This window comes from Cibotium barometz, chromosome 2 (assembly GCF_041138505.1).
Source record: "Cibotium barometz isolate CiBa-2024 chromosome 2, ASM4113850v1, whole genome shotgun sequence".
Lineage (NCBI taxonomy): Eukaryota > Viridiplantae > Streptophyta > Polypodiopsida > Cyatheales > Cibotiaceae > Cibotium > Cibotium barometz.
In genome coordinates, this window is record NC_141047.1 from 13,113,816 (window position 1) to 13,185,904 (window position 72,089).

A 72,089-nucleotide genomic window follows, 5' to 3' on the forward strand; every position below is an offset into this window, starting at 1 on the left:
ACTCTTCTAGTCCACCTCTTTCGTCCACCACACTGCTCTCCTAATCTGCCTCCTCCATCCCCACCACACTTTGCTCATGTAGGTCAGCTTTGACTCCTTCATCCATCCAACTACCCTCCCCCTCGGTGACACCTCTCTCCTTGCCAATGTTGCTAGCTATCTATGCATCCTAGTATAGTAAGCGAGCACCTTTACTCACCCCCTCCTCTAGCCTACTAAGCACTCCTTGCCTTGGTTGTTGTTGGGAGATAAGGACCCTTTAAAAAATTAATTATACAAAAATATAAGGGTAGAGATAAGAACACGAGATTGGGTCTAATTTGCTTTCACACAAGAGTGAGCCCACACTTCCTCTTGGTATATTTTAATCGAATATACTCAAAATAACTTTTTGGGGCTCTAAAATACAACCCAATCAAAAATAACTTGCTTTACTTTAAGTACAAGCTCTTCTTTTTAAAATTGGATAATAACCTTATGACCAAGTATTATTTACAACCTTTGTATCAAAAATCAAATGTCTATACGAGAGCTTTCACATGTCCAATGCAAATAATTATCCGTTACCATAGAATAATATGGACACTGCCCAGAATGGCATAAACGACATGCATTGCACATGATGAAATAATAATTCGGCAATGCCCAAAGTTGAGCGTCTCAAAATCTACCTGATCCCATCGACTCACTTCCATTATCCAATCCAAGGATCTGCACTTACATCAACTATGTCGATCAATTAATAAATAAATTGATTGAATTACCGACACAAAAAATCCAAATAATTGAAATAATGCAACCAATACTGTCATGCATATATGGAGTCACCAATGTGCATTCAAAGTAGGCTACGATCACTAGGCCAATCTAAACTAGTATAGGAGAATTTATAATAAATAAAAACATGTGAATATAAATTCGATAAATTGCTCCTCATAATAGTTGTATCACCTTCGTGCCCTCCTATACGTACACTTGCAAGAAGAGTTCCCCCTCTTTATGCACACACACACAAAGAGAGAGAGAGAGAGAGAGAGAGAGAGAGAGAGAGAGAGAGAGGAGCACATGGGGTAAAATGATTAGGTGGATACAGAAGGGCTTAAATATGCAAACTTTTTGGGAGGACTGGCTACTTGGGAAATGGGCAATCAGTGATGAATTTAGTGGATTGGTTTTTAACATTATTAAAGCTTGCACTTTATGGGAAATTTAGACCAGTAGAAATGAAATTGTGTTTTTGAAGACTACTTGTATAGGACTGCAACATTATGAGTTGATGTATAAATGTTTTTACATGTGTTGGTCTATTTGTAATGTAAATAAAATCTGGTCTATGGAGCTGGATATGTTGATTTAGAACTTATAGAGGAATATTTCATAATAATGTCCCCATTATCTTGGCAGAGCTTCATGCATACTAGGGGTTGTTCCCTAATGTGGACGTACTGCATATAGGTGAGATGCTGGATTGAGAAGAAAAGGCCTTCTAGATTTGGGCCCAGAACACAGAGATGGTACCGTAAGGAAAAGCAAATAGATCATACTTTTGTGGCCTTTATTGAGAACCCGGTTGGCACAAGACCTACTGTTAAGGTGTGGTCAAAACACGGAGGGTTGTTGGAAAAACAATCTCCTCGAGGCTTTACCTCCACTGAGGCTATGATGGAGGTTTGTGTACTGTTGGGATATCAGATTTCATGCGATCAAGTTTTTTATGTGAAGATGAAAGATGAGATTCTAAATAAGATAAAAAAGGAATAGAGTAGTGTGGATGTGGGGGGTAATAGAGGATGTTAGAAAGTTGGGTGTAGGTGTGATATATGATGTTGGTCTGACTTTGAATAGTTAATATAAATACTTTATTGTTCCCAAAAAAAAAGAAAAGAAAAAAAGAACTATAAAACCTAAAGTGAAACATTTAATAAATGAAAAGAACTGGGTCGCACTAAGGCATTGGTTGGCAACTTCGCCGTGGCTCCCATTGCTTGCCGTGCGCAGTTGTTGTTGACTGCAAACATGCGCAACAGCAAGCAGGATAAAGAAAAAAATTATTAAAAGTGGTTCACAGACGGTGGCGCATGTGATTTTCACACATCCCGGACACAAGTGTGGAGATCCAGCCGCTGAGATAGGGCGCGCGCACACACAGAGAGGGAGAGGGGAGATGGCGGCGACCCTGGAACGGAAGCGCAGCAGCAGCAACGGCAGCGGTGGTGCTAGCAAGCAGGCCAAGCAGAAAACAAAGAAGACTGGGGATGGGGTCGCTGTGCACTCGCCCGCTCTGGCCTACGCCTCCATGCTGGGCCTTCTCCTCTCCTGCCCACCCTTCGTCATTCTCCTGTGAGTATGGCCATGTCCGTGAATTTTGATTTTGTTTTTTGTTTGTGGGCCGCTCAGGCTTCTCACCACATGCACCTAGTAGATTACCCCGCTCCTTAGATCTTCACAATTTCAGATGCCGAAGAGAGCTTAAAAATCAGACTCATGTGGGTTGTTTCCATGACCTGTTCTTGGTGGTTAAACAACTGCAGGTGGTATACTTTGGTACACATGGATGGTTCCGCTGCAAAAACATGGGGTTTTTTGAGGGAACATGGCATACATGGGCTATTCAGCATTTGGCCTACACCATCTCTTGTTGCATGGAAGATGATAGCTGCTTATGCTGCATTTGAAGCTGCTCTACAGCTTCTTTTACCAGGGAGAGAAGTTTTGGGTCCAGTATCTCCAATGGGAAACCGTCCGGTGTACAAGGTGAGCTAAATTTCAACTTCTGGTGCCTCTGCTATGTATAAACGCTTTTTTTAAATGGCTGAACTAGCGAATGGCTGCATGTAGGAGAATGGAATTGCTGCTTACCTGTGCACAATGACTGTGTACGTACTGTTCTGGAGGTATAAACAGATGACCGACCCATCCCCTCTTTTTTCTGCATGACTGTGCACAATGACTGTGTACGTACTGATCTGGAGGTATAAACAGATGACCGACCCATTCCCTCTTTTTCTGCATTACATCAAGCCCAGACCCATAATGCAGTGTCACACTGGATTATTTGTATTGAATACACGGAAGGAGAGTAATTTAATGCTTATGTTGTTGCTACATCTCTCACTAAAGAGGTTAAAAAAGGGAATTCCTTGATCAAAGATAATTTTTCTTGTTTCCAGGCTTGGGTGGTTTAATCCAGCAATTGTTTATGATCACTTGGGGGAGATTTTCTCAGCGCTAATTTTAGGGAGCATCATCTTCTGCATCCTTCTGTACATCAAGGTGGCCTTTTTTTTTTTGGGTTAATTTAGTATATTAAAACTCTAATCTTTATTTGATTTCGAAGTCTTCTATTCTTAGGCATACCATTTTTTTTCCTTTTTGCAGGGTCATATTGCACCCTCATCAGCAGACTCGGGGTCCTCTGGTGACCCTATCATTGATTTTTATTGGGTAATACGATAGCTTGTGTGCATAGGGCCTTTTGACGCGGCTAGAATGTAATGTGTGCGTGCATGTGTGTGCGTGTGCGTGCGTGTGTGTGTTTTTCTCTCATTGTGGGAATATGCCTTACCTTGCAGGGTATGGAGCTGTATCCCCGTATTGGCAAGTCCTTTGATATCAAAGTGTTCACCAATTGCAGATTTGGGATGATGGGTTGGGCAGTGCTGGCTGTCACATACTGCATCAAGCAGGTTAAGACTCGTTTGTGTTGTCAGCTAAATCTGTGTTTGTTTGCAATAATTTGGGAATGATTGTTATCCTGTTGACTCACTGATAATAGCCTGACATCAAGCAGTGCTCGTGATTGTTCTGGTGCACCATTGCTAGATGAATGATCTTTTGACTACATGTTTGGTGTGCTGAAAGCAAGTTTCTTCTCAGTGTTAATTCCTGAACCCTTTGTTTCCAGAAACTTTGCAGTGTGTGCTGGCAGGCTTCACCTGAAATCCCAAGTACATTGCAAATGAAGAGCTAAGTAAAGGTAGGAATACTGACAGTGACTGAGCTCCCAACAGTAGAGCCACATGATGGCATCTCATTCCAAGCTCACCCAGGCCCATGCAAGTTTTTGTTTTAATAGAGATGGCAAGATACTGCTCAAAATGATCTTCATCCACCTACCTTTTTTCCCTAGAAAAAAGATCCTTCATTGGTAGGGCCATTCAAAACCTCACAAGGTGCTTCCTCATCGGCTTCACCTATGGGCAGATAGAAAAGTGCCTATGGGTGGTGAAAAGGCAACAACGGGAGGATCTTGGGCCTAAGACCAGCTGGGAAAAAAAAGAGAAGAATGTGATTGGAGACCCTACATGTACATGCTTAGAACCCTCAAAAGAGGCAAAGATTTTTTTTTGTTTTTTTGTTGGGGGGGGGGGGGGTGTCCCTCCATGGCGGGCTGCTCTCAGAGGGAAGCTACCTCAAACAGGAGGCTTCCCGAATCTGACCACGTGCCGGGCATCTCCCAATGATCTTGCAAACCTGTGAAGAGGCTATGAGGGAGTAGACTGTAGATGCCAAGAGCTGGAGGCGGCGGCCTCAGTCGGGGATGATAGAACGGCTCTATCATGAAGTCCTCCTGGATGTGAAAAGACCAAAGGAGCTGTACCTCGCCAAAAGAACAAAAAACTTCGAATGCTAGAACCTGTAAGGAAAATGGGTGGAAAGAAAACGGTGAGAGGACGAGGCGGTGGGAGGTGGGGAAAGGAAGCAGAAGGATGGGCAGAAGAGAGAAAAGGGGCTAGAGAGGTTTGTAGGAGGATAGGCAACGGAGAGAAGGCAGGGCCACTACGGGCTACGGAGGGTAGGTGGAGAAGGATGAGGAGGCGGCTGGGGAGCAGAGGTTGGCGGGAGCAAATCCCGAATCTGACCATGTGCCAGGCGTCTCCCAACAATCTTGCAAACCAGTAAAGAGGCCATGAGGGAGGATATTGTAGATGCCAAGAGCTGGAGGTCCGCTTCGGAAAAGGGGCGGCGGCCTTGGTCGGGCATGACAGAGTGGTTGCCATGGAGTTCTCTTGGATGGGAAAATACTAGAGGAGCTGAACCTCACCAAAAGAAGAAACTCAACGCTGGAACGTGTGACGACATTAGGCGGGAAGAAAACGACGAGAGGACAAGGCTGCGGGAGGGGGTAAAGGAAGCAGAAGGGTGAGCAACAGGGCTAGATAGGTTTGATGTCACCATTTGTTTGCCCAAGTGGTCTTCTCCTATTTCGTGCCAAGGTACGGGAGGCCAGAGAGCTTCGTGTTGTCTGAACTGAGGTTAGAACTCGTGTCACCTATGGGAGGCTAGGCCTCGTGTTGCCCGTAGTGTGGCTAGGACGTGGAACCCACTGTCAAGGATCCTAGTTTACACTTCCCACTAAGCCAGTTTTGCGCTTGGGAAGACCTGTTTTCTACGGGTTCCAAGAATGGGAGATATATCCATTGCATAATGCATGTGCACGCATCTCTGCTTGCTTGAAACTGGTTTCGCATGACTTGGTTTCTTGTGTCCGCTTGCTATGAGGTGTCCAGTTCATGGGCAGGGGGCGCCTGCTTGTGAACCGTGTGAATGCCTTATATTCTGACATGGTTAGTGGCATGTGAATAGGTGGTTTTAACCATTGAAATGGCGGGAAAAGGTTTCCTGTGTCTGCCTGCTATGAGGTGTCCAGTTCATGGGCAGGGGGCGCCCACTCGTGAACCGTGTGAATGCCTTGTATTCTGACATGGTTTGTGGCATGTGAATAGGTGGTTTTAACCATTGAAATGGTGGGAAAAGGTTTATAACCTTTTGGCGTTCAGACTTCATTAAAGTTTGGACCTCCCGCTAGGTTATGCCCAGGGCCCAAGAGGCCATGTGTGGGCAGCCCAAGCCTTGGGCACTCCACTTGGTCATTTAAACCCACCATGTGGCCACTCAAATATGTGGACACCTTATGGAGGTACCCACCATTTTTCAAGATGGGCTGTGCCACATGGCACAAGGGAGTTGGACCCCTCCACCACCTCTCCCAAATCTTCTCCACGACTCTCTCCTAAGCCCTCTCCTAGAGGTGGGTGTGGGCTTTCCTTCTCTCTCCCTGGCTGAAAGTCGACCATCTCTCTCCCTCCCTCTCTCTTTCTGCTGGTCGACTGCTCCCCTTCTGGATAGTTCCTGTACCTGCTGTACTGCTAGTACTACCTGCTGTTCCTGCTATATCTACTGGTCGACTGCTCCCCTTGTGGATAGTTCCTGTACCTGCTATACTACTTGTACTACCTGCTGTTCCTGCTAAGCCGTCTATTGTACCTGCTTGCTGAATCTGCTGCAGTCGCCTACTATACCTGCAGCTGTACCAGCACTGTTGTACCAGCAGTATCTGACTCAGCACCTGTTGTATCAAGAATACCTGACTGTACCTGCTGTGTTGAAGCCGCAGGCAAAGGGGCAGGCAATTGGCGTGTGAAGGCAGGGAGTGCGCAGGCTGCTCAGGGAAGGGGGATGACAGGGCGAAGACGGGGTTGGGGGGGAGGGCGACAACAAAATCCTCTCCTCAAGATGGGTTGAGTCTTCCCAAAGGTATGGGTTTAGCCCCTCCAAAAATGGAGTCCAGGTCCTGATCTACAGAAAAGAAAGAGCAAGATCTGGGTGTGGGCCATGATACCAATTCTATGGCGTCAATGATAGCCAAGGTCGTAGGGATAGATATTGTCACATGTGGCGGCAAGGCTTGGTGCTTAAGTAAAGTGTGGTATTCACTGTACCTCTATGGTTAAGTCATAGTTGAACTTCCTTTATTGAGGGATTTTTTTTGATAAGGTGTGGATTCTGGGGTTAGGTTTCAGTTGATCAAGGGTTGAGTGTAAATGAGATGCAGGACGGTGTGAGCGGTAGCATTATTAAACTACGTGGTAGCTAGAGATGATGAGCGCTTGCAAGTGCTAGGAGTGTTGGCTGCATTATGGCAGGTCTGAGGATAGATATCAAAATCGACATAGATGTTACGTGATTTATTTGCTGTTGCCTTACTTTGATTTATTTGCTCTTGCCTTGCTTTTATTGATTTACAATGAAAGTATTATTGTGACATATCAACTGCTTGCCAGCATAATTGCTTCCTTCACTGTAAGGAAAATCTAACGGTATGTAATGATTAATGGTTTTCATGGCAGTATGAGGTGCAAGGAAGAGTAGCTGATTCAATGCTTGTGAGCACTGCCTTGATGTTGGTGTACGTTACAAAGTTCTTTTGGTGGGAATCGGGTTACTGGAATACAATGGATATTGCCCATGATCGAGGTTTATGCTCTGTAGTTTTTAACTTTCTTGGTTAATTTTGATAAGTTAATTAAAAACCATTTCAAATTTCTTGCAGCTTGCCTGGAAGGATTTATGTTTTGAGCTTTGCTTATTAGTCATAGTTTTAATGTGGAAGTGCTATTTTATATTTGAGTTAAACTTAATCAAGATATTTCACGAGCTCTAGGTGCTCGTGGAAAGTGTGTTGTAACCTGCATGATGGATGCAGCGAGCCAACACACATGCATGCACACAAAGGCCAACACACATACCTACACGAGCGGGATTTACAAGGTTTAAAAGTATTACATCATTTCTAGTGGAGTTTCCATGCACAATGTTGACAAATGCCTAGAGTGCAATCACACAACTAGTGGGGAGAAGAGAGAGAGAGATGATGATCAACCGAAGACGCTTCTCGGAGGATATCGGAACAAACTGTTGGAGGGCTGGCTTGAGGTGATCCCAATGGAGTTGATAGTTATATAGTCTTATGGGTTGACTACCATGACTATATAGCATGTACGTTCCTAAAAGGTGAATTTGGGCATTTTCCTAGATTCATCTAGGTATATAATTCAGTCGTATTAGCGGACATGCAGATTTCACATTGTGAAGTTTTCGTCCAAGTTGCGGCCAGTTGATATTGTGCTTATTCTTTCTATCTTTAGCGGTGCATTTGCCCTATCAAGTTTCAACTACTTATTTGCTGTACCAATTCTTTCTAATTGCTACTTCCCTTAATGCTAGGCTTCATTATGGCTGAGTTTGTCCTGCATCTCCGGAGGTTTGACAGAAACTTAGTACGAAGGGCTTTGTGTGAATATATGCTCTTATGTGTGTGTGTGTGTGTGTGTGTTTGTGTGGAGTGCGTGTGTGAGAGCATATCTTGATACATAGTTCTACACCCACTATTGGGCATTGATGACGTTAGTGGGGATGTCATAGTATCGAGTCCATATTATGCATAATGGAGTTGATAGTTATATAGTCTTGTGGGTTGACTACCATGAGTATATAGCATGCACGTTCCTAAAAGGTGAATTTGGGCATGTTCCTGGATTCATCTAGGTATATAATTCAGCCATATGAGTGGACATACAAATTTCACATTGTGAAGTTTTCGTCCGAGGAGTTGCGGCCAGTTGATATTGTGCTTATTCTTTCTATCTTTAGCGGTGCATTTGCCCTATCTTATGTGTGTGTGTGTGTGTGTGTGTGTGTGTGGAGTGCGTGTGTGAGCATATCTTGATACAGAGTTCTACACCCACTATTGGGCACTGATGACGTTAGTGGGGATGTCGTAGTATCTAGTCCATACTATGCATAATGGAGTTGATAGCTATATTGTCTTGTGGGTTGACTACCATGAGTATATAACATGCACGTTCCTAAAAGATGAATTTGGGCATGTTCCTGGATTCATCTAGGTATACAAAGACAGTACCTTTAGAACTATTTATCTATGGATGCTAAGTGGATGGATGAAGTATACTTCTAGGAGTATTTATAGCTCCTAGAAGCATGTTTGGAAGCTTTTCAGTGTGGTTATCTGTTTAGAAGCTGAGGAGGATGTCACTATTTGGGAATTCTTTGCACTGCCAGCATAGTGTGGACATGACACCTCATGGCATGGGATTTACTTCTACATCAAGGGTCATGTGGACTGGCACCTCATGGTAGGGGCGTTATCTCAACACCAAGGGCTAGTAGCCTTGGGACTTTGGTCCGCGCTCAGATTTAGAATACGGTATTCCGGTTGGTCTATGGACGCAATGTCTATGTCTAGAATTACCAGTAGCTACAGGCTAAATGAAAGGGAGATTGTCCAATACATTTTGTGCATTGCAAGGCATACCTACATGCCTATACTTGTGTTATTGCCTACAAGATGTGTGTGTGTAGTTTCCAGGCATGGGAAGCCCTTCTGGACCATGTCCGTGAATCTTTATTTTGACCTTGCTTATGGGCTGCAGATAGATTGTAAGTGAGACTCTAGACTCTTTGTTTATGCTTTTGTAGAGTTATTGCTCATTTTTTCTATTTTGTAGGTTCACATTTCATTAAGTATGGCCAGACATGTTATAAGTGAGTTTGGACACTCACTTTATTAAAGTGTGGGCGGACAAATTATAAGTGAGTCCGGATATTTAGCTGGTGGTGGCTGGCCAGGCTCTCATAAACAGGCGCCCTCTTTATTACTATGGTGTGGACAGCACATTGGGTACCCTCTCCACTTACGGGAGAGGTTTGGCCTCAGGTGAGGTGTCCCAATGGCCATCACCTCCAAGCATGGAAAGAGTTTACTTTCTCTCTCTTCATGGGAAAATGACGCCTTTTAGAGAAGTCGGAAGAAGAACATGATTTTCAGCAAATCCAATCCATATACATGCTCATTAACATGCTTTCTTGTTGCTCCAACCTTTGCACATGATTACCATGCAGTTGTCTAGTCCCTGTATGTTCTTTTCGACTTCTCTCTTATGGATCTACTGAAAATGCTTTTAAGCATTTGTGTTGCTGACGCTTTGACCTAAAGTTGATTGGAGCCTACAAACTACATCAAACTCATTGGTAAGAGATTCTATGAGTTCTTTTAACCCACTCTACATCCGCGTGCTTGACGATTAAGGTCTCCTATATCTCGGCTTGGCACTCACATGCTTGTGTATGGACGCCAGTTGGCAAGACACTGATTGGGGAATGAGGTTTTGCCCGTAAAAGCTTTGGAATCGACTTTGGCTTCGGCAAAACATGTTTGGGATATGTTTTCATTGCATGAATGTCATTGGAAATCTGGCATGGGGGGTTGGCCCTTTCCAACCTTATTGTCCGTGTCATCTAAATTTCAGCATTGTATCTTGCTTGGTGTTTTGCTGTTTCATACTGTTTATCGGTATTAATAGTATAAGTATGTGTCAAGATTGTGCTCAACCTTGTTTGGGGTATGACATGTTGATAGAATACATGGCAAATCTGTTGCAAACGCATCCTCCTTGCCTCGTCTATTAGCATGTCTCGCAAGGATTAGCTGTGAGTTCATGCTGCTATGCATTTACCTTGGTTGTGTGTACACATCTTGTGAGCTCGACATACCACTTAAATTAGCCATCAGAACTTGACAAAAGGTTGTAGTAGCTGATCATCTATAATGGTGAAAAAATAAACGATTATCCTCCTCTTTCTGGTGTGGATTGGGGTGCTGATTAATCTCAGTGCATGCACTCATTTGTTTTGGCTCCATTTTGCCAGTGTGTGGCTTTTTGAGATGTACCCTGTTCTTGTGAGAGGCCTGACCTACTTTTTTGTTTGTATTAAGATACATAATGTAGAATAGAAAACTAGTAGAACCTGAACAGCCATGATAAATATGATATCTATTTCTTAATCATTTCTTTAAGCTGTTGTGGTATCTGGCTACATCAGCTATCTCGTCTATTTTGCTTGCTATCATTTTGTTCCCTTAAGTTCCTTATAATATCAAAATGAGAATGAGTGGCTCACACGTTTGTTTTGCAAACTTTTGTTTATTCTCTTCTTTTTGGGTCATTTCGTGCTTGGTCAACATGGATTCTTTCAATGGGGTGTTGCCAAGCATCATGTCTTGGAACTTTGACCATGGCTGAGCTGAACAAGGGAAAATTGCACTTTTCAAAGGCCATTTACATGTGATTAGTTGGTTGATGATAATTCTTGCGATTAGATCCACTTCTTAATTTACTTATGGACGTTTGAAATAATAGAAATTCCATGTTAAGTGTTTGCCTTGTTAATTTTTGCTATCAGATCCACTTCTTAATTTACTTATGGACAGTTGAAATAACAGAAATTTTTGCGATTAGATCCACGTCTTAATTTACTTATGGACATTTGAAAGAATAAAAATTCCTTGCTAAGTGTTCGCTTTCTCGAATCATTTGTTCAAAGAGTTGTGTGAGATGTGGTTTTTAGTTAAGCTCCATCATTGCTACACAGCATGTAAAAAGTCACATTTAGTTATGGGCAACCTTAGGAAGGTAAAGCTTAAAGCTTATGCAAGGTGGTGGCTTTTGCAGCTGGATTTTACATATGTTGGGGCTGTCTAGTGTGGGTTCCATCAGTCTACACCTCTCCAGGGATGTACCTTGTGAACCATCCTGTCATTCTGGGCTCTCAGGTATGTATTTAACAACTTAATTGCTGTTTATTTGATGCACCCTAGATTGTTACATACAGAAGCCTTGTGGAACCTTTTACTTGATAGAACGTTCACAAACTGAGGTTATGCAAGAGAGGTGGAATGGAGAGAGAGAAAGAAAGAAAGAAAGTTATATTACGAAAGGCCAAATTGGCCTATAAGACCACAAAGTGTTACAATGTTTCCATGGTATATCTCATCCTAGATAGTACACAAATGAAATGAACTGAATGCAAAAGGGTAACTGGTGCCGCCGTAGGATGTCCTGGGTATGGATCTGTAGACCAGATGTCTGCCGTGGGGGTGGGGGGCGCTTGGCGTGCTATAGTACTGTTGCTCGCTCCCATGTCATTCCTATGGCCAGTTTCAGCGGGATGACTGTGGTCGGTGTATCAGTGGCGCTCGTGTCCCCTCGGTCTCTGAAGAAGCTGGTGATAGTCGCATGTTGGGAAAGGGGTGGCGCTTGATGGGGTCTCTGGAGAGGATCTTCTGGTGTGTGCCCATCTCAAGTACCAAGGCATCTCTGATCTAGGAAGTCCATAATCCTGGAGAGGATCAAATCCCTCTCGAAAGAGGCAGTGGAATCTCCCCCCCCCCCCCCCCCCCCCCCCCCCCCCCCCCCGAATCTCGTAGTATATTGGGCATCGGTAGATATAGTGCTCCTTGGTCTTCACCTCAGTGTGGCATAATCTGCAAATCCTGTGCTCTCTCTTCACCCTTGTGGCTCTCCCAATCTCTATGTATGGGCGATGGGATGAGACTCTGATCTAGCCTATGGCAATCCTCATAGCATGTGACATGTGGACGTCCATGTAGGTGGCTCGCTTGATGAAGCCATCCTCGGTGATGGTCTCGGTAGAAGGCCATCTTCGAGCCAAGCTCAGCTGCGGGTGTCACCCAAGTGTCCTGAATATGCTATTTGAAAAGGTCCAACCGGGTGAGCCCACTGATCTTTCCGTGTGTGATTTGTAGGAGAGGGGAGGGGAGGTGAGCCTTGAGGTCATTCACCTCTATGGCATAATTTGCAAATCCTGGCTCTCTTCACTCTTGTGGCTCTCCCAGTCTCGATGTATGGGTGATGGGATGAGACTCTGATCTGGCCTATGGCAATCCTCATGGCATGTGACAAGTGGACATCCATGTGGGTGGCTCGCTTGATGAAGCCATCCTCGGTGATGGTCTCGGTAGAAGGCCATCTTCGAGCCAAGCTCAGCTGTGGGTGTCACTCAAGTGTCCTGAATATGCTGTCTGAAGAGGTCCAACCGGGTGAGCCCACTGATCTCTCTGTGTGTGATCTGTAGGAGAGGGGAGGGGAGGTGAGGTCATACTGTAGTGGTGGGAGGCTGTCCATCTGTATTAACCATATGGAGACTTTCGCAAACCAAGTGTCATGCCCTTTTTCTGCTAGTAGCTGTGAAGACTCCATGGCTAGATGGGGGTTGTAAGCCCAACGGAGCGTGCAGTGACAGATGCAACCACGTATACGAGAGACAAAAGATAGAGAGTGAGAAGGGGGAGAGAAAGATGGGAATAGGGGATTTACACGGTACACCACACTGAGCGGGGAACAGGCCTTGCCCCCTCTTTAGGAATTTATTTCAGGAACAATCCACTGGCTTTTCCAAGCTAGGACCAATACAATATATGAATACAATATCAAACAAAGTGTCGATGTCGATGTCGAGATCGGGCCGAGGTCGATGTCGAGGCACAAGATAGCTGATGCCGAGCTCACCATGAGGATGACAATGAATCCAAGTATCTGCAAATAAAAGCAGCAACAGGGATGCTTTTTAGGGCAGGTAGTAATACACAGGCAGCCACAAAGCTGAGGCGATGGCTGCAAACTGTATACAAGTTAAAGAACTGTAGGTGCAGGCTATTCAGGGCAGCAGGCGGCACTTGTATTTAAAAGGGGCGCTGCAGACTGAAACTGCGCAAAGCTCTTCAGGGCAGCGAGGAAGATAGAAGCAGCACTGTTGTAGGCGTAGGTGGCTGGATACGTAAGGTTGCTCTGCTGCTGTACAGATGGCGGCGCAGCAAAGGTACAGAGCTTAGCACAGCCAGACAAAAAGGGGAAAAAGGCGGTGTTGCTGCAGGTGGTAATGGCGCTGCTGTGAATAGAGGCGGCACTGCTGCAGGTGGCGCACAGGGTTGAAGGCGGCGCTGCAGGGTACACAGGTGAAGAGGCGCAGTAGGGTACAGCGGACGCACAGAACTGAACAAGGCGGCAGATGAAGGCGCTGCTGGGTGGCGCACAGTCGGCTGAGTACTCCAAATAGGGGCGTAGGATGGTAGAATGCCGGGGGCTGAAGGGGTGATGGCCGCCGATTGTGGTGGAGAAGTTAGTTTGCGAGGATGATGACGAAGATGAAGCTTTACAACTTCTTTCTCCAAGGTTCTCCTCGAGTCTTCTATGATCCACCAAGAGGGTGCATGGTTCTTTATATACTTGAGGGGATACCTGCTTTTATGCATGCTTTGCTTTTGTTTTATTCCCGTGCTTTTGCTTTGCCTTCTTGCTTTTGCTTTAATAATAGTCAAAGTTCTTGATTTATGCTTTTACAACTTGAGGGCCTTGCTTTTTGGCCCTGGAGCTGCTTTTTGAAAAAGCGGCTTATAGCTTTTTGACTCAGTTCGATGTGCACTTTCCAACGGTGCCCTCAGCTTTTTGGTCAACAAAGTTTGACTTTTGCTTTTTCTTGCTTTTTGACCTAGACGAGTGCTTTTTCCAATTCCAGCTTTAGGAACCCTGTTTCCATGTGTCCATCATCCTGTCCATGTGTCCGGGCATGAGTTCTATCATGTGAAAATAGCATGGAGGACGAAATGGTTATAGGGGTACCTGTGTGGGCCCATCTCTCGCACTCGGCGGATGTATGAGATTGTCTAGAAGAGGGCCTCTACCTCCATGGGTGGTGCGGTGAACTCTGCTCTCACAATCTCATGTGGCACTGAGGGGTTTACTTCGGATCATGCATGAGAACATCATGATGTGAGGCCTCTCAATCTTCTTCCATGTATTTGGTGATAGGTTAGGTCCCCAAAAAGGTTGTGCCATACAACAATGTGCTGAAAGCTTGCCTGGCCCTAGGTCTTCCATCCTTGAGTCTCCAGTAAGGAACTTAGTTGCATCTCCGCAATGGACCCATAGAGCTTAGCCAATGTGTGGCCAATCATGATGGTGCGGTAGTTATTCTAGGGGGTCTCCCGCCTTCAAGATGGGGGTGATGGTGTTGGTCGTCCATGTGAGTGGGAAACCCTCACATAAAGCACGGTTGAACATTTAAGCCAGGAGCTAGGCCAATGTATGTGTGGCATGAGAGGTGTGTTCTGCTAGAAGCCCTTCGTGATCCGGGGATCGACCATTCCCAAGTTGCTTGATGGCTTTGAGCACCATTGCCTTCATGAAGAAAGTGGATGTGGTGGGGTAGGGATGGATGGAGTAGAGTGAGTGGGTTTGAAGGTACCAAGTGTCGGGAGAGGTAATGGGTGTGGGAGTATCTTTCTTTCCCCGCCCCGAAAACAAGATCCTTCTATTAGTTAACAAAAAACAGCCTTGAAGCAAACTCGCCTCCATGTACGGGGCGAGGACCAAAGAACAAGAGGGGATGAAGGATGCACTTCTCGTCCGGCTGGCCGCTCTATGAGGAGAAGGCTATTTCATACAAGGGGTGGGGGAGGGAATAACCACACAGGTGGTCTATAATGCCAAGTGGGCTCACCACCTCTATCTGGTGAGAAAAGGACCAGGTCACCAGAGCCTCAAGAAGGCTTCCCGATGCTTCCGCATATGGTCGGAACCACCTTGCAGCTTCCCCCATTGACTGTTAGAGGGTATGAATGATGTCGAGCCAGACGCTCCCGATGGATTCCGCAGGTAGAATGTAGGTGCCTCCGATGACTTCGCTTTATCGAGCTCTCCAGATATGCCATGTTGCTATGCTGCTACAAATCTTCCATCTTTGGCACGAACCTGGAGTCCAGTGATTAGTAGATGGGGCTGGGTCTAGCATTGACGAAATGCGAAGGTGAGAGACTTGAAGGGCTAGCCCCCCACCTTCCTCCTCATAGGCCATGACAACCTCGGCGTCGGTGGCCCAAATAGCAGTGCCCCATGTAATAGTACGGGTTGAGGTCCTGTCCATCGTGAAAATGCGGTGCCAAACCTGCTGAGCCTTCGGGCAATCCTGAAGACAAGGAGTGTGGGCTTCATCGCTTTCAGCCTGAAGGTACCTTCTCATCAGCGTTTTTCTCTGCAAGGAGTGTGGAATTGGTTGGCCTGTATTTTCAGGTCTGCAGCCCCTTGTTTGGCTGTGTTTTCTTCTCCAGTGGACATTACCTATTGCAGAGGGGGTCTTGTGGTAATTTGGTGGCAACCGTGGTACCTATGGTGGACACTTCTTCTTGTGAGATTGTGTGTTTTTTTCTTGAGGAGAGCCCGAGCTACAGTCCTAGTTGATGCCTTTTACTCTTGCACCCTTTTACGGCATATTCCCAGGCCCTGTGTGGTTTCCTTTTCTCTCTATATCAAATCAGCATTTTTTGCTTCCCTCTTCTAGTGGCCTCAAGGTTGGAGGTATAGTCGACAGAAGCTTCTGCCTTTTTTGCTACAGAAGGATTCTTTGGGTGCTGTCCAGCCTCTTAGGGCTGCGTTTTGGTGGGAGAAAGGGACCTACATCAGCGTTTTTTGATTTGGACAGTTTTTGATCTTATGCGGTTTGGTCCTATTGGTTGGATCAATGATGACAGTTTCAGATTTGGCTCCTGTACCACTTGTTATTTCCTGGATGAGGCAAACAAGTTGGATGGTGGTAACTTTCAGTCATGGAAGTTGCAAGCTACTTCTATTCTCAGGGAGTATGGTTTGATGGAGTTTCTCTTGTACAAGAATTGGTGCTTGCCGGACCTTGCCTGTGCGGAGGAAGTGTGGACCTTGCCTGTGCGGAGGAAGTGTGTTGGTGGAGGAACACTCACGGATAGATCTATGGCTTTTTCCTCTTGAATTGTCAGGATTCGGTTCTTCGACACTTTATCTATGCTCCTGATGATGCTTCTACTTTCTCTGTGTGGGAGTTGCTTTGTGACCTGTATGGCCGTAGGTTTCAACGGGGAGAAGTCAAAGTCAGTCCTAGGACAAAGGCGCGCTAGGCGGGTGCGGATCTTGTCCTTCATGTGTCGCCACTTTGTCTGAGTTTGAGAGTAAGCATACTTTGAACTCCACATGTCGCAATCTAGGTACACGTTAGCAATTGGTCCACCCTCATGTTTTGGACAGTGTGCGGTGAGCTCAGACTTATTACACAAAGGATGTGAACGGGGAATTTTTCCAAGTTATGATGGGTTGCAAGATACTCTGGAACTCGTAAAGGTTGTGGATTTGCTCATACATGGCTACTACATAGGATATATGGATTTCATACAAGGCTTGGAAGGACTATGGATGGTGAGAAATTGAAGCTGGAGTTGCCTTGGATTCCAAGGATTTAATCATTTATATGGTTTATAAGCGTATGTGTACACACTTACTGAAGTTGGGCGGCCAACAGTTAATAATTTATAAGTGAATACACACCAAGTTGGACTTATTTTAATGTACCGAGACTAAAACTCAATTTTGGGCACCCGGATAGGCCCCTTATAGAAAAACGTGCTGGTATTCTGGGTCTAAAGGCCCCTTGTGGAGGGTGCCTAGCTAAAAGAAGCAAACCTTGGCTTGCCTGGCACTCAATGTGCGCTTCAATGGCTCTTTTTCTCAGAATTGAGAGTTGGTGGCTGATTTTAAAGCTACAAAGTTGGGCGTCTTTTTTTCTATTGTTTCCATTGCTTGGTTCTTGATGCCAATTGTGTTCCAAAACTGGTAGACTACTCCGTGGTGTATTCAGAGCACTTTTGTCGTGAGAAGTGTCAATTTTGGGGCTGATTTCGGACTTTGGAGCAATTATGTCGCGAGAATTGTTGATTTTGTGGCTGATTTTCTGCATATAGGCATACCTAGGGCTGGTTGACTTGTTCTACTAGCTTTGCATATAGGCAAAGCTGGTAGACTACTCCGTGGTGTATTCAGAGCACTTTTGTCGCAAGAAGTGTCAGTTTTGGGGCTGATTTCAGACTTTGGAGCAATTATGTCGCGAGAACTGTTGATTTTGTGCTGATTTTCTGCATATAGGCATACCTAGGGCTGGTTGACTTGTTCTTCTCTCTCTCTTTGGGGCTGGTTGACTGCTGTTTTAAGCTCTCTAGGGCTGGTTGACTTGCTCACCCCGCAAACAACTCCTGATGTGCGGGTCTCTCATCTGAATACTGACTCCCACTCATATCTGGCTATATCTGGTAGCCCTCTCTCTGGGCTCTGGTATGTCTCTGTGTGGAAGACGATGCCCCGGCCTGTGAATGTCTCACTAAGTCCCCATGGGTCTGATCAAAGCCTACCATTGAAGTTCCAAACTGCCATAGACCCCGTATCGCCATTTGGCACGGAATTCTGATTTGATCACCCGACCATCTCTGTACACTGCCCACTTGCCCACCTTACGGGCCTTATGTAACTCCTCCATCGCTGCATGATGATGGGCCTGTGTGGTTGTAAGGTCATCTCCAAGATAGACTTGTTGACCTTTTAAGGACAGCCTGTTTGTTGTGGAAAGCCAGTTTGGCAGCCAAATCTGAGAATTTCAAGAGGAGAGGCCTATCCCGAGACATGCTTTTCCCCACTCTCCATGCAGCCGTATATGGAGTGCCCTCTACTCCATGCATCTGGCATAGTCCCTCTACATCCTCCTTGGGGAGATTCCTAATTTCAAGCCTGTTACTCGTACATCTAGGGCTCGGTTCTGACTACGTTTCTCCTCCTCAAGTATGTCATTTATGATGGCTTGTGGCTGCCTTTGTTTCTTAACTTGCACGATGTCATGACCATGTGAAAGTGGAACAGCACAAGTGTGGGCATGGTGGTTGGAGAGAAAGTTAAATATTAAATGATTCATATTTGGGGTGCCCGGACAAATAGAAAGATGGTGGACATCCTCAAGTGTGAAGGGGGACCAAGGACATTAATTTTTTTAATGTTTTAACCTTGGGTGGCCCTTAAGCATAAGTGACCCTTAGGAAGTTTAATAAACTTGAGAAAGGGGCCACTAGGATATTTTTGGGAAAAGGGGCAACTCTACTTTTGGGAGTTACACGCCTCTCTCTCTCTCTCTCTCTCTCTCTCTCTCTCTCTCTCTCTCGCTTTTGGAGGAGTCGTGGAAGCTAGCTGCAGAGGGTGTATTTCTGTTGGTTTTGCTGGGTACAGAATAGGCCATACAGAACTGGCCGTACAGAGCTAGTGGTTGCAGGTCGCACAGAGCAGGCTGACAAGGACAACCCTGTCCAGTAGGTACAGGGGGCGGAAATAGTACAGACAGCACTATAGGGACAGAGCAGGTGGCTGCAGTTCCGTACAGCCAGTGCAGGCGGCGGCTGCCTACGACAGCAGGTACAGGCTGCTGCGCACAGGTTGGTTCAGGCGGCGCTGGCGACCAGGGTATGGACAACAGGCGGCTGGTGTGCAGGCGGGTACTGTACGGTACGGAATAGCACATTGACGGGTGCTGTACGAGCAGAATAACACAGATGCTTTACGACAGCTGACACAGGCAGCAGTTGCACGTAGAGTACTGTACGGACTGGTACAGCTGAGTACTTCAAACCTGTACGGACAGGTATAGACGGCTACAAACCTGTTCAGTCCTGAATAGTGGTAGGCGGCGCTTTATCAGAGCATAGCTGGTGCATCAGTCAGGCGGTTACAGGGAGAAAAGTACAGACAGCCTGTTGCAAGTACAGACTGGTACAGTCAGTCCCTCTGGTGCAAAACCACGCATTGAAGTTGGTAAGCTCTGAACTTGTCAATCTTTCTTTCTTTCCACTGGCTTGTGTCTGTTGCAGAGTTGTTTCATCTGGCCCCTTGTGAGAGGAGGGGTATGGCAGTTTGAAGGGTGGAAATAGAGATTGGATAGTGGATGTGTATTTGAACTGAGTTGAAACCATGTTCATGGAACAGCCAGATGTGTGCTCAAGGCTGCCCTGCTGAATTGTCGTGGTTGACTAGAGGGAAGCACAGTGTGTTGCTTTTGTGGGACACAGATCTGTGTGTGAATCCTCTGTGCTAAGAGGTCTTGACGGTTTGCCAGATTGGACATGCAGGTTTACTCTCTTGGACTGGCTTTGTTGTACTCAGTTATACATTTCATTGAATTTGAATAAAGAAATACCGAAAGGGGCGCCAAGCTTTGGGGCCAAGAGGTGTCGATTTCCTTTCAGTTTTGGAGCATTCTAGCTCCTGTTAATTTTGTTATTTATTTGGACTACAATTGGAAGGGTGACTGCTAGTCTACCGCACTTTGGTTTCTACCAGAGGCCGGTTTCACACGACGCTTTCATGTTTGGTGCTCTTCAACTCTTCCACGATCTTGTCATTGGCGGCTTTAAGCCCTTCCATATCAGCCATTAGTGCTTGTTTGAAGCTGATCTCACCATCTTCAGCACCTGCGGTGGCTTTTAATGCCCCCATCTCTGCCCTCAGTTCTCCTATGATGTGCGTGGGCTCAGGCTTCAGCCATGGGGGTCTCCTTCATGCCTTAGATCGATGTGGCTTGTAAGCATATCTGTGTTTCGAGTTCCTGTATCTTGGCTTCCTTCTTCTGCATTTTCTTCCTTGTATTTTGCTTGTTGGTTCTGCATCTCTGTGATCTCCTCCTGTAGGGTAGCAATCTGAGCATCCATGGCTGCAAGAGCTTCTTTCATGAACAGCTTAAGACTGTCCATATCCTTCTTGATTTCTGAAATCTGTCTTTCATGGTTGTTGAAAGTCCTATTTGTAATCTTCTTATTGTCTATGGTCAGGGCCTTCAAGCTGTCTGCCACTTTGTTAAGCTCCTCCTAGATTCTTGTACTGTGCGGGGCCGTACTGGAGAGAGAGAGAGAGAGATTAAGCGTCTACTAAAGACCCAATGGGCCTATGAGACCAAAGTGGTACAATAATGTCCATGGCATATCTCATCATGGAATGGAAAATAAAACAGAATGAAAACATAAATATAGCTATCTCATTGGGGTGATACAAAACTGTCCATGGAAACTCGTCATGGAATACTAAGAACATGGCTACCTATGCTCTGAACATGTGAATATGAAAATGTAGTACATTTGTGGTGTGGCTAAAAGCCTGTGATGTGGTACAAGTGCTTTACATACAGAGATAAAATACATGGCCCCTATCAATGGAGAGAGAGAGAGAGAGAGAGAGAGAGAGAGAGAGAGAGAGAGAGAGAGATGAATCAGTTGTTCATTTCATTTTCAGGTGTCGTTGAGCATTTTGTTTGCTGGGCTTCTTTGCATTTACCTTAACTATGACTGTGATCGACAACGGCAGGTCTTTCGTAAGACAAATGGAAAATGCACTATTTGGGGAAAGCCAGCTTCCAAGGTTTGATAGAAAACTGAAACTTCACCATGTAAATTGAGCTTTATAATTTTACAGAGTGGTGAAGCTACAGCTGGGTGCATTTTTGCATTATGACTTTCCAGTGTTAGTCGTAAATTCTGGTGGCTAACTGGGCATCTAGCCAAACAAGCTTGCAAAAATATAAGAACCGATTGTCTTCTCTCTTCTGGAACAGTCTGTAAATCACACCTTGGTAGGTCCAGAGCCCAAGTCTCCCTTAGAAATTTAGTAAATTATCTGTCTTCAGGTACAAAGCATGAATCTGCTTACATCAAGATAAAAAATGAAGACTTGATAGATGCTGGATTTGTAGAATTGGTCAATTTAAGTGTTTAATTGCATTAATGGCCGTGTGTTTTGTGAAACCCTTTCCCCCATGGACTTTCATGCATTGGGTGGGGAAGGGGTGTCTAGCGGGGCTCCTCTAGCTCAAGGTCTTCAAAGTGCGAGATTCATCCCAAGGATGGAGCTTCAATAGGAAGATTAGGCGTTATACCTTGTTTTCTCTTAATTCTTAATTTTCAAATGGCTCAAATAATTCATAGCTAACCTCTTGAAGTGAAAGCATTGTTAATGGTTGCATAACATGTGGGCACTAAGCCATAGCAACCTGATGACTAAGACATGATAGGATATATACCCCCTACTTTTAGGGTCTTCAAGAAGGTACTGGGATATCAACCCCCATCAATAGTTTCACGTGCATATTGTCTCATGGGAGGAACTTGCCATTGATAATGGTACCAAAACCTTGTATCACTTGCTTATCCTACTTCTTTTTCTTCTTCATTGTCTTGTATAATTTGATCTTGATGACACAAGGGCATACTTAGATGAAAATATCAACGAAAGATCATCCTGCTAATCTTATGAAGAACAAGTTGATGATATGACAGTTTCTATCAGAAGCTAAGCCATGAAATTGACCTATGATGTCATCAATGATCATCTGCCTAACTATTGCTCCTCTCTTTTTTTTGTTTAGTATATAATGACATGTTACTGGGTGTGCACATCATGCTGCCATAAAAGCTTTGAAAGCAATGGACATGTATTCCCTCCCTTGATCTGTACGGAGGTCTGCACTCTTCAACCTGTTTGATTTTCAGCTTGTGCCACAAAATGCTGAAAACATGCAAATACATCAAATTTTGCTTTCAAGGGATACACTCAAGCAAATCTGGAGCAGTCATCGATAAAGGTTAGAAAGTATGGGTGCTTTCCAATAGATAGTGTCCGCATAGGACCCCGAACATCACTGTGCACAAGCTGTAATTTACGGACAGCCCTTGTTGATCCATCTTTTGGGAATGCATTTCTGTGCATCTTGTCCAGTATGCACCCTTCACATATATGTTTTGGTGGCAGTTCTACATGAGGCATGTCCTGTACCATTTTATGCCTTTGCAATGGCATCAAACTGCCATAATTTACATACGTGAACTTGGCATGCCACAATTTTGCCTCTTGCATGGTAGGTGTAAGAGTGGTAACCACATGAGCATTATGCTCTTTTTTGTCAAACCTGTCAAACTGATATAACCCATGGTACAATGTGCCGGAAGTGACCAATGCATAGCCACCTTCACGGTCTCACTATGCATGTGTTGTCCTCAAAGTTCACTGCATATCCTCTTTTAGCAAAAGAGGAGACGGACAAGTTCTTCTTAGTCCCTGGCACCTGGAAGACATAAGTCTGCACCACCTGCTGTTGTGAGGATCACCTCACCAACACCTTGAACTGGATAAGAAGAATTGTTTGCACATGTTACTCGTTTGCCTTCAGGGGCAGCCATAAGCTTCTTAAACAAATTCATGTGTGAGGTAATGTGTTTAGAAGCACCATTGTCAAAGTACCATGTGTCATGTCTTTCATTAACACTGAGAGACATATGCTCTAATGATGCATCATAACTGCAAGTAAGAAAATTCCACTCATTCTGCATAAGATTTACTGTAGGTGATGAAGACGAATCTACAAGCATGCCGCTTTCCTTTTCTCCTCCTTTGCAAGCCTTTTTCTGCACTCATTCAAATAGTGACGTGGCTTTTTGCAGTAGTGACATTTTATCTTTTTCTTGGGATTGCCTGCAGCATTTTTAGCCTTTTGTGAAGGCTGTCCCGAGAATCAGCCTTTGGCTGAAAATTGCTTTTGGCTTTTCCCTTGCCCTTGTCTTGGGCGACAAAAGTCCTATCACTGCGACGTGTGATGGAAGATTTGTTCTTCCGATTCTGCTCCTCCCGTAGTAACAAGCCAACCAACTCTTCAAACAAGATTGGTTCCGGGTTTCCCCGCATAGATAGAGTGAGCAATGTGTGGAAGTTTAAGTATATGCCAAGCTTGCCGTGAGGTCTTGTAAGACCGGTATGATTGATCGCTTTACTGACACAGCAATCAAAGCCATCGCTTGGGCATCGCGAGTATCCCATCTCTTCTGCTCCTGTGAGGGAGGAGTAGCTTGTTGAGAACCATGGCGAGGTGTGTTAGGTGTTATGTCAACAGGGCGTACATCTTCACCTGACACATAACCCCATAATCCTTTCGCCACAAGAAGGTTTCGGACCATGGAACTCCAGAGGGAGTAATTACTGCCATCCAATTTGTTCTCTTGGGACAAGACTCCGAATGTATCGGTCGTATTTCCAGCCATTTGCTGAAATCTCTTTACCAAGACATATGCAAACACGTGCAACCAAATATGCTGTAAAAAGCACCTGCAGGCAAAATCCCAAACGCATCGGAGTGCAATGCCATGCAACCACAAGGTCTTGTGCAAATGTTTTGCCCCAAATACAAGGATGTAGATAATTCAATGCTGAAAAATCCCAGATTTATGAGCACCAATGGGTTGTTTTATGTGTCAATTGCATATAATTCACAAAAGCCCCAAAAATTTGTGTACCAATGAGCTTGAATTGTGTGATTAAGCACTGATTTTAGGAAAGCCCCAAATTTCTCCGTGTCCTGTAATTGCAATTTTGCAATTAAGCACTAATTTCTGAAAAATCCCCAAATTTCACCGAACCTTGCACCAAAATGTTGCCCTGTACTGTTGCGTGCACCTGATTTTTGCAATGTGAAGCAAGTATTTCACAAAACCCCCAAATTTTGCATGACCTGAACTTTCAATCAAATTTTGAAACAAAACACAAGTCACTGATAATCCCCAAATCAGCAGAAGCTGAAATACCTTCACCTTCTGCACTGCTGGAGAAGCGGCGATGGCGGGCTATAGAAGGGCAGGTAAGGCTGCAGGCGGGTAGGTATGGCGAGCTGCAGACGGGCAGGGAAGGCGACACTCTGGCGAAACTGGCGACTGCGGATCTGTTCGGAAACGGCTACAGCAAGCAGGGGGCAGTGACGCAGACGGAATGGCGAAGGCGACGTGGACTGACGAAAACGATGATTGACAGAATTGGCGACAGACCACAACGGTGAGGCACTGCTGGTTGGAAGGGGCCCAAAAAATTGCAGATTTAGGGTTTCGCAATAGGCAGAGACAGAGAATCAGGAGCAGCAAGTACACTTGAGATGTTGATTGATGCTCACACAAAAAGGATTGCTTAGGATTGTGTGGAGCTAGGGAGTTGACTCCATAATATCAAAATACAATAATAATGATGGTGTCCTTTCACACCAGATATCCAAGGAGAAACACCCAAAGGGAGAAAAGTGCCCTTGGTTAGCCCATGTTCACATGTGGCACTTATGCTAATACCATGTACTGACCATGTGATCCTCAGACCACACAACAATACAACAATAACCCACTTATTAGTTGTATAACCCACTTATCACATAACCCTTACCTATATAGTTTGGCAATAATAGCTATACATACAGGATTATTACTTATGACCCTTGATCCTCAATAGCTATACTTATGGGATTATTACGTATGAGCCTCGACCCTTATAATGAACTTGGTTTTCCTAATCCTTGGGTCCTCTAAATCCCAAGATTAGGCCAACTAACCCTACGGCTAACATCAGGTACATGACCTGTGCGTTGGGGGGTCGGTGGGTGGTGTGTATGTGTGAACTATCCCTTCCTAAACCCTCTGCTCTTGTTTTTTGCCGCCTGCCTCCTCTTCCCATTTTTTGTTGCCCTTCCCTTCCCTTCCCTTCCCTTCCCTTCCTTTGTGTATTTTGGAAACTTTTCTCTTGTTAAAGTAAATCATTTGATATTTAGTGAGGCATGGCTTGTGGCAGGTTCCACACCCTTCATGGTGTATCTCTCACCACTGAACATGCATTCTCTTGCCAACAGAATATTTTACACTTTTTGAATCCTAGGATTCAACCCCATTTTACTCTGCTTGCCCATCTAACAATTCTTACAGGTTAAACCATCAACACATGTTCCAACCTTTTAGGTTGGAAAAGTTTACAGATCCACAAAGTGTGGCGTGCCTATTTTTGGGCCATCCTTGTGACAAAGAACTTTCTTCACCACAGTCATTGAAGTCATTCAAAGCATTGCCATTCAAAGTCTGTGTTGGAAATCTCTTTCTGGAAATTGAAGTCACACTAATACATAAGAGACTAGAACTGTCCATGAGGCATGATCTTTTTCTACTGTTTTCTCAGCCATCTTTCCTCATGCAATTTCAAATCATCGTTTCTAGGTCTCAACTTTTTTTGGGGCTAGAAATATGTTGATGGTTTGATTCTTTAATTCTTTATGGCATTCATTCGTGGGTGCCAATAGAAAAACTGGTTTGCAAGTCAACTTGTCCGAAATCAGGTGGGATAGATGATCCATTCCATGTGCCACAAGTTCCTAAATAGCAAGTTTTCAACAGTAAAAGAGTCCTCTGGAAATAGCTTCTATGTGTGCCTAGCCCATATTACAAAAGACTAGAATGTATAAAGTGTTCCCAAAGAATTGTTAGCACCCCTGAACTACATTTAATCAAGTAACATGAATGAATCGCTCAGAGATTCTGTAGTTTTTCTAGCAGTAGTACTTTTGATTCGCAAAGCTGACGGAGTGACAATTGCAGATTGATGCACAATATGTCACGGAGACTGGAGAAACAAAATCAAGTCTGCTTTTGTGTTCTGGGTGGTATGTGTCACTACCTGTCATCTTGTGTAAATCTCAAGCACAATCTTTTGTTTCAACTTACAATTGATGATCTGTTGATAGGTGGGGCGTTTCCCGGCATTTCCATTATATGTGGGAGATATTAGCAGCTTTTTTCTGGAGTGTACCTGCATTGTTTTCTCATGTACTGTTTGAAGGCTCTTTTCTTTATTATGGTTATGAACAAAAGCTTGGTCCTTCGAATACCACCACTTAATATGAATGTTTTAGTTGACTCGGGGCTATGACAGAATTTTACTTCCAAGGCTAACTTGTTTTCCTTCCGACAGTTTCTGCCGTATTTCTATGTGGTCTTTCTTACCATCCTCCTCTTTGATCGGTCAAACAGAGATGATCAACGATGCAAGTTGAAGTAATTTTTCTCCTAATCTACGAATATTTGATATGGCATTGATGCCTACGCTGCTACTTTGGATGTGTTTTGGCTCATTTCTGCTACTGAAAGATGCCTTTGTGCAGGTATGGAAAATTTTGGACTGCGTATTGCAATAAGGTGCCTTACAAAATTGTTCCATGGGTCTACTGAAGGTTATATTCGCCTGGTTTGTTTAATGGAAATTATATTCACCTTGAGATTTAGTTTTTCTGCGTACTATCCCATGAACCTCTTCTTAGCTGATGAGAATGCTAGTCAGGCCAATATGCAGAGAATTATGCAATCAGATTTGATGTGATACTTGCTCTAGATAAATTTATGTTAAAGCTGTTATGCCATCCCAATGCCTTAGTATTATAGCACTGTCCATTTGACAAAAAAAAGAAGAAAACCTTAGTAATCTGCAATACGATTATTTGCGTAGGTTTTGCAAGATGCACTGTTGGTATTTTGATTATTTGCAGAAGTTTTATAGAAGTGCCATTGAGTAAATAGCACATAGAATTATGCTTCCTCTATCACCGTATGGTGTTGCTACTCTTGATGTGGCAAGCTGTGGTACGAGATTTTCTGTTATATTTTAACTAGTACTCTTGAGAATGTAATCACATGGAGTGACACTCTTTAGCTAGTTCACAGATTTTAGAGTCAAAAGTGTACTTATGTGCAAACTGAAGCTGAATGTCTGAATCAGTAATACAGGTCAGCTTGACCTTTCAAGATTATCTGTCGTGCGCATTTTAGATTTGATTAATGTTGCATTACGGGTACCATCTTGAGCACAACTTCTGTCTATACCAGACAACTTAAAGGAGACACTTTAGAGTCAGGTCACACTCCTTTTCAGACGCAACAGCTGTTACTGATGTAGACACATGGCAATCACTATAGAGAAGAAACTATTATGATTTGGCAGAATCAGGTGGTGTGGATATTCCACATAGATACAGGTAAGCATTTATAACATGTTCCCTCATTGCACTTAAGTGGATGTTTCATGGTTTCAAGGTTGAATAGTGACTAACGCTACGCTCATCAAGCTTTTACTGTTAGCAGATTGACATATATACTAGAGTTGGGTACACCAATCGATTTTGAAAGTGTTCAAGTCAAGAGCTTGCCTTAGTCTTTGTCAAATCAAGTGTCGTTTGGTCTTGCTAAATCAAGTGTTAAGTCAAGAGGTTGCACCAAATCAAGGTGACGTTTGGTCTTGCCTTAGAGGTGCAAATGCTGCTTCTCGATGTGGTGTGCTAGCTCGTCTGTTGGGTGGTCCTCACTTCGTTGTCATATCAGGATGCTTCCTTTGCTAAGGAGGCGAAGGTAGAACTTCTTTTGCCTGGATGGAAGCAAAGGGGAGATAGCGTTTGCGGTGGTTCTCTCTTCGCAAAGAGGTGGTAGGGAAGAAACTCAAGAGGGAGAAAAGTAGTGCATTGGCTATGAGGGTTGACAGTGTGTCCATGTGTTCTCCTCGGGTGAAAACCTCAACACTACTTTTATTCGACTCTTAGTGATGCTTTCTTCGACATTTTCACTTTGGTTGAGGTTTGCTGGTTGGGGGTTTGGTTGTGTAAAAGAATGAGAGTAGTAGGACAACTTCTCGTACGTGCACGGTTAAAGGGAATTAAGGCGATGTGTCATACCACGGACGAGGCTTTTGTCGATCATGTCCCCTCCATCCAAAAAATGTACCTCGACGTATGTCCAAGGTGACGGTATGGTGCATGTACACAGTACTTTGGGGGTCAAGTGAGCGACCATGTTTTCACTTTTTAAATAGTTTGAGGGATTTATATAAATAAATGTATATACATATGAAATTAAAAAACGAAGTTTGGGGAGAGTATTATCTTATAAATTTTAAATTTAACTTGGAGGGGAGGGGAATGGGAAGGCGTGAAATTAAAAAAGGGGGTGGTGTGGCTGAAATTAAAAGTGGGAGGAATGAACATTTTATTTTGGGAGGGGGGTTTGCAGAGGGGGTCATCAATTCAAATGGAACTAGGGGGTTATTTCGAAAAGATTTGTGTGTGTGTGTGTGTGTGTGTGTGGGGGGGGGGTAATGTTAAAACATGTGTGTGTGGAGAGGGTGTGCACGTGCGAGTGTGTGTTTAGAGAGTGCATATGATTGTTTTGTCTTTTATTGTTTTTTATTTGATTTTCGTTTTTATATTTATGTTTTCAATCATTTTCAGATATGTGTGTATGTACAATTGATAGTAGGAGGTGCAACGTTACATATTCATAAATGGGGTATAAGGCTTTTGGCTTACCTTGTCAGCTCACAGAGCAAAGGTGAAAAACAGTGTGTCCATCCACGTCGAAAGCTCTGATGCCACCACTGTTAGTTAGCTGGTTTGCTTGATTGAGGTTTGTCCTCCTAGATCCAATAACTTGTTAAGTTGGTGTTGCGGTGTGGTGCATAGGGGTGTTGCGGGATTGTGGTAGCCTTTTTGAGCCTTAAGACTCTACTTGGATGTGCTATGGAAGTGTATGTGCGACGCTTTTGGGGGGTCTGGTACTGTGGGTGGCCCTTCTTTGATAAGAATAGAGCTAGGTAATGCCACTGTAAATGGGCGCGGTATTGTCTCTTATCGCTTGGTTTTAATGTACTCTTTTGACTTCCTTGGAGGTGGTGTTGGCATGTGAATTGAGGTGGACGCCATTGCTCTCCATCCTTGCTTAAGATTTGGGGCTAGTGTTCGAGGCATGTCTCTAGGTCTCCACTTAGTCTTTAGTTTAGCTTTTGATGGCATAGTTGCAGAGGCTTGTAGTGTGGGTTTTTTTTAAACCTCAGAATTCAAATGTAGGGGTTTGGTTCTAGCAGCTTGGTTGGGACCCAATGCAATGTTATCTGTTGTTCTCTTGAATGCAATGTTATCTGTTGTTCTCTTGAACGGGGATTCGAGGCCATCTAACTCTCTTTGGATTAGGAGATTGGGGTGTAGACTGGGGTTTTTGGGATCCAGACAGAAGGGTTTCCTCGTAGAAGCCTTGAGCTTCTTACATCTTTACGTAATCTAGTTAGGCTTGGTTTGTGTTGGGTAAACTCTATTGCTTGAGGTTCTCACTTGGCATATTTTTGCTCATGGGTAGGCTTTTGACCAAATGGTGGTCTTTGCTTGGGCATCATACGTTCCTTTGCAAGCCAGGATACTCTTGGGTATCCACTCCTTGGTTTGAGGTTGACATTTGGGGTAGTCTTTGTGGACGAGGTTTCAGATCTCCATAATGGTCTGAGGGAGGGGGGAGAGGGGATAGTGGACGACACATTGAGGCGAGATGATTGTTGAGTGTTGGGGGCTATTTGAGGTGATGGCTTGTAATTGGAAGACGAGGCTTGGGGTGTTAACGAGTTCTGAGTATTCTCTTTCACCAAAGGTATGTTGACGGGTTTTGGGGTATCCTCTTTCACCAAAGGTATGGTAAGCATTCCGTGGGGAAGCTCGAGTGTGAGTTCTCTTTCACCAATTGACCACTTAATCCATCTCCTTCGAAGGATGATGCACTTTTCATTGTGCATACGAGGGTCACATTAAACTTCCAAGATGCAGGTTCACTTCTATTGTAATGTTCCACTTCAAAACAACCGATGGTTATGGATTGGGAATTGTTTACTGGGTGAGAATAGTTGCCAATGGTTTGAGGGGTGGGTGGCCTAATGAGTTCTACATCTCCCAAGACGGATTGCCCGCCCTTGATGGTCTTGCAAATGAGGCATATCTTGATTTCCATAAGTGTGGTTATTGGGCTACTTTGCCATATGGACAACTTGGGGCAAGCCCGATGCATGATCGATACCAAGAGTTTGAAACATTGTGTCATCCGACATAGTTTGAGTACTTCCTGTGTGGGAGCGAACCTTGAGATTCGTGGTCCTACTTTTGCTCCTTCTCATTGAAGCGTCGCCCAAAGATAGGGTGGTTTAATACCCTTTTCATAAATCTAATGATGCTATTTATTGAGATTATTGGGGAATTTGGGACAAGGAGGATTGTGGCGGCTCCTCGTGTTAGGGTGCTAGTCATTTGATGAGACCGAGGGTTTGAAGACGTAAGATTTGATGCTCTAAGTCGATTGGATTATAGTTTCTAATAATTAGTCGTGTATCAAGGATTAAAATATGTATTCTTTGAATCAACATGACACCACAACATAGCACTTCAAAATCCATTTATTCAAAGTAGCAACATAGAGTTGGTCATTCCTTTCATAGCACTTTAAAATATGAATCTATAACATGTGGGCAAGTGCATTTTACATTTGTAGTTTGAAAAGGATTACATGCATGCCTATTTGTCATGCCTAGCATTGTGGGCTTTTGATTTGGGGAGAGGAGGTCTCGAGGGTCAAATCCCTGCTGTTGCAGACGCATGCCCTCTATTTTTTGTTGTCTCTGCTTCTCCTTTTTCTTATGGATTTGATAGAGCATGTTGTGGGTGTGAGAGGTCCATAGTACCATTTTACCTTGTTGTCATTGAAAATATCCTCTAGGGTCTCTTTTCACACTGCACTTTGACGAGCAATTTCTGTGACTCAATACTTGGCATGCATTCTTGAGTTTTGGTATTCTTGACACTATACTATAACACCTACATTCATGCATTTGTCCTTGTGCCATATTTTTGACCATCAATCCATAAGTGGATCACAATCTTTGCTTACTTATGTTCTCTAAGGCACCTAACCTCTCTATGTGAGAGGGATTCCTTAAAGATTATGTCTTGCTGCACTTTGGAGGCTTAGACCCAAGTGTTCAATTGGCATTGTGTCAAGTACAAATGCTAGCTAGAAAGGTGTGAGATTATGGAGGTCAGGGGGGTATGTGATCCTTCTCCTTGCAATCTCAAAATAACCATTTTTTAAATGGTTATTTTGAGATTATCGAGTTCAAGAGTATGTGATCCTTCTCCTTGAACCATGGCGAACGTAATGCTTGACAAATTCTATTGCATCTCTAAAGAGTGTGGGCCACCATAGGCTAGCGTGGAAAACCTTGCACAGCAGGTGGTCATGTGTATTGCAAAGTGTCCTCCACCGATGCAAGAATGTTCTTACTCAAGAATAGCCCATGAAGTCATTTTTATGAATGCATGATGCCATCTTGACCCTTCTTATAAAGCTTCCTGCTATCAATTGATAGGGGGAAACCTTCTTGATGAGGCATCTATCTCTATCCTTTTTAATGGGACAATCTATTGGGAAACCATTGGATAAGAAGTGGGCTATCTCTTCACTCTATTCTATTACATGGTCAATGTAGAACGATGAAGTGTTAGGAAGAGTATCTGCTTCCTAGAGGGGGGTTTCCATTCAAAATTTTGGAAAGGTGACATGCATGCATCCCTTTCTCATTGTGATAGTGAAGTCAAACTCCAAAAGAATGAGTAACCATTTGGTGATGCACCTCATGGTGCAAGACTTATTGACTAAGTAAATCAAGGCTTGATGGATGAAGAAAATATGTTCGAAAGCTAGGAGATAATGTCTGTACTTCTTTACAATGTACACCATGGCTAACCCCTATGTATCTATGGCTGTCATGTAATTGTGTTTAACATCATTGAGTTACCGACTAGCAAAGGTCATCGAGAAGTTCATGTTGTGGTCCTCTGGCGGCTATGCTAACATCCATCCAATAGCAAATTCTAAAGAATCCAATAGTGAATGCTATATGCACATGAAAAAACAAATCTTAGTGGTGGGAGACCTCAAGATGGTGGGAGACCTCAAGATGGTGCATCACCAATGACTTCTTTGGCTTTTCGTATACCCTATAGCATTTTGCCTTTCCATTCAAAGATAATTAGCTTCTTATACGTTGAGGGTTTGGTATATATGTCATATAAGAAGATGAATCTTCTGAATACTTGACATGTCCCATGAATCTTTGCACCCCCTTGTAGTTGTTGGAGATAATGTGTACAAGGATGACTCCATGTTTCACTCAGAATTAACACTTTAGTGGGTTTAATGAGACAAAGTAAAGCTACATCTCTCAAAAACAAGACTTATATGAGAAAGATTCTACTTCCACTTTAAGTGCACACAAAGATGTTCCTTCCAATTTAATTCTAAGATGAGTCTTAGATGAGAAAGATGTTCCTTCCACTTTAAGTTCACATAAAGGTCATCTATGAGTATCTCCAGTTTTCCAAGGTGATCCTCAAGCATTGGAAAGTAGCAAGGGCATTGGTCAAGACAAATGGCATTACATAATATGCACAAGTTTCCCACTCTATGATCTTGAATAGAAATGTTGGATCGATCTCTCCATTTGGTTATAGTCTGAGAAGTCATTCCTCATCACTCACGACTCTCTCCAACATGTGGTTAGTGTGTAAGGGCGGGATGGCAAACTATGGTTGGTGTTTAGTCTTGATGATGACAAACTATGGTTGGTGTTTAGTCTTGATGATGACTCTCTCCAACATGTGGTTGGAGAGAGTCTTGTGATGACTCTCTCTAACATATGGTTGGTGTGTAAGGTAAGGGAGATGGATCGCAAACTATGGTTGCATTGACATTTATGAGGTTAATGCACTCTCTAATTTTTTCATTCTTCTCGGGAACAATCACTATTGGTGACATACATAAATGCCCTATTGATGAGCTTGTCTACCTCTTCTTTGACCATTTGTCCTTACTTGGGATTCATGTGGTAGGCTCTCTTTTTTTATGTTTTGCACCTTCAACAAGGTGTGTTTCACCACTTCTTGAGGAATTCCCTTCATGTCAGTGTACAACATCTTGAAAGTCTTAGAGAAAGTCTACAACTCTCCTTCTTGCAGGGATAAGGTCTCTTTATCTTAGGATATTGTAGTGTGGATGATGACAAGGTTTTTGGGACCCAAACAGAAGGGTTCCCTTCATAGAAGCCTTGAGATTATAAAATTTAGTGGGGATTGGCTTGGCTTTGTGAGTAAAACTCTATTGCTTGAGGCTCCTACTTGGCATATTTTCGCTCATGGAAAGGCGCTGCTAGGTTTTGCTTGCTAGGGTACTCTTGGATATCCTTCTTGCGGGTACCTCCATGAAGGGTTATTAAGGATGATGTTTGGGGGGTGGTCTATATCTCTACCGATGAGGTTTTAGATCTCTCTATAAGGGTTTGAAGGGGTTTGCTAACATGACAAGGTGAGAGGGAGTGTTAGGGGTTACGTAAGGTGTTGGCCCTTGTAATTGGAAGACGAGGCTCGAGATGGTGAAAGGTTCAAGATATCCTTGTCCAACCAAGGGTATGGTAACTATTTGGAGGGAAAGCTCGAGTATAGTGGTCCTACCTCACCAACAACAACTGACTACACAATCAATGGTTAGAATCAATCGTCTTCTAAGGATGATGCTCTCTTTCATTGTACCTCTAGGAAGGTCACATAAAACTTACAACACACATGTTTAGTTCTAATTATGTAAAATTTCACTTCAAAACAATCAATGGTTAGGAAGTTATTTACTACAATGAGGGTAGTTGTGGATGGCATTAGGGATGGGTGGCCTACTGATGTCCTAATGATGTCATGACTCCCAAGACATTAGACTTTGGCTAGCTCCGATCTCAACCAAAGCTGGCCATGTAGCTAGGTGATCTTTGTGGGGAAACTCTAGCTCAAGGCAAGCAAGTTCCACCATTGTTTCTATTTTTCAACCACATCATGAAGGTTGGCAGATCTGTACACTTCAGGCTTGTGGCCTCTTTGGTTATTTTTAAATTGGAAAATCACCTCAAGGCCTCTGTTTTTGGTTATTTGCTTCTCCTTTTTCTTATGGATTTGATAGAGCATGTCCTAGGTGGGAGGTCGATAGTACCATTTCAGCTTGCTATCATTGAAAATATCCTTCCATCTTAGCTCTATCTAGGGTCTCTATCCTCACTACACCTTGAGGATAAATTTTTGTGACATAGTAATATTTGGCCTTTTATACTTGAGTTTTTGTTTTTTGTTCTTAACACTGACCATGTCACCTACATTCATGCATGTGTCCTTGCGCCGTAGTTTTTTTGACCAGATCACAATATTTACTCAGTTAGCTACTCTAAGGTGCCTAACCTCCTTGTGAGAGGGTTTCTTTGAAGATGCAATTTGGAGGCTTGGAACCAAGTGTTTGATTAGCATGATTACATTTATTCCAAATGCTAGCTAGAAAGTTGTGTTGTTTGTTAACAACTAGGTGGTACGGTGGTAGAAGAGTGTACTTTATGCTCCCAATTGCTTTTGGATACCTCTACGATCTTAGTGATAATAACACACAATGTCTTGTTTGTGCGCTTAGCTTGGCCATTCAATTATGGGTAGTATGGTGTTGATTTTCTATACACCATAAGGAATTGTTTGAGCAAGAACTCCACCACTTCATTATAAAATGTGCACCAGGATCACTCTCACTATTTCTAGTGGTGGGCAACCAAAACATTTAAGCACATTTTTATTAAAGAAGTTAGGAGTAGATATCGCGTCAACTTTCTATTTGGATACCACTTAGTGAATTAGTTAGTGGAGAAGAAGATAAAATGGCGTCTGGTTTCCTTAGCGGCTAATGGGACCCACAAAGTCCAAGATAAATTATTTTTTAAATGGTTGTTCTAAGATTAATAGGTTCAAGGGCATGTGGATCCTTCTCTTGCACCATAGAAAACCTTTGGCATTCATTGTAGTGCTTGGAAAAATCTTTTGTGTCTCCAAAGAGTGTAAGCCACCATAGGCTAGCCTGAAAAACCTTGCGGGTGGTCATGTCTATTGCAAAGTGTCCTCCACCAATGCGAGAATGGTCTTAAGAATGGCCACGAAGTCATCTTCATGAACGCATCCTCATGATGCCATCTTCACCCTTCTTATAAAGCATTCCGCTACCAATTGATAGGGGAAAGCCTTCAAACATGCATCCAATAATGAGTGCTAAATCATAAATTATCTTTTGCAATACCCATCGACATGCCCCATGAATCTTTGCCCCCCCCCCCCCTTGTAGTTGATGGGTGGTGGTAATATTCCAAGATCACATGGATCTTATTCTTATATATGGAAGTGCCATTCTTGGAAACAATGATCCTTTCACATCAAGCATTGGAAAGTGGCAGGGGCATCGGTCAAGCCAAACGGCATGACACAATATGCATAAGTTTCCCACTCCATTACCTTATATCGATATGATGCTGCTTGATTAATTGTCACTTGGTCATAGCCTCAGAGGCTATCCAAGAAGTTGTAATCTTAATGACTCTCTCCAACATCTGGTTGGTGTGTAAGGCAAGGGATAGAGATCACGAACTATCGCCAATGGCAAACTTTTTGAGGTTAATACACTCTCTGAATTTTTCATTCTTCTTAGGAATGATCATTATCAATGGCAACCACTCGTTGTGTTCAATCTCATACATAAATTCTGTGTTGATGAGCTTGTCTAGCTCTTCTTTGACCATTTATTCTTACTTGGGATTCATGTTATAGGCTCTCTATTTTAATGGTTGTGCACCTTCAACGAGGTGTATTTCACCACTTCTAGAGGAATTCTCTTCATATGTTAATTTAAAAAGCATCTTGAAAGTCTTAGAGCAAGGCCTACCAATTCTCCTTCTTACTTAGGGATGAGGTTTTTGGCAATGAACATTGGGTTAGGTTCTTCATTGGGCCAACAAGGTTTACTTCCTTAAACTTGAATGGGGGTATCATAAGAGGCATGAGGCTCTTTGTCGGGCTTCTTTAGGCCTTATCGCCATATACCAATGTGTCCCCAATGTTGTAGGACTTGAAGTACTTGGGCACTTGCCTCAAAATCTTTCCTCTTAAGGCTCAATGAGCTCTTTGAGTTTGGCTTCCTTCTCTGCCTCATGATTTTTTTGAGCTAGTGTCTAGATCTTGATTGGCTCGGAGATCTTGGACTCCTCATCACCTTTAGTGGACCTGTTGCGTCATTGGAAGGGTGATCTTTTTTAGATTGGTTTCCCATTGTTTAGTATAGGTCTCATTTGAATCTCAATGGCCTCAATGTAGTAAAGCTAATGAAGTTCCATCTCCATGGTGAACATACTTCTTAGATTTCATATGTGGTTTCCATGTTCTTTTCCAGTTAGTTCAAATTCATTGAAGCTATCTCCATCATCCCATCTAGTCTTGTAAACCATCTCATACTATCTTGCAAACCTTGTTCCAAGCTTGTATGGGAGAGTGTCCACCATGGGTGCCTGGACATGAATCTAATCCTGAGAATTTCCAAGATCTAGAAGAGGTTCATAGTTTGGGTCGTGATCTTCATTACCCACAACTTATTATAACATTTGTAAATGTTGAGACCAAATCTTGGATAGTTGTATGGACTCATTGGGCCTAGAATGCCTTGACCCATAGGATGAGTCTTCCCTATTTTTAAGTCAAAGTGGTTTCCCTTGTACATATAAATATTATTGGTTTTCAAATCATAAACCAGCCTTGTGTCTTGCATGTATGGCCTTCCAAGGATCATTGTGTATGACCTCTTCTCTGGAAACCCATTACCATCAATGAGTGGTGGAAGCTTAGTTTGAAAGCCTTGATTTTTACATCTTGATGGACGCTCATGGTTTAGCTATGTTCCTGTCGGCAAGATTGACCATGAGGCTTTTGCCTAGTGATTCCCCATGCCTCCCAGATCCTTACTGATTATGCTAACACTAGCACCACCATCCAAGATTATGCTGAGCCATCTTACCCTTGTATCTGATAGGCACCACGGCATTCATTTCGTCTCTTTCAAAATAATGTCCCAACTTGTTCATGTGCACTTTTGATCATCCTTTGGTATTTGGGTATGGGAGGAGAGCACTTGTGTGGCATGGCTCATCATCATTCTCTTTAAGCTCTGCTATGTGAGCTCTTAGATTCCCATTCATTAGTCAGATAAGTCTCTTCAAAGTTGAGAATTTCCTTACAAAAGTGAACATATTGAGACTCGGACATATGAGGACAAGAAGGCTATGAGGGTTTTCTACGTCCCATGTGATACTTACACTCATGCATAGGACTTGCCATCGTGCATAAGGGATGTGCATTGGAGTCCATGGATGTGTACTCAGTCTTCCCTAGGAGGGATCGTGGATGGAATGAAATTGTCTCACCATGGAGAAAATATTATGTTGACATTGGAGGCAAACTTTGGCCATCCTCCTCTAAGTTATCTCCCTAATTCCTCTCCCTAATCCCTCCTTGACTACAATCTAGTTGGATTGGTTTTGGAGCCAAGGGCTTTGGAACCTCTAATTATGCCAAGGCCTTTGGCATAATTCAAGGTTTCCTCACTCACAGTGATGTGTGTGAACGCACTAGGACTAGCCGGGACACTTTTCCCTCTTTAGGAGGTTTTTTCCCCGTGTTAATATACACCCATCTTGGGGTATACTTATCATCTTTGTACAACACATATTTATTATCTATCTATCATCTATCAATGCCACAAGCTAGTAGATGAAGAGGATGACCGTCAAGACTCCTCAAAACACAAATAGGGCATGGCGTAGTCTCTAAGAGAAGAAGATACGTAAGCCGATAAGGCACACTCTTCTAGAATTTTGAACGATAAAACAAACCCCTAGGAGTAAACCCCAATCTTGGCATTGATGAGTGATTCTGTAGCCACCCCACCAACAACCACTTTGACCTATCCAAATTACCACCCCACCCCTAGCCCTCGCATTAATACTCATGCATCATTATCCATGGGATTACTTACTTCTTAGCCCCCAGTCCTTGAGCTTCTCCCCCAACTTAACCACCTCATTGACCTATCCAAATTACCACCCCACCCCTAACCCTCGCATTAATACTCATGCATCATTGTCCATGGGATTACTTACTTCTTAGCCCCCGGTCCTTGAGCTTCTCCCTCAACTTAACCACCAAAAACCACTTTGACCTATCCAAATTACCACCCCACCCCTAACCCTCGCATTAATACTCATGCATCATTATCCATGGGATTACTTACTTCTTAGCCCCTGGTCCTTGAGCTTCTCCCTCAACTTAACCACCTCATTACCCATATCCGTGAGCCCCTAATCATTAAATCATTCCATGAGGGGCTTGATCTCAATGAGGCACGACTACCAACACAAAGAGGCCATTGAAGACATGATGGGAAGGACCTAGGGGTGTCCTTGCCCCATGAGCAATAACTCACTTATCCTCCCACCCTCTTAACCTTTTTCGGAGACCTCTATTGCATCGATGCTAGCCACTGCATCATTTTCACCACCTTTGGGCCACAGGCATCGGAGAGTGGCCAAAATTCACTTGAAAACCATGTTTCATATATTTTACATGTGTGCTTGCTTGTCTATTAAAGGCATACCATGGGATTTTAGGTAGAGAGTACTGTTTGTGGATTAGGTGTTACACAAGCTAGAGTGATCGAATGAGCCGTAGGACCTAATTTTTAACTTTGGGCACCCAAGAGTGTAAACCTTATCAGCCACACATAAGAGGCATAATGTAACTCTCACAGTTCAGTCTTTTATGCTAATTCAATATTCTCTTCTTCTCTATCTACGATCTTATGCTATTGCTTACTTGCTTGTTTGAGCTCTTACATGTGATTTCTTGCTTTCATTATGAGAGAGTGAGTGTGAGAGATTAGGAGAAAACACATGTGCAGCATTAAAAGTGTGGAGCTTTTCAACAAGAAGGATACTGATGGTGGGAGTTGGATCCCTCAGCAATTCAAGAAGTGAGACTTGATCATGATGAGACCCAGCACTTGAGGAGCATTCAAGGTTAAACAAAAAGACATTAGTGATCTTAACAAGCGTTGGAAATGTAGGATGATGGAGTTCTGCAAGGCAGCCAAATGGTGCAATCGAGGTGCTTGTGCAGCATGTTTATATGCACACAGACATAATGCTACATCACCATGATGAAAGTATAAGATCTAAGAAAAACAGTAAGATTCAATAAGTAGTCTTTGTTTTTTGTGTTCAATACCTAATTGTTTTGTTCTCTATAGCTAAGCATTAAAATTTTCTTACAGCAAATGTGGAGGACTAGCAAAATGCAGAGTGCATCAATGGAAGAATCAATGTCTTCCATATAGAGATAGGCACATTGCTATATGATAACCCACCCTTTAGCAGCACAAGGAATCTTTTTTTATAATTCCATGTATGTTTTGGCCAATGCAAATGATAATGTTGGTAGACTGGAGTCTATCATCCCACTATCACCATTGTCTAGCCAAGAATGGATTTGTTCTTGCACATAAATCATTGCAACATACAAGAATAAGATAAGAACATATATGCATGCATTAATGAAACCATCAACAAGTTCTAAGGACATCTTTCTCTAAGTTGGTTTATACCATTTAGTGGCTTTGCCCAAATGTTTGCATCATCTGAGGGTGTCAAGAAAATGAAGTTAACTTATCAAGTGAGGTCCCTTGATAATGATTGGATGAACAAGTTTTTGGGGGAGGGATGGGATGTAAAGAGGACCTTTATAGAAGATGCCATTGAATGCAAAGTAACAATGCCAGATGTTACATTCAGGTGAAATCAAAACATAAAGTTTGTTTGTGTTTGTAGCAAATTTTGTTAGGGTGACATCCGTTAATTTTTAGCCTTGATTTTTTCTATGACCAGGTATTTCATTGGGAGGAAAACATTATGCATGTGATCTCATTATAGAAGATGGCAACTATGGAGAGGCGTCTAGAAAAGCTTGGATCAAGACATGCATGATAGAACTCACTCTTCCATCATAGATGTTGTAATCTAATCATAAGGTCGAGACCCGTTAATGGTCAATCTAGAAAGCTATTGGCCATTGGCCTTTCTTAGATAAGAGATCCAATTGATGTGTAGTGATGCACTGAGGGATTTCTATTTTAAGTTAGATGGTTGGAAAATCAAAAGCAAGAGTGAAGCTTCCAAAACCTACTCTGTTTGTATCGAACCATATATCCTAGAAGTTGTGGAATCACCTTGAGATTGTAACCTTTTTATCTATAATAAAATTTCAAGTGTTATCTTTGGTCTATATGTTGTTGTATAAATGTTACTTCTTTCTCCTTTTTGCATTATTTTCTTTCTATTTACTTCAAATGGCAACCACACATCCTAGGCATCCCTGCTCCTCTACCTTAAAAATGTCTAAATTTTAACATTAATACATAATAGGCTATTACTTATATACATTACTTCAAATTCTGCATATAGATACCATGGAGAAGGAAAGGAACATTTCATGTAAAGACATTACCATGAAGCAAGTTTTCTTGGTGCTACCAACTATATCATAGAGATCCTCATTACGACATGGAGATACAAAAATTCCTTGTTAACATCCGGCATGACAAATGCCACATGTAAAGACGGTGAGATAATGCACGCACTCCCACATGAATTATTTATAGCGTGAGTTTTAGAAACTCTTGGCTTTTTTTCCCATGCAACTATTTTCTTATACTCTTGCTCCTCTGCGATAGTGCGACCAGTGTTGGCACTTCTCTTAGGCAATAATCTTCCTGATATTGATCCCTGACCATCTCCAATCCTTTTGCCAATTTTAAGGTGAGTTCTCAGGTCTTATTGGTCTTAGAATGTTCTTTTTTATAATTAAAAATTGATTATGAGCCTCATTCCTTTACTTATGCAAATCATGTATATTGCAATTCAATATAATACAATGTAAGGCTTCACTCGAGAACATCCACCCTAAATTGTGTTGTACTGGATTCCAATATAGAAGGATAGTATAGCGCGAATTTGGAACCCTATGGGCGATCATCGGCCCATACTCGCGTTTTTAATGAAAATAGGCTAGATTTGCGAGCTTTAAAAGCCGCTTTTTAGTGTTTTCTACATATTTATGCAACATAGACATTATATATTATAATTCAGTACAACGCAATATAAGGCTTCGCTCACCAACATCCACTCTATATTGTGTTGTACTGATTTGCAATATAGAAGGTCAATATAGCACAAATATGGAACCCTACATCCGATTGCCAATCCATAATGAAAAACGTGATTGTTGCATATTTGTGCAACATGGGACCATGAACCCTACGTCGTCCGATTGCCAACCCATAATGAAAAACATGGTTGTTGTATATTTATGCAACGTGGAACCATACGGCCGAACCCTACGCTGTAATGAAAAACTATAGTATTGCAAGCTTTTGAGGCCGGTTTGTTGCATATTAGTGCAATATAGACCTTGTATATTGCAAGTCAGTAGAATTCGATATAAGGCTTCCCTAACCAACATCCAACCTAAATCGCATTGTATTGACTTGCAATATGCAACGTCTTTTTAGCTCGAATATGGAACCCTATTCCTAATCTTGGCTCATAGTCATGTTTGCTTAAAATTTAGCAATGCAAATCAGTATAGCTTGAATATGGAACCTTAAGGCGGATTGTTGGCTGACCTATAGTTGCATTATAATCAAAAGTTGTAGTATCGCTAGCTTTTGATGCATATTTGTGCAATGTAGACCTTGAATATTTTGATTCAATATAATGTGATATCAAGCTTCACTCGCCAACATCCACCGTAAATCACATTACATCAATATCAAGTTGCTCACACTGAGGTCCCTCTCTACAGCTAAGTTTATCTCCTCTGCAACCTCATGAACCTCATCATCTTCTTCTCTTAAAGGTTCCTCTAATCTCTCCTCACCTCCTTCTATTAAAACTTTCTCATCCTCAAGATGTAAATAGCAAAGAAACCTGTAGTAGTGGTAGTCAACAAGATGATATTTATGCTTGTGTACTGGGCACTTACTATGTGTCTTCTTCTTATCCTCCGGCACCTTTGAAATATCTATATTTACCTTCTCTTGAGGATATGGAAGAAACAAGATTGTCCACATGCACATACTGAACATTGTCCAGGATGACTCCATCATTCAAAGTTGTCTCCTGGTATTGTTGCTCTTTTTCTTAGAGATACGAGCATCTAGACAAGATCATATCCTCGATGGAGACATTGCAAGAAAACATACACACTTTTTGAGGTTGGCAATGTTGCTAGCCAACTTTGTGAAGGAAGTCAAACAATTTCTTCTTAGGAGTTTCTTCAAAACCAGTATAGGGTTCGACCTCAATTTTAAAAGGATGCATCTACAAGGAGAAAAAATATGTCAAAATGATTGCTAACTACACAACAATGAAAGAATAATGATATTTGTAGTTACTGTGCAAAAGTTAGTACCCTCAAAAGAGAAGACACCCAAGTTGTTATAGCTGCTAGACAAGGACCCCGTTGTGACAGAGGAAATAGAGCACATTCCGACCTCAATCCTCCTTGTATATCCAATATGTGACAACAACCAATATATCCTATTAGTAGATATTCAAGCGTTGTTTGACATCAAGGAGGACTACTATCTCGCCACCATCATCGCAAAAAATCTTGAAGAAGATGATGATTTTGTTGATCGAGGTGTGGATATGTATCTTCTATTGGATTCAAATGTCAAGGAAAATGAGTTCCATACTCCTATTGATACATTATCAATGATGTACAAGGATGCTATTTACTATGAAGCCAACCTTCCCACTGAATAGGAATTTCAAGATATTCAGAAAAGATTTTGGGAAGGGAAGAGGAGTCTTCATTCATGGATTAAAAAAGGCTAGAGAATACAATAGATAACCAAGGGAAGGAGAATAGTATATACAAACTCAACACGTTGAATTTAAAGATCTACCTCCTTGTACAAGCCCACAAAAGAAGAAACATAAATCTTAGCACTACCCCTCCCACATGATCTTGATGCACACATAAGAAAATCATGCTCATACAACACCAGCTACAAAACAAAGTTTTCCATAAGGTAACAAAACAAATGCATCACGATATTCAAAATTATTGTAATCAGATCTTCTGATTCTTGTCATTAACAAGTAAATTATTTGTCCATACCTGAAGCCATTGAACTTAAAGAGCAACTTTCCCCAACTCATTGAGCAAGGATTCGTACGCCCCAGTAGCTCTCTTTGTGTAACTCTATCTATTTGGTGTGGCCATGGCTTTTTTGGACTGATTTTATTTATTTGGCTAGCCCTAGCTATCTTCCTTTATTTTTGGCTCCTCTCTTGGATCACCCAACCCTTAACCGTCCCTATGTTTGTCCTCTTATCTATCTTCATTATCCTTGCCTTGGTCATCCTCATATTTTCCTTCCTCGAAGCTCTCTGACTCTTTTGGGCCCTTCTGCTTCTCTAAATTCTCTAGTTCCTCAAGGAGGTCTTTGACTTCTCCTTGGTCTTTCTTGTGGTTAAGCCACATGCTCAGTTCCAAAGAAACAAGAACTTTCTTTGAGTTGCAATTTGAGCTATCGATGGACGTGGAGACACAATAATAGAAAGTTAGCAAGTGAATAGGCTGGGCATGCCATATACACAAGCTTTTTGTAAGTCTTGGCAGTCAACTTCTTGCCCATGCCCTCCAGCCATGTTAACTCTACCTTACATATGGCCATGTCCACTAGAATTCTTGCCATGTATATGAAGTTAGCGACCATGAGGGGTTCATCTGAGCTTGATACAAAGTTACCAAAATTTTACAAGGTCAAGTCCCCTGAAAAAATGTCATCATTACATTAGCTTCCAAAGCCTAGTTGCTTGTAGAAATGGGCAAAATGCAATAGGGAGAGTGGCTCATCGAGCGTCATCCCTTGGAAATTGAATGCTAGGCTCAAGCTATACGTATTTAGCTTCATTTTGTTACGAGGGATCTCCTTGTCACACATAGGAGGTTAGGGAGCATCAATGCTACATCCTTTAAGGTTGCCTCCCTTTCCTCATGTAGCAGCTATCTTAAAAAGAGTGCTAGGAGTGGAAGGCTCTTTAGAGCATCCTTAAGAATTTGCAACTTCTCCTCTAATTTCCATATGTAGTCATCCTTGACTTGCAGATGCATCAGCATATCCTTAGTGTTTTGCTCTAGGGCCCCTTGCATTTTGTCTTCTTTATCATGTATCTCATCTGCCATGGAGCATGCTTTTGCAAGGTCAACATTGTACTTGTCATATCATATTATTGGATCTAGCCAAATGGTCTTCTTGTAGGGCTATCTTCTTATGTGTGAGCTCCAAAGATTCCTTGTCTTTAAATTTCACCTCTATTCTTAACTGTTGTGTATGTCATCTTCAAGCACAATCCATTCAACACAGAGGGTCTTGGCTTCTTCTACATGTTTTTGCCTTGCATCTTGTGTATCTTTTAAGGCATTCTCATACATTTTATCTACATGTGATTACAAAAGTTGCAGTGTACTATAAATGATGTTTTCTGCACACCTCCTTCTTCTCCATTCAAGTTCGGCACCATTGCATAATTCTTCATTTGCAGCTAGCACAACTAGGCTATCTATTTAGCATTTTCTAAAAATTTATAAAATTGTTGTTTTGTTTGCAAATGCATGGAAACTATAGAGGGGGTGGCTCGACTTTGTGTTGGTGGTGGTTGTGTTGTTGGAAGCTACAAAGTAGGCTACAATGCTTATTGATGTCTTCTTCTATCTTAGCTTCAATCTCCTTGCCTTCTTTGACCTGGTCTTTACCCTTCTCTTCCTGCTAAGGCACCCTTTTCTACTTCTATTTTAGCTTCCATTTCCCACCTTGATTCCACACTTATATTGTCTTGCTTATCAAGCAGAAAATTTGGGCTTCTTTGGCTGTGGTTGTTTACTAGAGTCATCCATATGAAATAGTACTAATCATTGTGATTGGAGAAATCATATTTCAGTTCACTTCTTTTCTTTTCGGTCCTTCATGTCCTTTTTATCTTTAGGAGGTGTCTTTTACTAAGAACTAACTGTAAATGGTCGCAAAAACCGGTCCAATGAGTTTGTGGCTTGGTAGATGACGTGTAAGCAGGGGTGCTATTCCTAGGTAAGGGTCATTTGGGTTCTTTTTAGCGCCAACACCCTTTTGATCTCTACATAGATCAACTATGCTCAATTTTCTCTTACTTGAATGGGATTGGGGCATAAGTGAGCTCTGTTAAATATGGTGAGTAGCCCTACATCCACCTAGGTTATGCGATGTGCAAAATACAAGTATGTGTAGTACAGCCTGCATGGCATGACCAAATAGGGTAATATAACATTCTCCTAGTGCCGCTTGTGCTTATCCATTCTAAAACATGTAGCCTTGTAAAAGATAAGTACGTGTAGTATAGCTTACATGGCATGACCAAATGGGCTTGTATGACATTCTCCCAGTGTAGCTTGTGCTTGTCCATTCTAAAACACGTAGCCTTCTCTTCTTGCTTGTTTATCCTTTTGAAGTCCCATTCCCTGGTGAGCCCATAAACATACAGTATGCTTCCGTGCATGGCCTGTATACTAATTAGCATAACTAGCATAATAACCGCCTTCTAACTCTCATAATTGTAGTTAGGCCATTAGCACGATTGGCGAGATTATGTTTGATATGCTGCTGGTAGACGATAGGCTATGTGAGCCATATTTGGATTACTAGAGTATGGCATAGTTATAGCACCAACTCATATAACTATGGACTGACCATTGCCTACTATAGTAGGAGAGTATGGCATAGCACTAACTCATATAGTTAGATTTACACTATGGATTGACCATTGTATGTTATATTTCCCTTATAGTATGTACTCTTATCTCTTTAGAGATAAGAGTATAGTAGGAGAGTATGGCATAGTTATAGCACCAACTCATAGTATGTACAATGGTCAGTCGTCCATAGTTATAGCACCAACTCATATAACTATGGATTGCTGACCATTGTATGTTATATTTCCCTTATAGTATGTACACTATGGATTGACCATTGTATGTTATATTTCCCTTATAGTATGCACTCTTATCTCTTTAGAGATAAGAGTATAGTAGGAGAGTATGGCATAGTTATAGCACCAACTCATATAACTATGGACTGCTGACCATTGCCTACTATAGTAGGAGAGTATGGCATAACACTAACTCATATAGTTAGATTTACACTATGGATTGACCATTGTATGTTATATTTCCCTTATAGTATGTACTCTTATCTCTTTATATTTCCCTTATAGTATGTACTCTTATCTCTTTAGTTTATGGTTGTAGAGAAGAGAAGAAGATAGAATAAAATTTAGCCATCCATCTCTCTCTTGTGTCTTACTCTCTCTTGTGTGTATGTTTGCTTGCAAGGAAATCAAGCTCTCCCTCTCCCTTGCATTCTCTTTATAGAGTAGATGGGGTCATGGTTGCCAATAGAGTGGAAGAGGGAACCTATGATAAAGAGTGTGGTGTGGTAGTAGTTAGGGGAGTGGCAGTGGCCACTCTAGGAGATGGAAATGCTGTAAAAGATGGTGGACAAGAATAAAGAATGTGGATGTTGGAATCCACCACGTAGTATATGAGTTTGTGTAGAGGGTGTGATTGAGGGGTGGTTTTTTGGTTTCCAGGTGAAGAGGGAGAATAAGACTAGAAAGGGTATTGTGTCCTTACAAGAAAGCATTATAGTATTTTAAATGTCTTTTCTTGATATAGGATATTATGCCCTTACAAGAAATCTTTTCAGTACTTTATATGAATTTTGTTGATCTACACCCTGTTTAAACTCTGTGTCAACTAATGAAGTAAGATAGTGGGCAGGTGACTTTGGCATACATCTTGATAAACCTCCTATGGTACCTTGTATAATGGCCAAGAAATGCTTGGACTCCCTTCCAATGGTTGGTTATAACTTGAGTATGCTATGATCTTCTTGCGTTAGGAGTGGTGGGGACTTCACTAGAAATGATGTGCCCTAATAGATACCATAGGTCTCTAAGAAGAAACACTTGAATGTATCAAGACTTAGGCTTAAAAAATTAAACTTAGAAAAGTTAACCTCCTTGAGCTTCCTCTCAAAAGTGCCGTGGAAAGGCTTGGACCCTATTATGCTTGCTATGATCTTCTTTGAGTACGACTGGGAGCTGTAGACACCATAAGTCTCAAGAACAAACACTTGAATGTATCAAGACTTAGGCAACTTGAAGATTGGTACTTTTGTACTTATTAAAGGTAGCCCTTAGCTGGCACAAGTGCTCTAGAAAGGCTTAAACCCTAGCGATACCTTACTTGCCATTAAAGATTGAGAAAGTCATCCAAGAATACCTTAGGAAGTACCCTTATGAAGTCATTGAGGTAATCCTTTAGAATATTTTTGGTGCATTGTGTAACCCAAGGGGTATCATGTTATAGAGGTAGTATCCCATTTTATGATAAAAGTAGTATTTAATCTATCTATTGCCACCCTACATCCTTTAAGACTCACTAGAATGCCATAAACTGGCATTAGAGGATGTGCCCAACCACAAGGGAAAGATTAGGTTGTTACCCTCGTTTGAGCTGCCACCATGGGGGGTGGACATGGCCTAATGTTGCCAAGACATCTAATCATTTGACAATAGAATAGAGACCTTTGTCATACAACCATTGGTCCCACTAAGTAATGCAAATTGTGAAGCTCACATAGGGACTAGTGAGGCAGTCTTTCAATTTTCCCATGGGGGGTGGACATGGCCTAATGTTTCCAAGACATCTAATCATTTGACAATAGAATAGAGACCTTTGTCATACAACCATTGGTCCCACTAAGTAATGCAAATTGTGAAGCTCACATAGGAACTAGTGAGGAGCTCTTCTACAGATTCAAAGAAAAGCATCCAGATTGCAAAATAGGTATGAGAATGTTTGAGATGATGAAGCCATTTTTTGTACGGTGGCTGAAAGATAGATACACATGCTGCTGCGAATATCATGTGTAGATGTCCTTTTTAAAGGACACACTTAACCATATGTGGTCTCAGTCATTCGGGCTGCATGGAGCCCAATGCAGATGTACATGCAACGTTTGCGTCAGAGGTGATGAAACTAGCAGGGGTTGCATGGCTTTATGTCAAACTTTCAAAGGTGTCACACATCTATGGGAGTTAGTTCTATGCCCGAAGCAGATAGATGATGCTGGTTACCACAATAGTGAGTGTTTGATGGGCGAATGCAAGAAATGTGGTGTGAAAAAGCTAGAAACATGCTGCTTAGAGACACAAAGCCCAGGTAAGAATATCTTTGTAAAATTGTTTGCATATGTGGAGGCAACAGATAAGCACGGAGACAAAAAAAAGAGAAAAGATCTTGTGACTAAAGAAATGTAGTGCTGGGAGTTTCTTCAACTCTTACAGACCAAGCTGAAGGTTTTTATCAAACATAACTATATCGCTCGATGGCAAGCACAACAGTTCAAGGATTGTATTCTTAGATTTCCTGAGACGATGTGGTTGTGTCGGTTGTAGACTTTGCAGAAAACTATGCATTCAAGGAGAAAAATGAGATTCAATCCATGCATTGGCACTCAAGTCAAGTAACTATTTTTGTGCACATAACATACTATCGCAAGGAAGGGGAAGTAGTCAAGAAAATCCACTTCTTCATATCAGATGACAAAGTGCATGACACATTGTTTGTCCAACATTGTTTTATGCTGCATTGTGGCTGGTTACAGAGAGAAGGTGTCACTCCAAAACGTCACTGGGTCTGGTCAGATGGTGCTGCCTCACAGTTTAAGGCTGCTAGGCCTTTCTATTTTGTTGCAAGGTATGCTGGACTGATAGGAATGGAGATGAGGTGGTTCTTCTTTGGATCAGGACATGGCAAGGGAGAGCATGATGGTGCAGGCGCAGTTGTTAAAAGATCGTTGACACATGAACAGCTGAAGCCTAATGGGGCCACTTTAAAGTGTGCTGCAGATGTGGTTGCCTATTGCCAAGCCAACCTATCAAAGGGAGCAGCTGCATCATATCCTCTAAAAGAAAGGGAATGTGCCCGTGTGTTTTGGAAGATCAAAGTAGGTGATGTAAATAGGGAGGTTAAATGGAATTGTGCCACGGTTGAGAAGTCTCGCACCTTGCATGCTTTTCGCGGTCACAACCGGCAGGATGCAACTGCCATTGCCACAAGACCATTGGCATGCTTTTGTGATGCATGCATGAACCATAGTTGGAATCGCTGCACTAACAAATCTCATGTGCAGCCTTGGGATTATCACATTCTGATGCCATTGTCTGATGAAGTTGAGGATGAAGAAGACACTCCGACTGATGATGCCCTTGAAGGACAGATCATTGGATATGAAAAATTCGTGTATGAAGGCCACCATGATGCATTAAGTAGTGCTTTGTGTGTTGGTGACACTTTTGCAATGAATCCGGATGCTACAACCAATGATGAGAATGTAGACTTTTACTTGGTAAATTGCAGTAAAAGAAAAGACAAAACAGGGTTACATTGATGAGTGGAACAATGGAATTGACAAAGGCTCTTATGTCGTGCAAGGACTGTATTACAAGCAAGTGGATGCATACACCTTCAAACTAGACTACAATCAACCTGTTGTTCACATACTTTCAAATCTTGTACGTTGTATTAAGATACCCATGAAACACATGCAAAAGAGAAGGCAAATGTACACAATCATCCCCGAAGATTATGAAGCAATCTATAACAGCATGCCATTCGGTTTTTGACATGAGCATCATGGTCTTTTATTCTATTTTGTATCTTGTGTATGCTTACTACCACAGTATATGCTAATTGTGTACTAACAAGCTTCTACAAAGTGTGTGCTTACTACCACAATATATGCTAATTGTGTACTAACAAGCTTCTACAAAGTGTGTGCTTACTACCACAGTATATGCTTACTACTACCACAGTATATGCTAATTGTGTACTAACAAGCTTCTACAAAGTGTGTGCTAGCTAGCATAAAGCTTATGCTAACTAGCATACAGTGTATCCTAACTAGCATATAAAGTATGCTAACTAGTATATAGTATAGGCTAACTAGCATATACTGTATGCTTACTCGCACAGTATATGTTAAATGTATACTAACTACCTAATTTATATTGTGTGCTTACTAGCATATAGTGTATGCTAACTAGCATACAATATATGCCAACTAGCATATAGTGTATGCTAACTAGCATATCGTGTATGCTAACTAGCATAGTATATGCTAACTGTACACTAGCTACGTGTGCTTACTAGCATACAGTATATGCTAACTAGCATATAGTGTATGCTAACTACCGCAGTATATGATAATTGTTTCCTAACAAGCTTCTACATAGTGTGTGCTAACTAGCATAAAGCGTATGCTAACTAGCATACATTATATGCTAGTTAGCATATACTATATGAACTAGCAAACAGTATATGCTGACTAGCAAACAGTATATGCTGACTAGCATATACAGTATATGCTGACTAACAAGCTTCTACAAAGTGTGTGCTAGCTAGCATAAAGCGTATGCTAACTAGCATATATAGTATGCTAACTAGTATATAGTATAGGCTAACTAGCATATACTGTATGCTAACTCGCACAGTACATGTTAACTGTATACTTACTACCTAATTTATATTGTGTGCTTACTAGTATATAGCGTATGCTAACTAGCATACAGTATATGCCAACTAGCATATAGTGTAACTGTATACTCACTAGCGTGTGCTTACTAGCATACAGTATGTGTGCTAACTAGCATATATTGTATGCTAACTACCACAGTATATGATAATTGTTTACTAACAAGCTTCTACATAGTGTGTGCTAACTAGCATAAAGCGTATCCTAACTAGCATACAGTATATGCTAGTTAGCATATACTGTATGCTAACTAGCAGTATATGCTGACTAGCATATACAGTATATGCTAACTAGCATATAGTGTATGCTAACAAGCACAGTATATGCTAACTGTATACTAACTAGCTGCTATATAGTGTGCTAACTAGCATACAGGATTATGCTAACTAGCATATAGTGTATGCTAACTACCACAGTATATGCTAACTGTATACTTGCTACTTTATAGTGTGTGCTACCTAACAAAAAACCCAATACATAATTCTGTAACACATAAAAATGGAATAGTAGGAGGCAACTGTTGAAAAGATTATCTCATCATTAACTTCCAGCATCAAATAACATTACATAGGGTTTAATTTTATAATGAGTCACACCCGCCAAAAATCTTTAGGCCTCCTCAGAGGGCGTTTGTAGTGACCGGGCTTTTTTGCTCCCTCCTTTTTCTCTGCTTTCTCCTTTTCCTCTGCTTTTTCCTTTCTCTCTGCTTCTAGGTCGCCTCTCTGCTGTTCCTTTTCTTTTCTTTCCCTCTCTAGCCTAGCTTTCTCCTCTCTCTCTGCTTCTAGGTCATCTTCCTTTTGTTTGCGATGAAGTTCTGCTTATCTCTCAGCCTCTAGCAACTGTTTGATGACTGCATCAGAGAAGTTATCAGAGCCTGTATCAAAGAAATTGTCAGCCATATACGCTACCCGATCATCCGACTGCAGCCAAAGAAAAAGCCAGTCTTTCAAAGTTTCTATAAGAAATTGTTGTCTCTCCTTAGCACTCTAGTCCTCTAGCTTCGGAGTAACGAGCCAAGCTTGTGCTGGGTTGTTCTGAAACACTTTGTAGAGGCTATCATCAATCAGAAGCGTGTTTTGGGCGTTGTACGCCGGATTGTATTTCCAAAACAAGGCTAAATCTTTCATAAACACAGGTTTATTCAAGATCTGCCAGGGTTACGGACTGCAGTGCTCTTGCGTAAAAAAACCGGCAATCCTTGGCACCTGCAATTTAAAAATAGCCCTGCAAATATTCATGACTTTACGATGCATGCTTGTGCTCCAAATATACACACTGAAGAACTGAAGACACCAGTCCAAAAACATGTGGCTGTCCTTGCGACAGAACACCTGCTTATCCTCTACATTGTATTTTAACATTTCATCTGCATATGCAAGGGGTTTTTCGCTGAAGCGAGTCTCTACCACCCTCAGCAAAAGACCGTTGAGATCTAGTAAAAGATCCCTTTTTTCATCACACAGTCGCTTAGGCACCCATATTGGGTCTGGAAGAGGATACCATTCAGCATATATAACCTCCCCTGATGGGTGAACATAATTTAGGCGCTCAAAAATTCTACGGGCACGCTGTGAATATCGTTCGAGCCGCTTTTCAATCTCCAATTTTTGTCTCCTTATCTACCTGGCTTTGCGGACTCGCCATTTTCGTAATTTCTGCCCCATTGCATGGCAGCATTTACATCAGGCAAGGCAATTAATGCCAGTTTCTCTTCCTCTGCAAAGAAACAACGATACGAAGTGAAGAAGTTCATAGATTGGCAGAAAATTATAATGGACTGCTGCTCAACATTATATTACACAAAGACATTTTCACTGGGAAAATAAAAAAAATTACATGACAGCCACAAGAGGCATTAGGTTTTCAAAATGGCATAGCCATAAGAGTGAAGGGCATAGGTATGGGAATACTAAGTAAAGGCTAAACAACTGAACAATGACAGTTGCTTGCTTACAGTATAGAATCTGGGCAAAAAAGGAAAGGTCTTAACACAGTTTTTTGCAAGCTCTTGAGCGGGTGGCTTTCTTTTCACCTTTGGTGCTTTCAGCTTTGTCCTCCATCTTCTTTGGGGAACCATAGCCGTTGCTTGCAGTTTCTTCAGGTACCTCTTTCGGGCCCACTTTTCTCTTTGCCTTAGCCTTTCGCAAAAAACCCTCGAGAGGGCTGTTATCACCAACTTCGTGCGGGTCCTCTATGCTGTTAGTCTTCAATGTTTCCCCTGATGCACTTGCACTAGCCATTGTCTGCTAAGAAGTTTTTACTGTGTAAGTTGCAGCAGGCATGGCACGCGCATGAGGAACCATGACAAAAAAATCATCTTCTTTTGATTTACTGCTCACGTCACCGCCTTCCTCTGTTGTTTTCATGCTTGCACTTTGCATTTGCTGGGATCCCGCATCTACTCCTTCATTCATTGTATCTAGCTCACCACCCTTCTCAGTCGAAGGGTTCTCAGTTGTTGCAGCCTTTCCCTTACCTTTGGTGTCATGCACACTGCCCACATCATGTAGGGGCTTTGAGAGGCCTGCAACAACAAAAAAATATTTGATTACACCCTTTATAAGCATGTCATGTATGCTACATAGTATGTTTCATATGCTAACTATGTGTGCAGCTAGGCCAGTATGCTAATTAGCATTCCCGTGTATGCTAGCTAGCATAATCATATATGCTAACTAGAATATCAAGTATGCTAACAAGCATACCAGGTATGCTAACTAGTAAACCTTATAATCTCTAAGCAATTCAAGTGTACCCAAAAGCTTCTATGTGCTTACTAGAGCACAGTATATGCTAATTAGCATATCCAACATGCTTAATAGCATATCAAGTATGCTAATTAGCATATCCAGTATGCTAGTTAGCATATAAGATATGCTAATTAGCATATCCAGTATACTAACCACAGCATATTGGATATGCTAATTAGTATATCCTTTATGCTAACTACCATTCCAGCTAGCATATCCGGTATGCTAATAAGCATATCCAATATGCTAACTAGCATACCTAGTATGCTAACTAGTAGACCTTATAACCTCTAAGCTAATCCAATATGATCCAAAATGCTTACTAGCATATAAAAATTGGTAATTAGCATATCCAACATGCTTAATAGCATATCAAGTATGCTAACTAGCATATTCAGTATGCTAATTAGCATATCCAACATGCTTAATAGCATATCAAGTATGCTAACTAGCATATTCAGTATGCTAACTAGCATAACCAGTATGCTAGTTAGCATATAGGATATGCTAATTAGCATATCCTGTATGCTAATTAGCATTTCAGATAGCAATCCAATATGCTAACTAGCATACTGGATATGCTAATTAGCATTCAATATGCTAACTCCGGTATGCTAATAAGCATACCCAATATGCTTACTAGCATATTGGATATGCTAAATGCATCCACTCATCCAACTAGCATATCCAGTGTGCTAGTTAGCATACTGGTTACGCTAATTAGCGTATCTTGTATGCTAGTTAGCGTATCCAGTATCCTAACTAGCATATCCGTTGTGTTTATTAGCATTCTAGATACGCTTTTTAGCATATCCGGTGTGCTAGTTAGCATGCTAGTTAACATATCCCGTATATGCTAGTTAGCATACTCGATATGCTAGTAGGCTTACTTGATATGCTAATTAGCATATCCGGTATGCTTGTTAGCGTATTGGGTATGCTAACTAGCATATATGCTATGCTAGTTAGTATACAGGGTATGCTTACTAGGATGCCAGTTAGCATACAGAGTATGCTAACGAGGATGCTAGTTAGCATGCAGGGTAACTAGCATATACGGTATATGCTAGTTAGCATCCTACTAGCATATCTAGTATGCTAACTAGTATACTGGATATGTTAATTAGCATATGCAATATGCTAACTATCATACTGTATATGCTAACTAGCATATCTAGCATAATAACTAGCATACCTAGCATAATAACTAGCATACCTTGCATGCTAATTAGCATATTCATTATGCTAACTAGCACACCTTTTATTCCCAATATGATCAAGCTTGCAGACTGTATGTCCTGTATGCAAGCATACATTCAAGTATGGTTTCTTACCAATCTCTGGTGTGGTTGGATGTTGTTGTGTTGCAAGGTTGCACAACCATGCGGTAGGTATGTTTTTTTTTGCAGAAGGGAGCCCTACATACGGTCCCAAGGGAGCATGTAGCAGCAAAGCACAGAAGGTGATAATTATGCTCACAAGGGAGCTTGACCATTGCAAGGAATGGTTGGACCTCAAGGGGCAGACCACAGCCAGTACATAGGTTTGTTCCGATGCTGTCTTGCACCTCTCTATCCTTCATAAAACTAGCAAGGGCTAGATTAGTTAGGGCAGTTTGGAGAAACGAGCCCTCCAGCTTGGACTGCATGTGCATCAGAAGTTCAAGTTGGCTTTCAGAGTTCTGCACCTTGGATTTTGCAATTTCCACCTCAACCTACAAAACCAAGATAAAAAGAGCATGGTAAGTACATGAGTTACTTGAGCACATGTACCAAACATAAAGTGCAGAGAAGAAACTTACAGACACTTACCAGTTTACAGGTTATGTCTATGTCACTATCTATGGGGTCATCTTCACGAAGAGGAAACCCCATAGCCTCTATGGTGTCTTTGGTTGTCTCTATTCTGACTTTAAGCTCCATCTTTTGCCGGGCATCCACATCATTGCTTTGCAATAGAGCCTGCAACTCCATCTCAGCTGCTTTGCAATCTCTGTCTCATGGCCGTGACAATAGGAGTGACCGCATTTTTTGCATTCAAAGCCCTAGCAAGTTCCAGGCCCTCTTGCACTTCGTTTAGATTCTGTTTCTCATAATGTAGCTATGTTTTCATTTGAAGGACAGCTGCCTTCATGCACTACCATTCCTCCAACCCACAAAATGAAGAAGCTTCCATCTCTTGTCGACTATCTTGATGAGGCTGAAGTGTGGCCTTGGTAGATTTGGCAGTACTCTTTCCTGCCAATGCCATGTTTTCCTCGCAGATGTCAGCAGACTCATCCTCAATTTTTGAAGCTGGAAGCTGAAGATTGCATAGTCTCCACTTGTTAACATGGCCCTCGTAATAGCCCTTCTCTCGAATATCTTGCAAGTACTGCACTGCAAACTCGGCCCAATTGAACCTAATGGCTGTCCCGCTTGCAATCACGGCAGGACTGAATTCTTTCACGAAACCCTTTGCAAATGCAGAGGAAATTTCCATGTTGGTTGGGGCCTTCTGGTATACATTGTAGTGTAGTTTTATCATCGACTCATACATTTCGGTGTGGATGGTGCTGCATTTGATGCGGTACTGGCTGGGATCCTTTGGTTGTTTGAACACACTGAACCATTCAGCATCAGTGACCTGCTCCCACCTAACCATTTTGGGATCTAAACCCTCCATGGAAAGGCCATAAGCAGCATTGAACTCTACCAAAGTTGTACAGAATTTCTCCTGCATGGGGATCACGACCTTCGGAGCTTTCCATCGGCCTGCACACATCAAAGGGAAATGTGCTCAATTGTAAAGGGAAATGTGCTCAACTATATTGCATGGAGCTTCTTGTGGTACTGAAGCCGAAAGTAGAAGAGAAAACACACAGAACCCGCACAAAAGAGAGAGAGAGAGAGAGAGAGAGAGTACCTGAGAGGGACATTGGGAAACCTTGAGATCGCTTTGCACTTTTGCAAGGAGATGGAGAAGCAGAAGGGGCTCTGCGTTTTCTGTGTATAGGAGAAGCACAAGGGGCTCTGCGTTTTCTGTGTATAGGAGAACGCAAATGCGCCGCCTTGCTTGCGGGCTCCATGGTGCTCTGGCCTTTGCACTTCATCACCCCACCACTCTGCTATAACGCCCGTGCTAACTAGCTTCAAAGACTAGCTCGTAATTCAATATACCACAACTTTCATTGATTATTCCTTTTTTTTTTGAAGTGCTCATTTGAGCTTTTTGTATTAGCCAGAAGTTTTAAATATGATTACTAATATAGTGACTTACATGCCTAAACTTATGCTAACTAGGAATGCTTGTTCACACATGTGAACTAGCATTAGCAGGTTAACATGCTTCTACCCAGAGGTGGGAATTTGTATGGTGAATATGTGATGAGGATGACTTTGGCTTTATGGCAATGAGCCATAAAGCCAACAAAAATGTGTTGCCGACCTCACTGAAGGATCACAAGATTGAACATGAGCTTTATAAAAAACTTGATAATTGTGTAAAAAACACCTTGCCATACTCCACTCTCCATGAATATATGGCCAAACATGTCAAAGAGGAGTCAACTATACTCCAACCATGACATCATTCAATAACATTATCAAATTCAAGATATTCCATTACATTGGAGGGAGTCTCACTAGACGAGGTAAAAAGTGGAGTAAGATGGGGAGGAAGTAAGGGTGAATAAAAAAATATGTAAGGAAATATGAATGGAATTAACCGTATCTCCATAAAATGAAAGAAAATGGGAGGAATAACACATAGAAAATGGGAGGAATACCACATGGAAAAGAGGTAGGAAGTGCTAAAGTAGCAATAGGTTGCTCATTTGAATTATAAGGAGGAGGAACATCTTGGGATAAAAATCTTATAGACATACAAATAGACAATCAATTATCATCATACAATGAACAAGACATAAAGATGGCATAAAGATTATTTAAACATCCATATCTCTTTATATTTCATCATCCTCTATTGTGTGTTTATGATTTTTATGTTGGTTTACAAGATATATACCCATTGATATTAAATGTCATGATAAAATCGGGTATGATATTAATAGCTAAAATCATAATAAGAAAGCTACGACTAAGGTATAAAATAAAAAGTATAAATGACTATTACGGGCTATATTCTAATCTACACTTGGCACAACTGATGGGTTGTCTAAACCAAGGACAAAGATCAGATCCACATAACCACATGCTCACCCTCAAGTTTAGAAAAAAAAGAAAACATATCTAGAATGGCCCAGCACTAATGTATCATGTGGATGCCTAGATATAACATCCTATTTTGTAACCTATGAAGTATTCACTCGATAGACATTAGAAAGCCTTTGCATATTTTGGGGCCCTTTGCTAATGACCCTCATTTTAGCAATGGACCAATGGGAAGAGAGCAATGTGCACATTTGGTCTCTCCTCCAAAAGTAGGGGGCAACTAGACTTGTCTTCCTCATTAATACAAATGTGGGGTTCAAAAAGTAGGGGCTAGGGTTCATAAATGAGGGGGGGTAGGTAACTAAAAGTAGGGGGGCTCCATCATTTTCAGCCCCTATCAATCTCGTGGGTCAAAAAACCATTAAAAATGTTTTTTTTCAAATTTTTCAAAAAGTGATTCCCCCCCCCCCTTAAAACCCAAACCAAACCATATTGTATCAAAAAAGAGTTTTTTTCACCTCCATCTTCTCTCGCTACACTCCATTCTTCTCTCCAACATCACCCTATATTCTCCCCAAAACCAGCAACTCAAATCTCTCTCTCTCTCTCTCTCTCTCTCTCTCTCTCTCTCTTTGCTATCTCTCTCTCTCTCTCTCTCTCTCTCTCTCTCTCTCTCTCTCTCTTTGCTATACATAGTCCTGCAGCTTATTCATGCCTACAATAATCTCTCTCTCCCTCCCCCCCCCTCTCTCTCTCTCTCTCCCCCCCCCCTCTCTCTCTCTCTCCCCAATTATTGCAACATAAGCAACCATAGAGGGTAGTGAATCTTCATCGAGGAGAAGGCCAAGAGGCACAATAAAGTCTATGCTCTTGCACAATGTGAGGGATGAGCATGATGCTTGGCTTGGGATGCATTTTTAGAAGGGAGATTGGGTCTATTTGCAACCCAGTGCCACTGGACCCCATCGAGTTTGACATCGGGATTTTGTTGAGCACCATTGGAAGGGGCGTCTACTAGGTTTCAAGGACTCAAAGCATGATGGGCTGGTCGTCCTTGTACAACATGTGTACTCAGTCATATTTCATTGTGGCCCCGTTGGCACACTCCTCTTTTTCCTTGTAGCTGTATGGATTTCTCTCTAGTAGATTGGTTTACATGGGCTCTTCTTTTCAACCTCATTTGATGGGTTTATTTGTTTCCAGATATTTTTCCTTCCAACTTCATTGAGGAGAAGCCTATACAAAGCCTAATAGGGACATTCTATGCTGTTCATGCTCATATAGGGGATGGAATACTCTCTAACATTGCCCCTTATAACATCCCCTCCCCTCCTCTCTCTAGCACTGAATGGCCAACGCCTGATGTTTGGACTATAATTGCTATTAAGGCAAAGATGGCTAGTGATATACAAGCCTCTTTGAAGTACACCAAGGCCTCAAGATCAGTGGGTCTTACTTGGGCATGCCCTTTGCATGTGTTTTCCCACATGTTTCAAGCCTTTGAGTGCACACAAATGCCCACCATGTACATGTGCAAGGTTGTGGGTGTTGAAGAGATGGTCAATTTACTTGGCCAAGGGTGTTATGGCTCACCCTAACCCCCTTTGAAACACATCCAACAAGAGATTACTTGGTGAACCGCAACTGTCGTTGAGGATCTTTCCAATGGCCGAGCTCTTAACCCTTGAAGTGTCCAAGCTCTACAACTCCTTGAGAAGCAATTCCACCGCGCCTCTCCCACGAGAGCATTGTCACACCGCCGCGTTGCACTATAAGTACTCGTCCCTCCTCTCATCTCACTTCACTCACACACACTCACTAGCATGCATTAGGGAGAGAGATTAGCAAGAGCAAGACTCTATTGCACAATGGAGAAGTCTGTTGTATTATGAGAGAAATTCACGTATATACCTAGCCATAAGTGTTCATACTCACTTAAACTGTGGTGGCTGGCGGGGAACTTTAGGCTCATAAGAGGCCTAATGCTATTATAATGACTACTCTCATAATATATCCATGAATTACATCACTTAGGACTTCATTCTCACTTGCTACCACATGCTCTTGAAGCAAAAATCGCCATAAATACTCCGTCACACCATTACGGGTGCCCGTCCAAGTTATAGGTTTGGACACCATTGCTTCATATCTTGAATGTATGACCCTTTGGTGTATCTACCGTGACTCCTTGATGTAAGATAATGCCGATAGATCTTGTTAACCCTAGAAATGGGTTAACATCCCCCCCTTCCTGATGGCAATCACGTCCTCGTGATGGTGATCACGTTGAAGACCTTTGTGTGGGGAGAATAGACAAGCTTTGTCGATAGCTTTGATGTTGAGTGATGTTCAATGGTCTTTGTTTCTCTGGAAGGAATAAGAAAAGCTAGTTAGTGAATGAAAAGGTTAGGTTTTTATTAGGAATTCCTAACGGGGTTGGGGGTGGGGTTGTTTGCGAATGATTGCATTTTTATATTTGTGTGAGCATTTTTTTGGGTGTTTTTTTCTCTTTGTTTTTGGAAATCATAAGCACGTTACATGTGATTTGTGTTAATGGGGATGCTAAGAGATGTTAATAATGGGAGAGAAGAGGGAAGGATCCGAAGGAATGTAGACATAATCATTAGAACGAGAATTCTGAGTTCCTCATTTGATTCATTGGAGAAACATTCATGATTTGGAAAAAATGGCCTTCGATGAAGTCCTTTTGTGTGGGAGGATTCTTGTCAAATGTTGTTGAGTAGGACCTGTTCCTGCATTCTTCTCCCCATGTGCTTTTTATGTTTTTATGTATATTTAAGTGCTCTTATAAAGCAGATATACATGAAGTACAAGAATTGAGTCAAATAGACTCTTATCAAACTGCTCTTTGTTGAAGTAGCCACTTGTTGGTTTGGCGAGGTTGAAAGAATTACGGTGACTTGCGAGGCTAATATAGATATCTTCACTAAGGATTGAAGATCGTTGATTTGTGAAGATGGTTGCATTGTTTGGAGAGGTTTGTAATTTGAAAGAAAATTTTAGGCGATGGGTTGTACCATTAACAAGGCTTTCGCCCACCATGGCCCCCCATCCAGAGATGTACCTCGAAGTTGTCGATGGTGAGGCTTTGGTGCAAATGTTCTCCAGTGCAGGAGTATGGAGATGTACTCATGGAGCAACTGCTATGTTAATATAGCCAAAAGAATAGTAAGCAATAAGCTTAACAAAATATAATGGCTATCGAAGATCCTTGGGAGTTCCATATGCACTACTTCTTTGTTTTTGTGTTTTTTTTAACCACCACCTTATGAGCAACAAGTTCTTGTGGCTACTCTCCTTCTTGAGAGAATAGATTCTTATGTTTGCGGGTGTATCTTCTGCACTTATGCTTCACATCCAAAGGGGTGAAAAAAGCATTGTGAGTTTGTCTTTGATGCACTCATAAGTCTTCCGTTGCAGATGTGGAAATTGATTCTTGAATTTTTGGCTCAAATGTCAAAGTGGTAGGTAAGACTATTTGTTGGTTACCATTGGGGTTGTTTGAACACACAAGCTCTTGTGTAGGTGCTGAATGCACGAGAGTGGTTGAGTGACTTGCTTGGTGTTTCTTGGGCCTCCATTCTTGTCGAACTTTAGGTGAAGCTGTTGAGGTTGAAGTCGATGGTGAGGCTTTTTTCACGTTGTTTGATTTTGGCAACCATATGATGGGATTACCATCATAGTATCCTTGTTGTTGAAGCACATGCACAGGAACCCATCTTTGATGATGAACATTATAAACTGATGGGGCTGATGCTTTTGGTGTGGAGGTTTGTTTCTTTGAATAGGTTGAGGGGACTTTTGATGCACTTGGGAACCCAAGATTTGGTATTACCTTGATAGTACCCTTGTACTTTTAGTAACCTTTTTGGTACCCACACTCGTTAACTTGGTGGAGTTCTTTAAGGCTTTTGTGGACGGTGTTGTGGAGTACTCTTCTTTTTCCTTGGCCTTTGAGTGCTGCATTGAGGAAGAGGCTTTGACTGCTGAGGCTCCCAAATTTGATTGACACCTTCATAGTAACTTTGAGCAACAACTAGCTGCTTCTCCACCCACATTTTTATACCATTAAGATACCTTGATTTTGGTTGTCTTGGTGGAGTTTTCTTTTTGGTTGATGTGGAAGGTTTGGGACCCTCCTTGACATTAGTTGGCGCTAAGGTTGTAAGTTTGAGACTCATGGCTATTTTTGACGATGATGAGGCTAGAGTCTCTTGTGGAGTGGTTGTTGATGATGAGGCTTTCGATCATGCAATTATCTCCTTTGGTGAGGTTTATCGATGGAGAGGCATAGGCTTCGAGGCTTTTCCTTTGAGTTCCTTGTTAGAGATAGATGGTTGTGTGGGGGGAAATTCTTCAGGATTAGTTATTGATTGTGAGGTTTTGGCATCGAAGTTTGTTTGTAAGGATGGGGTTAAAGGAGTAGATGCTTTATTGAATCGATCGTTGACGCAGATGGTAGGTCATTGTGTAGAGGGGCTTTCATGGAAGATGCTTGTAACTTTTTTGCGTTCAGCATCATAGAAATCCATTAGGGTTGGATCCTCTTCATTGCAGTATGGTATTGTCAACTTTGTGTCGTTGACCATCATGATGACCTTATCGCTAATAAGCACAATGGTGCTTGGGTAGCAATAGTCCATTTATGCCCCAAGACAAATCTGCTTCCAACACATACTCAACCACAAAAAACTTGCAAGTAAGCGAGTTAGTTTCAATATACATTGTATGTTCAAAGTACCCCAAACATGGCATGTTCAAGCCTTGTGTAAAGGGAATTCTTTCAGGATGAGCCATGAGTGTTGGTTGACCTAACAAATCCCATAACTCGAGGGTCATGAGATTGTGTTCTCGTGTTGGATAAAGTTGTGCTTGAGCTGTGGTGATTTTATTGGAAAGTTCTAATCCAACCATATCCTAGGGATCTTTTCAGTAAGATATGTTGGAAGTTCCAATTTCTTCAAGGTTTCGTTCTCCCATAATAGCAGTTGTACAGTGCTTGCAAGAGTGTTCAACGTGACTTTTTGCATAGATTCATCTATTGAATACAATGAGTCACTTATCAAATTTCCACCAAGGATGACATCATACTCAAGGGAATCTAGGGTAACATGGAATGTAAATTCCACATCTCCACGCATTGTTTGAGTAGCATAGCTAAAGTAACCAAGAACTTCAATATTTTGGCCATTGGCTCCTCTCACAAGACCATTGTTTGTAGGGATGAGTTTAGGTTGTCCCAATGACACCCAAGTGTCTATTGTCATGATGTTATGACTAGCCCGAGGGCTAATCAATGCGTGTTTACGCTTAACATCATTGCCTGTAGGGAAATCTAGCCAGATCATGATAGAATCTTCCAGAGGAACCATGGATGTTTCAGTTTTTGTTTCAGCTTTAGATCCCATTTTAGTTTCATATTCCCATTCACTTTCATCCTCTTTTTTGGCTCTCAGCTTTTTCAAGAGTAGCCAATGTGTACACTGGCACACTTGGTCCTCTGACAATTCTAACTGAGTTCTGTTTGGAAACTTGTGAATCCTTACAGTCCTATTCTATGGAGCTCTTTATGTCTTGGTATAGCTCATGTTGAGCTCTTAAAGGTGCAAGTGCTGATGTTATGCTGGCTTCACCATGGGAGAAGAGCATTCCTCCAAATGAGGTTTTGAGAGACTGCTTTAATTTTGTAAGGGATTCATCAAATTCCTCACGTGCATTCTCAACCGCATAATTCGCGCAATCTATCTCGAATGACTCTTCTGTGTAGAGAGTATGTCTTCCTCTTGAAAGGGGAAACGGTACTCCTCTGGGTTTTGTATTTTGGTTGCTTTCTTAGGTTTGGAATTATTAGGCTCAATCACAACCTGTGATCCTATAAGACACTCAACCATGCTAAGCATGCTCTCCTGAGCTTGCTTTTTGCATTCTACATATGTCATATGATCATGATTTTCAATTTGGGGTGGTTGGATGGGTTCTAGTTTCTAGATTGGTATGTGAGGTGCACTGAGTAAAGAGTCAGAGCTTGTTTCATCCTCACTAAGTGACGTACTAGAAGTGGTTTCATCTTCTGACTTTCTTTGGATCGTCAAGTTTTCTTTATGTTTGTCCATGTGACGAGAACGAACTTTCTTTTGGGCTTTTGTATCCTGTGTCACACATACGGGTTTTATGGTTTGTGTGGTAGCCTTTGAAGTGGATGCTTCTGCATCATCATGTGTAGCTTTTGGCTCTTTTGGGTTTGTGTCCTCCACTGGCTCCTTTTCCATGTCCTTTAATTCAACCATGGTTTCAATAGTTTGTTGTCCCTTGTTTTTCTTGGGTTTAGAAGGTTTTGTTTTCTCTTTTGGGTTCTACTTTGAAACATGTTCTTCTACCCATTTCGAGAGGTATTGTCTTTTGCATTCTTTTTTATTGTTTCTCGTGCCTTAGTTTGTGTGTAAGCACATTCAAGCGTACCTTGGATAATTGCTCGTTTTGTACACTTAAGATGTTAAGAGTTGTATTTTGTGAGACAAGTAGCATTGAAGCAACTCGCCTTAGGCAATCTTGGCACATGTGATCAATGCCACATCACTCACACATGGGTTGCAAAGTGTCAATGACCATGGGTATGGAAGTATTCCAAACTGTGCAGTCAGCCACCTTGTGAGGTTCATGACAAGAGAAACACTGAAGTATTCAATTAACTGCTTCCTGAACAGTTTCTACCCTTTGGACTGTTTTTGTTTGGTGCACGACGGGAGATAGGGGTTTTGAGTCAATTATTGATGAATTGGGACACTTTTTAGTATCACGATCAAAGGATTTACAATATATGCTGTACAAAAAAACATGTGCCTTATATGCACAATGGGGATTGGGATGGTCGTTGATTGCACTTAACACAAGGCATCTCACTTCTCACTTATAGAGGCATTAAGGATGGTTGATTTTGAAGGAGCTCATCTTCTCTTAGAGATGTCGATTGAAAGCTTTTAAGCAGGGTTGCATAAAATTCAAGGAATGACATTTTCGAGATCAATCTTTCTTTTGCCATTGCTTCACTTGGTTTAGATGAGGAACATCTCGTAGCATGATCATCTTCCAGCATGTTGTTATCTAAACGTACTACTTCTTTACAACATTGATCAAATGTTTTCGGGTTGGATACAATGATCAAGTTGTATAAGCTGTTATACTTTAAGCCCATCATGAAACATCTCTTCAATTGAGAATCGTTTAACTTTACCCATCACTCACATCGTGAGTCCAAAAGTTTTATTCGAAGGATAAAGTCTCTAATGGTTTCATTTGGTTTATGCTCGATTGAATAGAGTTCTTTCGCTGCACTCCTGATCACCTTGTCTTGAAAACCTGTGGATAAAGGCTGTTTTCAAGGTTCTGAAGTTGGTCTTGATTGCCGGCATCAATGTGATGAACCATTGACTAGCTTTTCCCTCTAAGAATAGGTTCAACACATGTACCTTAGTGGGGGCAATTGGGATTTTAAAAGGCTTCACATCTTTGTTCAAACATTTGAATTAATTGAACAGGATCTGTCGTTCCATCGTATTTGCCCATGATTTTGGAGATCTGTAGAGCCGTATTCTTGTATGAGTCATTGAGGTCATATGTGAGTGTTCTTGTTGGGAGGGACTCACTAAGTCCTTGGGCAATCCCCCTTCCTAGACTAGTCAGTATATCTAAGGTGTGGGTATCCAGGGGTTAAAAAGGGTTGGTACCTATAAGATTGGTGGGAATGTTAGGTAAAACGACCAAAGCCTGGTGGGATTGAAGTGACAGGGGGTGTAAGACTCAATGAAACACTTGTTGTAGGCATGGCCAATGGTATTGAGAGGTGCATTTGGGGCATAGATCTCAATGGCTTGAAGATGGCAGCCAGTCTGTGTGTGTGAGCCCTGGCAATCCCTTTATCGTTGCCATATTGCCTAATTGCTCCTTAATGATGAGTAAGCAAGTATTTTTTTAAACTTTTTATATTTTCTCGTAGCCCCTTAGGAGACCTGACATATTCTTTGTTGGGTCAAACAAGTGTCCGTTTACCCCAATTAACTTACACGCTACATGCACGTAAATGACCTTAGGGATATTTTTTTGAAAAAAATGTATGCTAGTAACTTCCCAGATGGAAAAGGAGGTCCTAAAACCTATTTTCCATCACTGTCTCAAGACAAAAAAAAAAATTTCCCTTATTTTGTTGCACGTTTTTTAGCGTGTTCCAAAAAAGGAATTTGGAAAAACTCTATATGAGAGAGTTATAGTATTTTTGGAGTACTGCAACTTTGTCTCTCTGAGTCGTTCATGATTTTGTCGTTTAGACCCTCAAAAAGTAGCCCAAATATGGTTCGATGTCATTTTCGCAATGTTTTTTATAATTTTTGTGCTTTTCGGATTGTTTTTTGCCTCGATTATTGGATCAAATTTTGAGGCTGCTGGTCGGAGGCCAAGACAATCGATTTTGACTTCGGACGACTTAGTCAAAATTTGAAGAGCTCGATGTCGACTTTCCAATGAGCCCTAGAGTGCTTTCATCGGATTCATGGTTTAGGGGATACGAGCCTCTAAACAGGGGTGTTTTCTAGAGTAAACTAGCAGGATGTAGTTCACGGCGTGAAGTGGACTTCACGAATTTTATCAATTTTAATTTTTGATTTTTTTTAAATCCGTGAGATGCTTGGGCATGAAATGTTTGGCCGTGAAATGCATCTCACGCGTTTTTTTTTTTGGGGCGGACTCCTAGGCCATGAATCCTTAGGCCGTGAAAGTGCAAAAATGGTTCACGACGTGAACCTTTTTTTTTTAAATTTTACTTTTTTGGCACGGACTCCTAGGACGTGAACCCTTAGCCATGAAAGTGTAGAAATGGTTCACGGCGTGAACCTTTTTTTTTTAATTTTTTTTTGGGTGCGGACTCATACGGCGTTAACCCTTAGGCCATGAAAGTGAAGAAATGGTTCACGACGTGAACCATTTTTTTTTAATTTGTCTTTGGCGTGGACTCCTAGGGTGTAAACCCTTAGGCCGTGAAAGTGCAGAAATGGTTCACAACGTGAACCTTTTTTTTTTTAAATCTAGTGGAAAATACGAATTTCCTTGTTTGGGGGGGGGATGTTTTTTGAATTTAAATTTAAGGAGATTGGCATTTTTCCAAAAAGGTAAGTGGGAATAAAAAAAAGTCAACTTTTTTACGACACCCCTTACACCCTTAACTGACCCCCCTTACACCCCTTACACCCCTAAATGACACCCCAAAATGTAAGGGGTGTCATAAAAAAGTCAACTTTTTTATGACACCCCTTACACCCTTAAATGACCCCCAAAATGAACAATTTGACAACTCACGAGCTTCTACTCATTAAATGCTCATTAGCCTTAATGAGTTATGTAAAAAGGTGATTAAGAACTAATTAAAGATTAATTCTTTCACTAATCTTTCTCTCTTTTATACTAATCAAGGCCTCTAATTAACCACTAATCTCTAATTAATTCACACAATTGAGCACATCATTGGATAGAGAAAGGGAATGCTAAGCTAGATGCATCAAGAAATGTTTAAATTAATCTAAAATAGGAAATTAATTAGACTCTTAATTTTGGTCTCGTCTTTAAGGATAAAATTAAGCAAAAAGAGTCAAATTACTCCAATTGATGTAATTAGGTATCTTGATGCATCTAGATACTCTCAAAACACTAATTTCAACTACTCACATGATCAATTTAGACTCCAAATAACACATTTTCTAAATTTTTAGTCTCTTGAAGTGGAATAATTACTCTTAATGGCAAAAACAAGTCCATTAAGAGAAATTAGTTGAATTCAAGGGTTTTGAGATTTTTTTGAAGGATTAGGCTACTCCTAATTCTTGCTAACACTCTAATGCAAACAATTTCAACAAAAAAACACACAAATTAAGCTAAAATTAATGATTTTAATTCTATGTTTTACACTAAAGAGAGCTAACATTCACTAAATAATGCATTGTTTTATGCAATGGATGCAAACTAAGCCTAATACAAACTATGTGCAAGCCCTAAGAACATTAAAAACCACATTAACAATAATAAAAACAATAAATTAAGCAAAAAGCATTCTTTATAAAAACAAAAAAGAGAGCTATTCTACACCAAATCACACACAAATCACCATCAAATCCACATCTTTTTCATAGGAAACCATTAATCAAGATAATGGGAAATGGGTAATGCGTAGATTAGAGGAAAAACGATGAAAAAAGGCAAGGGATGGCTCCCCATCCCCAACAGCAGCGGCGCCAAAAATGTTATCACCATCAAATCCACATCTTTTTCATAGGAAACCATTAATCAAGATAATGGGAAATGGGTAATGCGTAGATTAGAGGAAAACCGATGGAAAAAGGCAAGGGATGGCTCCCCAACAGCGGCGCCAAAAATGTTATGGCTCACCCTAACCCTCCTTGAAACACATCCAATAAGATATTACCCGGTGAACTGCAACTGTCATGAGGATCTTTCCAATGGCCGAGCTCGTAACCCTTGAGGTCTCCAAGCTCTACAACTCCTTGAGAAGCAATTCCACCGTGCCTCCCGTGAGTGTTGTCACACCACTACATTGCACTATGGGTACTCGTCCCTCCTCTCATCTCACTTCACTCACACACACTCACTAGCATGCATTAGGGAGAGAGATTAGCAAGAGCAAGGGAGAGTCTGTTGTATTATGAGAGAAATTCACTTATATACATGGCCATAAGTGTTCAAACTCACTTAAATTGTGGCCGGCCGGGTAGTTTAGGCTCATAAGAGGCCTAATGCTATTACAATGACTACTCTCATAATATATCCATGAATTACATCACTTAGGACTTCATCCTAACTTGCCTACCACATGCTCTTGAAGCAAAAATCACCATAAATACTCCATCACACCATTACGGGCGCCCATCCAAGTTGTAGCTTTGGACACCATTGCTTCATATCTTGAATGTATGACCCTTTGGTGTATCTACCGTAAATCCTTGATATAAGATAATGGCAATAGCTCTTGTTAACCTTAGGAATGGGTTAACACCTACATACTCACTTTCCCTCTCTACTATGCTTTCATGCCATTGTCACTTCTCTCTACTTCGCTTTGATGGTTTAACATCAACATAGAGCTATTTATCCAACATTACGTAACTTATTAATTCTTTTCTCTACTTGGAGCTCTTCCACTTGTGTGACTTGTCACCTAAGTAGAATCAAGGCCTTGTGTTGCGAAATAGCGAATGTGCCATGGCAATGATGCAAGGTCGATTCGCATGTTCGAGTGTTGGAAGAGTATGCATCTTTGGGCAAGGGTCATCTCACAAAACAAGAGAAGATTGCATGGAGAAGAGGTGGTCACACAAATGTGGATCTATGGATTGATACCCACCAACTTTTAGAGAATTGCCCTCATTTATTTAGTATGTGGGAGATGGTAAGAATGGGATGCTCAGGTATTGCAAGAGATTATCATTAAGTGATGATGGCAAAGTATTCTACTTGTCCTCGCAATTCCCGCTCTTCAAGGTACGTTAGGTGGTTTGTTGCACCAAGCCCTACTTCAGTCTCATGCCAAGCTTAAGGAGCTCAAGGATGCAAATCAAGAAGGTGCAGCATGCATTAAAAAGCTAAGGTAGACCATCGACCACATTGAAGAGCACCCTTGTTGGAGCAAGGGAGCGTAAGAGGCCACTCAACCACATTGAAACACTTGCTATGTGAGGGGGTGCTCATAAGCAAAGAGTTCATGATGCAACATGGTATTGCTCTTAATCATTCCATTGGTAATGTCGATGCACTGTCAGTGCACTTCCAAGTCAGAAATGTCAATGCTTTCTTTTTGCTTTGTAGGGTATTCCTCCAAGATGTTATAGGTTCTGATAAGTCTGGGAACTATAATGAGCTCTTGTGTTCAATCACCAATGAGGAAGCATGTGCTTAAAATGGTCAAGGGTCCCTATGGGTAAGAAGATATGTTTGGCGGTGGCCAATGATATCATGTTCGAGGTAGCCCAAACTATTAACAGTGCTAAGGTTGTTAATGCGTGCGATGAGGTAGGCATTAGCACAAAGGACTATAAGGCACTTCATCAGTTTGCTAAAAGACACCCTCCGCAAGAAAGGTATCACACACAACCTTTTCCCACCACCTAAGAGGGTATCATTCGATAAGGGAGTGCGCAATGAAGACGTCAAATGCAAGATTGGTGAGTACTATCACATCCACGACACCCTCTCCATTATAGCATGTGGGAAATATGGTTTCGTTTCCTTACAACTAATTCAAAAATATATTTGTGGACCTACAGATGCTACAAAAGACTATGATATTATTCTATGGATTGCCTACACGATGTGAGCGAGGTTTGTAACATTATATTGTTTTTATTTGTGTGCACGTTTTTGTTTTATTGATTTCATAGGTCAAACAGTCTCATTCGTTTTGAAGTTGGATGAGTGTCAGATAGTGAAGGGAAGGAGGCTAAAGAGAGTGAGTATTACACTCATGAACTGTGTTATGGTAGAAGCCTTTAAAGCTGGTGACGGTTATGAGGAGCTAGAGAGTGATGGAGCTAGAGAGTGATGGAGCTGGTGATGGGGAGATTGATGGAGCTAGTAATGAAGCTGGTGATGAGAGGAGAACAAACACTAACTTTTTGCTCAATGTTCAATGAAAGAAATAAATTTGGTGGTTGGGAGCCTTTGAGGTTCCCAAGGAAATAAAAGAGGTGCTAGCATGGGTCTTTGAGAGAATACCTTGGGTAAGTAATGTGATCAAGGCACAAATAGAGGGGGAGCACTTGGATGTTGAGAGTCTCGGAAGCTTTGCCATTGATTGGCATCTGGATGGGACCTGAAGATAATCAAGTGTATGCTTGGTTGCACTCAAGGTGAAAATACTGCTCATTCATGCCCTTGATGAATGCATGGAGTGAAACAGAAAGGTAAGAAGAAATTCAAGGGGAGGGACATTGGTGAAGAGGAATGTAATGAGATGGGTAGTTGCGAGGGTGGATGGGATGGTGGTGTACTTTCATCTGCCTCCAACGAGATGGATTTGTCGAATAAAAGTTGGAACCCCATTCTTCCTTTTCCTCTCAAGAATATTCACTTTTGTACTTTGCATGCTTTCACGTGTATCTTTAACCGCCTCTTAAAGTGTTACACAGACTATTCTTTCACTATGCCTGGTAAAGCTCGACAAGATGAGGTGATACAAAAGTAGAGAACATTCTCAATGAGATTGGTTGTCATGGTGGTAATGTGGAGATTTGAGTAAACCAAAACACCTCGTCGGGAGGTTCTCATATGGTTGCATCGAAGGTTTTAATGACTGGCACAAAGGCCAGAAGGTTTCTCCAGCAGCCTGCAAACACAAGTAAGAAGTTTCTAGCAAATGCACACAGAGAAGGTGTGGAAATCATAGCTCCAAAGAGATGGGATATGTAGAAAGACCTTAGTGCTTGCACTACCTCAGATTGCTTGGATGCAAATATTGTTGTTTTGCGTGACCAGGTGTGGGCAGATTTCAACAAGGTTGTGTGGTTGATGAATCTAAAAGCAGCACACATGAGAAACAACACAAAAAAATTCAAGCGGAGTTGCAAAGGTTCATTAAAGCGGTGATCAACACATGGGGTGAATTGAATATCATGCATTACATGGTATTCCATAGATTTCTAAGCTTTGCACTAAAGATATCTTATATTAATGTATTTCATAGAAATGTGGTTCTGACCTCTGACTACAACACATATTGTATGCTCATGGCGCATGGTTCATGAACACGTATGGCTCCCTTGACATGTGGAGTACCCAAGGAATGGAGAAGAGTCATTAGCGTGCAAGAGGAGTGTACTTCGAGAACACACAACATGGAGGCGGTAAAAATTGCACGAAGGAAATGTTTGATTGGTTCTTTCGATACACCTTTGATAGAAACATTTCAAGGGACAAGGCTCAAAGGTCTAAATTAGCCTAGCTCGCCAAGTGGATAGGGAAGGGGAAGAAAGCACCATGCTGGAGAGGGGGGACAAGACCTACATGCCATGCTGCATAGAGGATAACACAAAGGAGATTCAAAAAAGTTTGGTCCCCTATTGACGTCTAGGGTTTTGGTTTTATGGTCTAGGGTAATTAGGTTACAGGGATGGCTATTCCAATGCTTATAAATAGCTTCCATGGGACCCCTCTCATTTTCCATTCCTTTGCTTCTCTGAGTGCTCCCTGTCCTAGAAACTATGAGTGCTGAGGAGCTTGCACAATATTTTCTTAACCTAGAGCTACCCATTCTAATTGAAGAGGAGCCCGCCTCCCTATCCCAAAAGTACG

General features: G+C 41.9%; 1 protein-coding gene and 1 pseudogene across 1 annotated transcript; one reads left to right on the forward strand and one right to left on the reverse strand.

The window, feature by feature from the left end:
• The first annotated feature begins 2,110 nt into the window (after positions 1 to 2,110).
• On the forward strand, positions 2,111 to 26,899 carry DWF5 (Ergosterol biosynthesis ERG4/ERG24 family). Its single transcript, XM_086814006.1, has 13 exons — positions 2,111 to 2,340; positions 2,532 to 2,754; positions 2,839 to 2,894; positions 3,171 to 3,273; positions 3,379 to 3,444; positions 3,573 to 3,686; positions 7,131 to 7,257; positions 11,313 to 11,413; positions 20,778 to 20,903; positions 25,928 to 25,992; positions 26,074 to 26,155; positions 26,301 to 26,383; positions 26,491 to 26,899. Exons 1-13 carry the CDS (start codon positions 2,165 to 2,167, stop codon positions 26,555 to 26,557), a joined length of 1,389 nt encoding a protein of 462 aa, XP_086670132.1. The 5' UTR covers positions 2,111 to 2,164; the 3' UTR covers positions 26,558 to 26,899.
• Positions 26,900 to 52,809: 25,910 nt separating this feature from the next.
• Positions 52,810 to 56,641, reverse strand: LOC147640665 (uncharacterized; annotated as a pseudogene).
• Positions 56,642 to 72,089: the final 15,448 nt, after the last annotated feature.

Excerpts from the sequence above, each read along its gene's own strand:
- DWF5 (XM_086814006.1), top strand. The coding sequence starts at position 2,165 with ATGGCGGCGACCCTGGAACGGAAGCGCAGCAGCAGCAACGGCAGCGGT. Across the intron at positions 3,445-3,572 it reads CTATCATTGATTTTTATTGG|GGTATGGAGCTGTATCCCCG; the intron begins GTAATACGATAG and ends CTTACCTTGCAG. Across the intron at positions 11,414-20,777 it reads CTGTCATTCTGGGCTCTCAG|GTGTCGTTGAGCATTTTGTT; the intron begins GTATGTATTTAA and ends TTTCATTTTCAG.